We start from the raw sequence: 60,948 nt of genomic DNA on the forward strand, positions 1-60,948 counted from the left end.
TGTGGAGAGGGTGCACAGGAAGGAAGCTTCAGGATAAGTGACTGAGGTCAATCAATGAATTCCTTTTTCCTTAATCCAGCTTGACTTAAGTCCTCGGGGTGTATTTCTGTGTGATGCGCCACCCCGGAGTCGGGACAATGGAACAGCAACACTAGTCGTGCTCACAGACTCCGTGTCAGGAAGCCAGGGGGCTGCAGCAGGGTGGCTTGCTTCAAACCCACAATGCCTAGGGTCTCGGGCCCAAAGAAAGCCCAGAAGTTGGGGTCCCGGACCCCTCCAGGGGCACGTGTGCTGGAGGGACTCAAGAATGGCCTTCCTGCCTTTATAGACCCTTGCTCTCCTCACATGGGGGTGGCCTCGGGACACTGGGACATCTTTTATCTGGCTTTCAGGCCAAGTGCTAGGATCCCAGGGACCAGGTGCCACCTGCATCACCGTCTCTGTCGTAGGCCCAGGAACCAGACAGCATCTCATAACATTTCTTTTCCAGATATTCACGAGCCCTCTGTCCCAGCTCCGCTGCAGGAGGTACAGCCCTCACTTCTTGGTTGAGGAGCATCAAGGTCATGTCGCCGAGGACCAGGAGAGATGGAAGGTGCTGAAGGCATCTGTGGGAACCACCAGGGGCCACTTTGCGTCTGTGCCTCTTGCAGCCAGTGCCCGGGCAGCCGGAAGGGCAGTGTCTCCTCTTGCCCACTTTTTTTTGGCGCCGTCCTAAATGTTCTTATATACCAACAAAGCAGGTGTTTGCAGAAATGCCTCGCCTGTCCTCTCTTCCCTTTCTGGTTTGTTTCTTGTTCTTTTTTTTTCATTTTTTTTCTCTTTTTTTTCTTGTTCTTTTTCAACTGTGTATCACATGGTGCAATTTATAGGAAAGAAGCAAAGGACAGAACATCGGCAAAGAAGGAAACATGCAAAGAACTCATGTAAAATATTTCTATCTAGAGCGAATCGCTGCGGATAATTTGATGGACATTGGACGTTTGAGAGATCCCTTCTCGGGCTTCCTTCTGAAGTCAAATTCGGTTTCCTGCAGTGGTTACATCCTCCTCCTCTCCTTCAGGGGTAGGTGAATAGTCATGCATGTCACTAAAATGGCTTCATGAATACGATTTTTAAATAACATTTGGTCAGAGACCTAAAACAAGAAGAGTTCTTTACATACAGCATTGAAACCATAAAGAGGGAATCGGTCAAATGCAGAGAGAAATACCTCTTGCACGCAACCCATGAAAGGAGAGGGATGTCCAAGCACGACGGATGGCGACCGTATCATGGGGAGGATGAGAACTGATCTTGCTTCCTTTCCTGCAGGTGTAAGAAGGGGTCACGCTGCGTCCGAATGCTGGTGGTTCATTTTGGAGACACAGGGGATCATCCCTTCTGTTTCTTTATTTCAACCATCAGAAATACACACATTTAGTACCTTTGTTTTCTGAAAGAAGCCGTAAAGTGAATATAGATTTTTTTCTAAAAATCATCCATAATAATGAAACGGTTGCATGAGCCAACTGTGCCGCTGATGTGCTTTTGTTACATCTGATTTCTCTCCCAAGATTTCCTTCTGAGCGAAGTGGAGAAACAATGCCTCAGTCCCAACGTCCTTAAAGCCCACATGGCCTCAAGGTGAAATCTGTTGCAATCCATCAGAGGAGTATTTTTCATCTTGCTGTAAAAAAATATCCAAACATTACATTTTTCAAATGTTTGAAAATACATTAAATAATAATAATGATAAAAAACCCTCTAAATATGAATTGGGGAAGAAAAAAGTTCTTGATCATCCACTGAAAGCTGCTCTTTGAAATACGGGAAATTCATTTTAACTAGAAGAATGTTAATTTATTTTCATTAGAAGAAAAAAGCAAAAAAAGGAAAAAAAGAAAAGAAAAGGAAAGGAAAGGAAAGGAAAGAAAAAAGAAAAGAAAAGAAAAGAAAAGAAAGAAAAGAAAAGAAAAGAAAAGAAAAGAAAAGAAAAGAAAAGAAAAGAAAAGAAAAGAAAAGAAAGAAAAGAAAAGAAAAAAGCATTTATTTCATTTAAGGAAAGTAACTTCCAAAGAATTTACCAAACACAGAAAGGGAATCGCTTACGATTTTAACGTATTGGGGTTGTTAGGGGTTGAGTGGCGTCCCCCACAATCTTTATACTGGAGTTCCAACCCCCGAGAGCTCAGAGATGAACTTGTTTGGAAACAGGGTCATGGCAGGTGGAGACCCAGGCAGAGGGAGAAGCAGGCTCCATGCAGGGAGTCTGACGCGGGACTCGATCCCGGGACCCCGGGGTCACTCCCTGAGCCAAAGGCAGGCATCTGCTCAACCACAGAGCCAACTGGGCATCCCAATTTTACATCTTTCTAAGGGGGCTTCTCTTGGTCAGAAACAGAGACCCTGCAGGGTCCAGCCAGACCCCAAGAAGTGAGCAAATCAAGGGGAAAGTAAGGTCATTAGCTACGGAAAGCTGATGAGACGGGACCGCGCTGGGTCTCGCGCAGAGCCTGCGGGATGACCGACCTTTCCCGCACCCAGCGCAGCACCCACAGCGGCAGGACAGATGCAGGGTGGGGGTGGCTTCCCCTCCATCTTCCTTGTTTCTCTTGCTCCCTCCTGTGGGCCGATGTCGGCGAGCCATAGCTCCCCATTCCCTGCAGGCATCGCGAGCACAGGGAAGCCCCCCAGTCTCAGTCGCCTCGCTTCCCCGAGTACCAGGGCGGTAAGTCCTTGGATCAGCCGACCCCACTAGAGCCAAGTGCTAGAAGGAACACGGGGGACAAGGCCTGGCCACGGTGACCCAGGAGGATGGAGGCGGGCCTGGTCCGCCCCGAGCGACCCCTGGAACAGTGGCCTCCACCTGCACCTGCACAGTCACCTGGGGTGCGGGCTCCTCTCTTGGGTCCTCTGACCCTTCTAACCACCAGACCCTCTTCCGAGGGAGCAACAGCTGGAGCAGGGAGGACAGAGACACGATGGGCCCCAGTGCTGCTGTGGGCCGCTTCCGCGCCTGACAGGGAGAGGGCCCGGCTGGCCCGAAAGGCCTGGGAGGTCCCTGGGTCTCTCCTGGGGGCGCAGGGCGCAGGGGCCAGTGGGCTGTCTGGGTTTGGGTGATGCTGAACCCTTCGGGCAGGTGGTCCCTCGGCCCCTGGGGCTGTCCCCATCCCCAGGTCACTGCCCGGCTGTGTCCATCCCCCTGCTCCTGTGTGTGGGACGGGAGCCAAGGACAGGCAGCAGGTGCAGGAGGTCAGGCCCCGGCACAGGAGGCCGGCGCATCACCCAGATGCTGTGACTGCGGGGTGAGCCCCGGGGGACTGAGGATACAGTGCCCGTGGGCTGCCGTCCTCCCCGGACACGCAGTGGCCTGTGTGCAGCTGCTCTCACTCAGAGGACACCCCTCTGCCTGAACCGCCCCCCATAGCCTCCCTGACAGCATCTGCCGTGGCGTGAGACCTGCTTGTGGCCCCGGGCCTGCTGGTCACCCGAGGAGGGCCCCCTGCCAGTGCAGGCCCAGCCCCCGGGTGGGACCAGGACACTGAGACAGCAGGTGGGCGCCCCCAAGCAAGAGGGCGCTCAGGGGAGGCTGGGGCAGGGGCAAGCGCCGCTCTCAGGGCCGACACAGGTGTCCTGCACCAGCCGCACCGAGCACGATGCTTCTTGGCCCTGACATGGAGGCGGTACGAGGTTCCCGGGTCCTCTCAGGAGCATCTGTGTCCTGTGAGGCCCGCAGGACCCGCCTCCACGTCCCCGGAGGCCGTTCCTTGGCCTAGTCCCTAGGGGGCCCCTGACACCGGGCTGTGGCAGCTTAGGCGGCCTGCCCCCCACCCGCCCCGGGTTCCCACAGGCAGCCCAGAGGGGGCCGCACCATAGTGCCCTTGAACACAAACTCAGCTCCGATCTCTTCCTCCCTGCGCTGCTGACCTGTGCAAGCAGCAGCTCCCGATTTTGTTTTTTTTCTGGAAATGTTTCTTAAACTTCTGCTTCTGCCCACCAGGCCCCCTTTACCTGATTTTAGCAAAGCTGAAAAGGAACCTGTAGCAATATCGTTTTCAACTGAATAAATTTTTGGTGCATAATGGTGACACTTTCTATGGTTTGTGCGTGTCTCTAAGTGTGTGTGTCCAAGTCACACGCGCATGCATGTGGGTATGCGAATGTAGCGCAGTGATGGCCGCGATACTGTGCCCTTTACCCACTGGGCGAACGGACTAATCAGCAGGTGTTCTCTGGAGAAAATGAAACATCCCTTGATCGCAGAAAGATCCTAGAGCAAGGAGGTGTGTCCTCTGGAGCAATCCCCTCCACAGGCCCAGAGGGGCCCCGGCTCCAGGCCCGCTGCCCCCACGACCCCTCCTCCTTCCCTGGGACACGAGGCCATGCTGCCCGCCGCTTGCTCAGCATCACCTCCGGGTTTTGAGCAGCTGTCCCCACCTCATGCACCACCTGGGGCCCCAGCTCCCCGGGGACACCTGTCCGGGGCTTTGGCCCCGTCATCCGTTGGCTGAGCCTCTGTGTGTGTCGTGCCGCCAAACTCCTCTGGGTCAACAATGCCCAAAGCAGCGTGATCCGCACCCCTGCTCCCTGCATGGCCCGGGTGGGAACCACCTCCGGTTCTTTGTCCCCGTGGAGACTCACACGGCACCGGGTGCCAATTGCCAGCCGCGGTGCTGTAGCAGAGAACTGTCAGGGTTAGGGGGAGAGCTAATAGTCTCCCATTTTTAACAGTCTTTCATTTCTATCGATTTTTTTTTTATTCTGTGAATAGCAAAATCACTTCAACATGAGCCGGAATCCAGTCTCACTGCGATAGACACAACGCACAGGAAAGTCTCTAAAGACGCCAACTGTGTATGACGTGCCTTACGCACAAAATGACCGTCGTCGGGTCCATCCGTGGAAAAACTGAATAGTAGATGTTTTCCACCTCTCTGGGATCCTCATCCATTATTACACTGCAGTTGGAGAATCTCAGTCCTGCTGTGACTTTTCTTTCACAGCATAGGCAGCCTGTACCTTCTAGCTGACGCAGGCCGCACAGTGCAGGGCGACCGGCCCCTGGGGTCCTTAGCACGGTTACCCATCTTGCTATTTGTCCTATATTTGTTGAGATATCTGGTCTGCACTGTAGAGTAGATGCATTTCCGAATCCGGGACGAGAGCAGTAAAGGAAACGGACACTTTGTTCTCTTTGGGGAGACAAGTAGCAGATCGCAAAATTGTAGTTTATAGAATGTTGCAGGGCAATGACTACTATGTGCAAAAATAAAGGAAACGGAAAGAAAAGGAAAGACGGGAAATGATAGCAATGGGCCTCTGCGCTGATCAGAGTACTCAGACCCTCCCTGTGTGGCAGGGAGTCGCAGGTCGAGGACCACCCCAGGCCCTGGCCCAGAGGAGCCACCTGCGTGAAGCCCCGGGGCGGGGACCTGCCTCCTGGGGGCAGCCGAGCAGAGGGGGGACCTCTGTGGACACCGTGAAGAAGCCACTTTTGTTGTGAGAGACGGAGGCCAGTGCAGAGTTCTTAATGGACAGGCTGGAGGCTTCTGTCCCGCTCAAAAAGCGATGGTGACCTGAGGCGTCCCTTGGGAAGTTTTATGAACATCCGTCGGGACCTTAGTTCTAGGCCACCAACGCGACCTGAGATATTACGTGGAAGTAAACTGAATGACCCCGGCCCCGGGAAGCTGTCTATCTGGTGGGCGAGCCCATATGTGTGTCAACCAGGAGCACTTCTCGAGGGACCGCTGCGTGTTGGGCATCCTGGGGAGCACGTGTGCTGAAGCCCGGGCGTGTCACCTCCGTGCACAGTCACGGGACCCATATACGATCCGCATAGACTCAGGCATCTAGAGGGATGACTGACATCCCGCTGTGGTCTGGTTTCTGATTGTGTGTGTGAGCATCCCTAGGGTCTCCTCCCCACATCCCGCACACACCCGCACACACCGCACAGTCGCAGAGACCCAGCACATTCCTCTCTGTGAAATAGGACCTCGTGCAAGGCGATGGGAAAGAGCTCGCTTAAAGCACCAGCACCTGCTGGGGGAGGCGGGGCTGAGGCCGCGTGCACAGTAGTCAGGACACGTTTCTTGGGGACCGTGGCTCCCGTGTAGGACGGAGGGACGGTAACCAAGGTGAAGCGAGTGAGGGGGTACAGGTCTTTACCTCGAGGCTGGAGGGGGGCACAGAACCCGCAGCCCTGTTCACGGAGACAACAGCAGACAGGTGGCACCAGACAGCCCGGACCTTGCCAGTGGGCACCCACGGCAGAGGCGGGCAGCGACCTCGGAGGACGCCGTCCGGGAGGCTCTCCTGATCGCACTGCTGCTGCTCAGAGAGCTGGACAGCCCTGCCCGCCCTCGAGGCTGTGCTCCCCCCATGGCGGCAGGAGGAAACCCTTGGGGCCACGGGGCTGCTCTTTCCCTTGATGGTGCTGGTGCTTTGTCCCGCATAGTCACCCACCCAAGCTCACCCACCGCGCACGTTAAAAATGGGCTACACTGTTCTCTCTTGATCACATCTTAATAAAGATGTTAATTAAAATAAGAAGCATGTCCGAGCCCAGCATCCGACGTGCACAAATAACGACGAGCTCAAAACCGGCCACCACTGTCAAGGTGCGTGAACGGGTGCGAAGCGCAAATTCCTCTGTAAAGTCACTATCGATCTTACCTGAGCAAAGTCACTTGGTTGGTGTTTAAAGGGGAATTGCCTTATTTCTGGTGTATTTCTGATTTAAAAAAAATAACTGTTTTACATTGATTTATAGTAAATAAGGCATTAGGAAATAATCACACTGGGCATATGTATAGGATTTACAGCAATGGTTCATTAGGTCTGTTTCACTGGAAAAAGAAGAATTGATGGCCCCGAACAATGAACAAAGTCTGCAAAAATAGTACAGAGTATTTGCTGGGAACACTGAAATCTCGCTGGGTAACTGGTGATTGCAGCAGTGAGGATCCACAGACGCTGCCAGCCCAGCAGCGTACGATCAGAAACAACCGTCATGTGCTGTTTTTGCCATGTGCTGTCTCCCATGACATTGCAATTTGTCACATTGGAGAGTTTCAACGCCTTTAATTATGTCTCAGGGCCAAAGATTATGTGGCTGTTGTTTAATCTGAATCCAACCTGTCTTGTCAACAATAAGAAAAGCCCATACTTTTGTCAAGTCATCCCGGTGAAAACCACCAGGTATCTGCTGAAGCACAATATATGTATTTGTGGGTTTGATGCATACTTCACAATTAGCATCGGTCATTTTTTTTTTGTATATTTTTATTGGAGTTCGATTTGCCAACATATAGCATAGCACCCAGTGCTCATCCCATCCAGTGCCCCCTCAGTGCCCGTCACCCAGTCAGTCCCAGCCCCCGCCATCCTCCCCTTCAACCATCCCTAGTTCGTTTCCCAGAGTTAGGAGTCTCTCATGGTCTGTCACCCTCTCTGACATTTCCCACTCATTTTCTCTCCTTTCCCCTTTATTCCCTTCCACTATTTTTTTATATTCCCCAAATGAATGAGACCATATAATGTTTCTCCTTCTCCAATGGACTTATTTCACTCAGCATAAAACCCTCCAGGTCCATCCACGTCGAAGCAAATAAATGGTGGGTATCTGTCATTTCTAAAGGCTGAGGAATATCCCACTGTATACAGAGACCACAGCTTCTCTATGGACACCAAGGCTCCTTCCACAGTGTGGCTATTTTGGACATTGCTGCTAGAAACATCGGGATGCAGGTGTCCCGGCATTTCACTGCATCTGTATCCTGGGGTAAATCCCCAGCAGTGCAATTGCTGGGTCGTAGGGTAGGTCTAATTTTAACTCTTTGAGGAACCTTCACACATTTTTCCAGAGTGGCTGCACCAGTTCACATTCCCATCCACAGTGCAGGAGGGTTCCCCTTTCTCCGCATTCTCTCCAACATTTGTGGTTTCCTGCCTTGTGAATTTTCCCCATTCTCACTGGGGTGAGGTGGGATCTCATGGTGGTATTGATTTTTATTTCCCTGATGGCCAGTGATGCGGAGCATTTTCTCATGTGCATGTTGGCCATGTCTATGTCTTCCTCTGTGAGATTTCTCTTCATGTCTTTTGCCCATTTCATGATTGGATTGTTTGTGTCTTTGCTGTTGAGTTTAATAAGTTCTTTCTAGATCTGGGATACTAGCCCTTTATCTGGTGTGTCATTTGCAAATATCTTCTCCCATTCTGTAGGTTATCCTCTAGTTTTGTTGACTGTATCCTTTGCTGTGAAGAAGCTTTTTATCCTGATAAAGTCCCGATAATTCATTTTTCCTATTGTTTCCCTTGTCGTCATGGATGTGTCTTGGAAGAAGTTGCTGTGGCCAAGTTCAAGAGGGGTGTTGCCTGTGTTCTCTAGGATTTTGATGGAATCTTGTCTCATATTTAGATCTTTCATCCATTTTGAGTTTATCATTGTGTCTGGTGTGAGAGGGTGGTCTAGTTTCATTCTTACGCACGTGGCTGTCCAATGTTCCCAGAACCATTTATTGAAGAGCCTGTCATTTTTCCAGTGCATGGTCTTTCCTGCTTTGCCGAATATTAGTTGACCATAGAGTTGAGGGCCCACTTCTGGATTCTCTATTCTGTTCCATCGATCTATGTGTCTGTTTTTGTGCCAGGACCACACTGTCTTGATGAGCACAGCTTTGTAGTACAACCTGAGCAACCCAAGATTGCTAGAACTCATACAGCAATTCAGCAGTGTGGCAGGATATTAAATCAAAGCCCAGAAATCTGTGCCATTTCTATACACTAACAATGAGACTGAAGAAAGTGAAAATAAGGAGTCAATCCCATTGACAATTGCACCCAAAAGCATAAGATACCTAGGAACAAACCTAACCAAAGAAGTAAAGGATCTAAACCCTAAAAACTACAGAACACTTCTGAAAGAAATTGAGGTAGACACAAAGAGATGGAAAAATAATTCATGCTCATGGATCAGAAGAATTAATATTGTGAAAATGCCCATGCTACCCAGGGCAGTGTACACATTTAATGCAATCCCTAACAAAATACCTTGGACTGTCTTCAGAGAGATGGAACAAATCCTCTTAAGATTTGTGTGGAATCAGAAAAGACCCCGAATAGCCAGGGGAATATTGAAAAAGAAAACCATATCTGGGGGCATCACAATGCCAGTGTTCAGGTTGTACTACAAAGCTGTGCTCATCAAGACAGGGTGGTACTGGCACAAAAACAGACACATAGATCAATGGAACAGAATAGAGAACCCGGAAGTGGACTCTGAACTTTATGGTCAACAAACATTCAAGAAAGGAGGAAAGACTATCCATTGGAAGAAAGAGACTCTCTTCAATAAATGGTGTTGGGAAAAAACCTGGTTCCTGTCTGCAGGCTCTGGAGCCAGTGTCCTCACAGGTAAAGGAGGAAAAATAATTTTCTGGCCCCCCCAAGAAATGGTAGAGGAGGAAAAATAATTTTCTCGTCCCCTTGATGGCTAAGCCCAGCTGAGGCCCCTTCTGCTCTAGGACAGCTCCTAAAGGATGCATGTTCTCAGCTTAGAAGTGCTCCCCAGGGGCCCCTGTAATTCAGACTATCCTTGCTACCGGTAACATGCTCGCACAGCCTTAAAAGAAAGCACCTTTGAGTCACGTGAGGCCCAAGCTGGACCCAGTCCAGCTAAAGGCAGACCCAGTCTGACCCCAGGACTGGTCAGTCCGACCCCATCCACAAATACGGATGCTCAGGTGAAGTCTGGAAGCTTTCCCACCAGAGCTGCTGAGCTCTTAGGTGGGCGAGGCAAGGGCAGCCCCTGCGGCGCCTGCAGGAAAGGTGAAGTCCTGGGGCGCCTGGGACCTCCGCCTGCTTGCTCCTTGTCTCTTCCATTCTCTCCCTGGAGCTAGAACAGCTCTAAGTTTTTAAGAGTTCATTTAGGCGAAAATGGCTTCAAACCAGGCAGCATCTAATCTAGCATATGGAGGGAAAGAAGGACTTTCACAGGGAGACAGGGAAGCCGTCCCAGGCAGAGCGGGGGCAGGTTTCTACAAGGTCATTTCCTTCATGGGCGGCCGCCGGCCATCGTCGAGGTCCCCCATGGCTATGATCAGGAGATCCTGCTTGGCTGGCTTACGGCTCCGTTTTGGAGAGGGCCTAACTAGGACTACGTCTTGGTTTGATGACATAGGGCTTAGTATGAGCAACTCCACTGTGGCCTGTTGTCTTGCTTTTAAGACTCTCCTATGACTTTATACATGATTTTCATAACGAGGACGCATGTCTACGTCATCCTAAGTGCCCCTGTGCTCGTTAGCGAGTACAAACCGGCGGCTTGGAATAGAAACGTGTTGTCTCGCACTTCTGAGGCTGGGCGTCTGGGACCAGAGGGCTGATGGGCGAAGAGCCTGAAACTCCCTGAGGAAGGGGCTCCTTCCTCCCGTCCTAGCTACGTGAAGCCCAGCCACCTCTGCCTTGCGGCCCAATAACCCCGTGCCGTTTGTCCCGTTATGGTCCTTTTGTGCAGGCCTATGTCCTCATGCCCCTCTTGTTAAGTATTTCACTCCTGTCAGTGGCGGATCACCCCAAAGATCACATGTTTAACTTGATTATCTTTGTAAAGACCCTGTTTCCTATTAGATCACATCCTCAGTTGCTGGGGGGTTAGGATTCCCACAGGTCCATTTTTGGTGGGACACAACCAAACCCAAATGGCAACGGGTCTTAATTCTGAAAACAAGAAGAGAAAGGTGAGTTGACATATCAGTGTCTTAGCTATCCCCCAACCGAAAAATAAATTTATTATACAAACATCTCAATGTCATGAATGTCTTCCTGATTTTTATTTGTGTTAAATGGACAGAATCAGGAATTATTGCTTCCTTTCTAAATCACATAACAATAATCAAATTGCTAGACGTTTCTCGTCATCCCAGTTCTCTCTCCTGGCTTTCATGTAACAGGAAGCCTTTAGCCAACACATTTTCTTCATTGATGTACCAGGATTCTTATATTCTGTGGCATAAAATGACCATTCTCAATTACCAAAAAGTGAAATAAGACAGCTTAAACAAAGATGGGTATTCGAATAAGAAAAGGCCCACCACAGCATTCTGCCATCACATTAATTAAAAACCAATTTCTATCCTCTTCAACACTGCTCTATGGCCTTAGAGCTACCCAAAGTCTCTCCTAGGCTTTTCCACAAGGACCCTATTATGGCAAAATTACCGTTGAAACGGCTTGCTCGGCTAGCATGAGGTCCCTTCTCCTCGTCTGTGTGCAAGCCTCTCTCCAGGCTTAGGATCCAATTCTGCGGAGCTCTGTGCTTCACAAAACTATATTTATACCCTCAAGGTTATTAAGGCTGACTTTGTGCGGCCTCGTTTAAATGGACTTTCCCAAACATCCTGGAGGCAAACGTTCTCCAGAAAATGAGTCACCTCCAGACACCTGTCGGGCACCCAGGTGTGGACGGAGGCGTGCTCCGGGGAAGGTAGTGCTGGAGTGCTGGAGGGGTGGCAGGGAGCAGGTGTCTGCCCCCAGCAACGCCGTCCTCAGGACCTGAGGGGAGATGCTTCCATGCAGAAGGGCGGCCTTAGAAATCCTACAGCTCTAGGGGTGCGGAGGGTAAAATCCTACTCCAGGTAGCTGATGCAAACCCAGGAAATCCAGGTATGCTTGTGGCTGCAGGGAGATAGTCAGGTGCCTCGCAGACGGCACTGCATTTGGAGGTTGAAAGGCCCTGCCTGTGGCCTACGTCGTTGTGATGGACATTCTCAGGCTCTTCTCCCTCTAGCTCTTCGACGACATTACATCATCGCACTAACGCATCATGAGCCGGCGATGCCAGAGTAGTGAGATACGGGTGAAGTTCTCTTATCAAAAGGTGTTCTGCAATGGGAGCTAAGAAAATCCCCAGTGCTGAAATGGGGCAAGTGTCTGCAGGTCTGTGGGTGTCATTCAGGGCTGGTTGTCAACTGGCACTTCTCACAACACCTCAAGTCTGCTGAACATCTCGAGCGTGGCCCACCACACTCCTTCCCCCACTAACAACTGCCTCAAAACCAGGAGTTGAAAACATGCACATTAAACACCTCAAAAAATAATACGATGACATAGACCCATGCAAGCATAAGCCCTGACACCCACCGGCTATACAACTTTTGGTTAATTATTATATAGGTATTTTTTCCCTGTAAAACAGAGGTTATTTATGCAAAGTTTGTTTTCACACCTTAAGAATGGCTTCAGCATAAAAGTTTAGTTTACTTAAGAATAGTTCACAAAAAATTTTATTCAACTAAACGAACGTTACTGAATTTGTCTATGTTTTTTCAAGAATGGTAGTTTTTCTTCTCCTTTGTAGTACGAGATACGATTAATTAAGGCATTAGGACTTGAAGAAACTGACCTTACCCAACAGTCCCTGGTGCAGATTGATTACCTCCTCATTTTTTTTTAATAGCTAATTTAGCAGTGACAAGAATGACCTGCCCGTCCAGTCCGTTATGGAGAAAGTTTGTGTTTACCAGAGCGGGGCCGTCCAGGAGCAGGGGAGCATTTATCCATTGCACCTTCTCATTGTTCGGGGGTCAGGCAGGTTGCATGGGGCTTAGGATCATTGATGTGGGATTACAGTAGGTGACGGGCAGAAGGATAGGCCGTCTGCCAAATGGAAAAAGTAAGAGTTAGTTGTAAGATCTTAACGCCTTCAAGAGAGATCATTAGGTTCCTGTAGGATTTCAAGACTGATCTCAGGGATGCTCATACCCGCCCTCTCCTTTTTAAACTCTGGACTCTGATCAGCACTCATAGCCCACCGGGTGAAGCTCGTCCTTGCTGGCATTCATCCAAGGTCCTTTCCAACTAGATTTAAAATGTATTGGATTCAAGAACCAAACCGTGGACCTTCTGTGGGTCCTCCCTCTGCCCCCCACGCCCTGCTCTAAGGCCTCCTAGAAGCCTTCATGTTCTCAGAGCTCATCCTTTCTCTTCAAGTTTGAGAAACTTCTACGTTACTTCTAGTGCCCAAGGTTTTTTAAACCAAGACTTCTTCTGTCTCTCCGGCTCCCAAGTTCGTCAATAATCTCCACACAGGCTAGATATACAGGCAAACATCCATAATGAAACGCGGTCAACGTTTTTAGAGTACTAAGCCGTAAAGTACCTGTCAGAGAACCCTCTGTCGGTGTTTTCCTAGGAGTCTGTGATCCTTGGGCACTTGGTCTTGGTAACTAGTTATCTGACCTTCCAGGCCACCTGCTCAGTTAACCTCCGAGTTCCAGAAAGCAGTCTTCATATTAGCCCTCAAAAGTGACTTAGCTCTAGCAGATAGCCGTGGCGATCTGGTAGATACATTCTTTTAAAAAATATTCCAAGTCTCAGTCTGAAAAGGTGCGGTATACAATTCAGGTCACAGAGTTGAATATTGAGAGCCAATAGTAGCGTGAATAATGCTTGAAGATAAATACAATTTCTTTAGCATGACTATGTACCAATTATTTATCTGAAGATCTATTTGCAACTAAACATAAAAAGGTGCTGTGATTGGTGTCGGCAGGAAGCGTACAAAAAATTGCCAAATCTGTTCCGAATTGCTCATCCCTAAACCGTGTGCAGCCAATTGGCAGGAGCAAAAACAGAATGTGTGATTCTTTTCTGTTTCCACGCTGGAAGTCAGCAAAGGGACACCCATGGCTGGATTTCTGAGGTTGCTTGTTTTTTCAAGTAACCTGCACACGTATAATGTCTTCTTGGTCTTTGTCTTTTGTCCTCCTAACAAAATATGCAATTGTAGTAAATTGTGATGTACGGTTGAGGGTCATTGTTGGTGGTGGTCATGTTCTGTGAAGCCCGGTCAACGTCGGATTAGCAAACCTTGGACTCCTACGGTAGATCGAGGCTGCCTCCTCACACTCCCTGGCCACACGTTCTCACCGATGGACCAGTCCACACTCTTGTCTTATGAGTGTTTCTGTTTATCAAAAACTTACTTAGTTTGCGCTGCTGATTCCCTAACGTTGGAATCCATACCTCCCAGACTATAGCTAGTGCCTGAATGGAACCTACCTAACAGGTCTATTTTCTCCTTGAGGCTCACTGTAGCTTTCTTGAGCTTAGGGAAAATAGGGTACTGCACTCTGCTTGGAGGACATTTTTTTAAATGATTTCATTTATTTATTTGAGAAAGAGAAAGAGCATGAGCAGGGAGTGGGGTGGGAGCAGAGGGATAAACAAACTGCCTGCTGAGCAGGACGCCTATGTGGGGTTCCATCCCAGGCCCCAGGATTGTGATCTGAGCTGAACCAACTGAGCCCCGCAGGTGCCCTGCTTGGGGGTCATTTTAAAGAAAAAAAATGAAAAAAAATGAGACCACATAGACCACCAAATCCACTTGTTTACAGAATGAGAACCAAGAAGGCAAAGCCTTGTCGCGTTTTTTTTTAATCTGGATTTTATTTTATTTTTTAAATATTTATTTATGTATTCAGAGAGAGCAAGACAGAGGCAGAGACACAGGGCAGAGGGGGAAATCAGGCTCCATGCAGGAAGCCCGAAGCGGGACTCAATCCTGGGTCTCCAGGATCACACCCCGGGCTACAGGCGGCACTAAACCGCTGTGCCACTGGGACTGCCCGCATTGTTGCCTTTTTAACCTCAGCTGGAAACATGTACATCTGGGGACTCAAGTTTTTCCTCCCTCAGCACGTGTCCAGGGATGGTTGCAAAGGTGCTGCAGTGTTGGATTTAGGATTACAAATCCATGTCAGATTAGGGCAATTCACAAATAGGGAATCTGTGAATAATGAGCATTGGCCGTAACTAGTGAAAGTCCCTGACCACATTTCCTACCTGGGCCTGTGTGTGTCTCTATGTGCATTTATGGTAGGGTTGTCATGGACCATTCGGACAACATAACATGCTGAAAACCTGAATACAGCAGAGTAGGGCTGAAATTTGGAAGGCATCCATATGACATGGGATTATCAAGAAGTCATTGGGAGGCACAGTTAGGGTAGCCGGTGGGGTCATAGCAGACTGGTGAGGAATCAGATGAAAAATTGCACTTTCTGCAAAATACAGCTTCAAGTCATCTATCAGACGTTATTAACACATGATTTAGGAGAAGGTTAAAGAGGAGATGCATAACTTGCATACCTAGTGCTTCTTAAATGCACACATTTTTGAGATTAAAACAACAACCATTTCTTTGATGCCTCACAATTTTGTGGGTGACCAGTTTGGGCAGAGCTCAGCCAGGGGCCTCTGTAGCCCTTGGCACTGAATGAAACCTCACAGTGGCGTTCCGACAGCACAGGGGATCCGTAGGGCCCGATGACTTCACTTGCTTCTGATGCTTGGTTTGAATGGACGGGCACCTGCGCTCAGCTGGAAGTGCTTACAAGAGAGGCTTCCTAAAGGCTCACGGACAAATGATGTGGGATTTTGTATCGTGTAGCCTTGGAAAACCCAGAATACCACTGTACTTGGTCCAGTAGCTCAGAACAGAAAAGAAGACTGGTTTCAAAGGAAGAGAAATTTGATCCTCCACTGCAGAAGTCACAAGGAGGGTACCTATTTGGTTGCCCTTTCAACCCTTTAAAACCCCTGTAGTTACCATATTGTGTTTCTGTTGACTTCTGTATCCAAAACTAATTGTTGAGCAACACATTTGTGTTAATTTTTTTAAAGATTCATTTATTTATTCATGAGAGACACACAGAGAGAGGCAGAGACACAGGCAGAGGGAGACACAGGCTCCATGCAGGGAGCCCAATGCCGGACTGCATCCCAGGACCCTGGGGTCACACCCTGAGCCCAGGCAGATGCTCAACCCCTGAGCCACCCGGGCACCCCTATTTTAAGTTTTAAAACAAATTAGATCACACTGGTTTGCTCATTCATGTTTATTCACTTAATCTAATCACCTAGTACAGTAACTAGAATAAGGGAAATACACTTTTTGATATGCAAATACATTATCATTCCCTTAGAAAAGTCTAGAAAAAAACACATAATATAACACCTTAATGTCAGTTAGAAAAGAAAGAGTTTTAATTCACATGTGTATTATTATTGATCACTATTATAATTGATAAAGTTGATTAAATTTCAACGTTTTATTGCTGTAAAAATGAGAGATCAAAACATTTCGACTAGGCTTTTTGTTTCTGTTTTTAACTTCTAACTGAAGCTATGAATGCTAAAAAATCCATGTTGTAAACAGAATGGGTGATTCTATACAGTAACTTCTTTTCAAATACTTGGGGTAATTGTTATGAACTATATTGTGTTAACGGGTCAATATCTGGAGCCTCTAACCATTGAATGCCATATATTCTGCTGCACTTAAAATTATTGTCTGGATAAGATAACTACATGTTGTAGTCACAATGGACAAACCGGGGGGAGGATTCTTGAGTCTTTCAAAAGATTTTCAGCCATGAAGGGAAAAATAACAAATTAAGTGAATGAGAAAAAAAAAAAAAAGTTAATCAAAGAGAGGGAAGCAAATAAGATCAATTTTTACTGCAACACAGTGTGCTTTGCTGCAACCCAGGAAAATCTGTAAGTAGGAAACAGATTCCTGATTTTTTTCTTCACCGTCCAACTTTCTCCCATGGGTAGGTGTCAACTACAGAGGCTACTTCAGTTTTATACCCAAGGAATACACTTTAGTAAAACATTAATAAAACCAGTGCAATTGTCAAAACCGTAGAGAATACCTGTCTGGTGTCTATCATGACAATCTGTCTAGTTTTGAATGTTTGTAAAAGTAATCTAGACTTACTGAAAATACAAATATCATGAAATTCTGTATTATGTAGTGATAGTTTTTGCCAGGCTTGCATTGTGCCCCCTTTCCTGAGCCGGTGGCTGGCCAGATCAGCCGGGGACACACCGTGGGACAAGGAAGGCGGTGACCGTGTGGGCGCTGTGGTCTCCACCTGCCTCTGCCACACCCGCCAGCCCGTGTAGACTGTGCAGAGCAGCACCTGTAGCACCAATCTCCGCGTCCCCCTCAGGGCCTGTCCCGCCCTCCCTCTTGGGCCTGCCAAGCACAGGCCCCGCTCCCCCTGGAGTGGTGTTGCACCCGGGGTCCCACAGTACCTGCTCCCGCGCCTCTGTCCCCTCGGTGTCCTGTGCACGGGGACTGCACAATGTCCACACCTCCAGGACCCCCTCTGTGCCTACAGCGAACGTGCTCTGCTCTGTGGCTGCTCCGTTCATTGGTTCAGAGACTCTGGGGCGGTTCTCAGCGTTGGGCTGTGAGTGATGGTGCCGTGCACACTGGGGCTCACGGGTGCACATGTGTGCCTCACTCTGAGGGCGGAGTGAGGAGTGGACGGGCTGACTTACGGGATAACTATGCTAAAAATGACCCAAATCCCTAGAGAGGATGATCACAAGAATGTGCTGTGCTATATTCACGCAAAGGAATCGCACACAGTAAGACAAACAGAAGAAACACAGCTACACGTAACGGGATGAAAAGGTGTCACAGAAAATTTTGAGGAAAAACGGAGTGTCATACTTCTTGCGGTGTTCACTTTGCCTGTGGATCTAAAACAGACACAATAAAGCTGTAGATTTTAGGGATAACCATAGAGGTGGTAAAAGTATCTTTATTAAACAAAAAAGTACCTTTTATTAACAAGGAACTGATTTAAAATTCAGCATAACAGGCCCTTTTCAGGAATCTCAAAGGATATTCACATTATTTTTTGTGAATACCCAAGTGTTTATAATTATTCATTGTGCTCCATGTGTATGCACTCTTCTAGAGGTGGAATATATGTCTTATGGTTTTAAATTCCAAGTTGCATGCCCTGCATCAAGTTGCAAGTTTCTAGGGTTTTTTTGTTTTGTTTTTTTTTGCCATTTTTTACCTTTGGCTCAAACATCTTAAATTATTTCCCAGTTTTCATGTCTAACAACACACTTCATCCGAATGACTGAGACTCCAGTCCCCTGGAAAGGGTAAAAAATTTCATGCCCCTCTAAGGACACAACAAAGAAACATGGACACAAAAAATAGGATATGTGTGTGAGATTGAATTTTAAGCAATTAGTGGACAGAAGGGGATAAAACAGATTACAGATGGATGGAAGCTTCCACTTTTTCTTTATTTCTTAAAAATTTAACTTGTCTTTATATTGAGCACAAATAATATTTGTCTTCTATTAAAAGAGATTTACTTTTGAACTCCAAAACTTACAACATTCTGAATAAAAATTTACATTATCTCAACAACATGCAATCTGACTTTCCAAAAGGCAATTAAGAATGTCAGAAGATGGGCACCCAGGTGGCTCAGCCGAATGAATGTCTGATTCTTGATTTTGACTCAGGTCATGATCTCAGGGTCGTGGGATTGAGCTTCATGTTGCATTCAGTGCAGAATCTGCTTGAGATTCTTTCTCCTTCTCGCCCTCTGCACACACCCCTGTCTCTTCCTTTCTTAAAAAAAAATGTCAGAAGATACAATCAAGTCAATGACACAAATTTATCGTCTTCTACCCTTTGCCTGAGAAGATCAAGATGAAATATATATATACATAGTACGAGCCTCAGCAATCAGGCAACAAAAAGAAATAAAAGGCATTCAAATTGGCAAAGGAGAGTACCGGTGCCCACGTGTGTGCACACAGGACCTCATGGGCCTGGACGCATATACACACCAAGGAAGAACGTGTGGTTGGAGGTATGTCCTGTGTGTGACACCTGCCTCCAAGGTCATAGATATGAGGCCACAGTGGCCTGGGGACGTCTGGAGGAAGCACCCGATAGCATAATCTCTGTCCCACAGGCAAGACACAGACCATCTCCGATGGGCACAACGGCTTCTCCTGGGTCAAACTGGGGAAGACTGGAGAGTCGTGTCTGAATCCAGGCGTGTGTCCAGGCTGGGGGCCTGCTGCACACAGTCCTTCCCTGGGGCCTGTGGACAGGGGTGCGGTTGTGTCCCTGTGTGCACAGGCCATTGCCTGCAGGGAGGGGGGGAAGCCATCGGCAGCCGAGCGCTGCCCCTGCAGCTTCCTCCAGGAGTGGGTCAGGGAGGGGGTCCCAGGAAGTGAGGTCACTTCCGTGTCACAGAGCCCAATGGAACTTGGAACCCCCGTAACCAGGCACCCGCATCCAGTGCAGCCCCAGCTCAGGCTCACTTGGCTGGAGTCATCCACTAGTGGAGGATGTTCTCTTGCTGCCTTCCCACCTCTGGAGGCTCTGGCTCCCAGGAACCCCGGGGGGGCCACTTGTTCCAATGCTGTAGGCTTTGTCTCCAGAATAAAAACCAACGCCTCAGGGCGGTTATCAGGAGACGCCGTCAGGTAACACAGCCCAGTCCAGGCAGGGCTCACAGTGCCAGCCATCCTGGGAGCCCCATCCCCTCCTCCTCAGATTCAGGGAACCAGGGATGTGTGGGCAGGTCGCAGCCAGGCTGGGGGACTCTGCATGGTGGCAGGTTCCCCGGGGATCCCTTCAGGGTCACACTGATGTCACGGTGGGCAGGGGGGAAACAGGGCTCCTGGGGTCCTCTTACCCACCCCCGAGTCACCCCGAGGCCCTGCAGCCGCATCCCTTTGCTCTCCCCGGGGGAGGTGGGTGCCGCCTGCGCTGTGGTGTGTTTGGGTGGAGGCAGCTGGGGGTGCGGCCCAGCCGAGGGGACCAGACTGGGTGCTGAGACCTCCTGCCTGACTGCTGGGCACTGTCTCCACAGAGCTCCACCCGGGACATGGGGCATGAGTGGGAGGAAGGGGTCGTCTGTCCCACTGCCTCGAAGAGCAGGGAGGTGCCCTGTGCAGCTAACAGAGGCCAGCGCGGGCTCAAGGTGAGTGCAGGGGCTGGGCCCCCCGACACCCGGGGCCCCGATGCAGCAGGAATAACCCCGGGTCCCAGAAGCCAGCCTGCTACCCCCTGGGCTCCCCTACACTCCTGCTCCCACATGAGTCTGGATCATCCCCTCCTCCCCACACCTGCCCCCATGTCCCTGCCCCTGCCTGGGCCAGATGCAGAGTCCCTGCGCACAGATGTGTAGGAACATCAGAATAGAGCCTTCAGGGGAGGCCTGGTCACCTGGGGTTTAGCGCCTGCCGTCCCCCAGGCCCTGATCCTGGAGGCCAGGGATCGAGCCCCGCTTGGGCTCTCTGCATGGGGCTGCTTCTTTCTCTGTCTGTGTGGCTGCCTCTCTCGGTCTCTGTGTCTCTGTGTCTCTTGAGGTCCTTGTATTGATCCAAATATTCTGAACATTTATCCTCTAAGATTGTTTCTTTATTAGATAGTTTGTCCTGTATGTGTAAGAGACAGGCAGGCAGCTTGAGCGGGAGAGGGAGCCCCAGCTCCTCAAGCCCACTGGGCCCCCAGCGCAGGGCCTGCCAGGGCGGGATCCCAGGCCTCCCGGCGGCTCCCTGCAGCCTGCACGTCCCCTCTGTCCCACCTCAGGGTGCAGGTGCCTCGGCTGGGAAGGGGCATCCGATCTGCCTGACCAAGCCCAGCCGGACGGAGCTGCTGGAGCACGAAGACCGACAACTGCAGCTCGCCTTGCAGCGCAGGGACGTCATCTCCATTTGCAGCTTCTTAGACGACTATCGTGGATTTGCCACCACGGACGAGGTGCTGGACCTGCTGTTCACCTAGTGAGCACCTGCCCCTCTGCAGCCCAGGGCTGGGCCACCTGCTGGTGGGGAGGCTGGGGATGGTGTGAGCTTCCCGGCCTCAGGCTGCTACCCCACCCGGAGCAGGGTCACCCAGGGCCTAGCGGGGTCCTGGAGGGCAGCCCCGAGGCCTGGCCTGTGGCGGGTCGGCCAGAGGGGCTGTGCCTGTGCTCAGTAGCCGTCCTCCTCCCCCGTGCCCAGGCCTGTGCCTCCTCCTCCACCGCACCCCTCCCCCCCGTCACCAGGAACCTGAGCTGGCCTGTTTCCCCATTGAAAGTGAGGTTTGAGAGTCCATCGGGGGTCTGTGTCCTGGGGCAACCAGACCGGGGGATCCCGGGATGCCCCGGGCCCACTTGGAAATAGGCCATGGGCCAAGCGGGAGCCCTTTCATGCTCAAGCCTTCAGGAGTCTCTGTAGGTGCGGGGGCTTCTCCAGGAGCTGCCCGCGGCCCCATGCACAGAGCTGACGGCCCCCGGGGCTCCGGCCTACTTGAAGGTCAGAGAGTGACAGCCCCCATGATGAGAGGTGGTGTCCACAGGACGACTCATGGGTTCCCCTGCCCTCCTCTAGGTATGGGTGCATCGTAGCTGCGTGTGGTGACAATGATGCAGTCCTGCAGCGCTGGAAACTGTGAGTGACTCCGTCTCCTGCAGGAGGGCCTTTCTTCTCCAGGAGGGCAGTGAGGGGGCTGTGGGGCGGGGGGGCTGCAACCTCACCCCATATATCTGCAATTCCCGTGACAGGGTAAAGGTCTAAGCCCCTTCTGGAAAACAGCAAAGGAGATCCAGGATGGGGTGCGGGCTTGCTGGGAGGCACTGGCACCCCTAAGGAGACCTTCTCCATTAGCCCCCCAACCTTCTCTCTGCCCCACACCTGGGACCCAGAACAGAGGGGGTGGGGAGCTTCACACTCCCCTATCTGGTGGCACCTGGACCCGGGGGCACAGCAGGTGCTCAGGAGGGTCTGTGAGGGTTCGTGGACCAGGCGGCCCCTACCCCGTGGGAGAAGGGAGATTAGAGTCAGGGGAAGGACAACCCGGGGACCCCTCGCGAGGGAGGCAGCACAGAGCCACAGAAGGGAAGGTGGCGGTTCTGGGCGGCTCCTGGCAAGGCCTGGCAGGACACAGAGCCCGAGCCCTCCTGGCTTGGAGCCTCCCAGAGGCACAGTGTGTGCAGTGAGGGCAATGAGAGGCCAGACGCCCCCTGTCCCCGGACGTCTGCCGCTAGACTCTAGGGGCAGGTTGGCAGGTTCTAGGCTGAGGAGGGAGCCCCGCTTCCCCAGGAGAGATGGTGATGGTCACCCCGCTTGGTGTCGGCCCACGCACAGAGGCTGCGTGCCAGCCCCTCCTCGGGGAGCAGGCCAGTGGCAGGCAGGACCACCAGGGGGCATGGGGACGAGGAGCAGGACTGGCCCCGACAGCACCACGTGGGAGGCCGGGGCCCCAGGTCCTGCAGGGCTTCCCCAGGACACCTGCATGTGATGGAACCCTGGCTTCTGACGCCTGTGTCCGCCTGTCCCTCCCCAGGGCCATCTCCTGCATGCTGGAAATATGGCTGGATTATTATCGGGACGACTTTTGTCAGCTCCCAGAATTTCCCTCGCTTATGAAACTTCTGCAATTCCTAAGACAGCACATGCCAGGCTCAGACGTGGAACTCCGGGGCCAGCATTACCTCCAGCAATTCAGATGCCTCCATGCAGTGGAGCCAGAGGCTGGGGGTGAGGACGCCTAGGGGTGGCCGAGCTGGGGATGGGGGGGGGGCCGAGGATCCAGACTCCATGCAGCTTGGCCAGGAGCAGGGGGTGGGCTCACACCTCACCCCACGGGCTGCAGGCTGGGGACACCTCCCAGGGCTCTTGCCCTCACACACGTTGAGCGGTGGGAAGAGTGGCCTTGACTTGGGAGGGACGTGGAAAGTCCTGATGGTGATACTTTGTCTTCTTGGAGCTACAGCTTTGGCCCAAGGAAAACACCCTGAATCTCAGGAGTGCACCCCAGCTGTGACCGTGGAGCCTGCTGCCCCGTTGTGGCCTGAAGGGATCGAGGCCGTCCTGGCAGCTGGGGCTGAGGGCTCGGCCCACACTGAGGCGCCCGTTGGGGAGGCGAAGCCCCTGCAGATAGTGGTCACTGCTCTAGTTCACTGCTCTGCTCTGGAGGAGCCCCCTGCACCCGCGGCCACCCCAGAGGAGGAGCAGGCCCCGGTGCCTGCAATCGGGGTCCTCAGGGTGCCAGAGCCACCACCTGCCGCGGAACAACTGGCATCGACCCCTGAACAGCCCCCTGACCACCTCGGGAGCCCGCCCCAGCTCCCACCACAGGGCTCGTGATGGCTGCAGCCCAACGGAGGCTTGCCCTCCCCTAACATTTCACTGTTTCTATATTTTGAGTTTTTCTTTAACCTGTATAATGGCGTATGAGTTTTATTGTAATAAAGGATAATTTAACTTCACACAAAATTGATTCTGATGCTTTTAAATGATACATCGTTGTACTTTAGGTCTTGTCACACTGTGCCAGTCCCGGAGCCCAGGGCACCGGGGGACACAGCCCAGGATCCGGTGCTCCCCTGGGACACGCAGAGGCTGGTAGGACACAGTACAACCAGGTCACTCCTGCCGCTGTGCCCAGAGCTGTGCAGATCACGCCCCGACCCCAGAATACTCAGGCCCCTGTGCACTGGGAGCTGTGGTAGTTACTGCAGGAGCTGACTCCAGGGCTGCACAGCTGGCCGCCACCACTGTGCTTGTCCCTCCTGGTGTCACCCTGTACCTGGGCCTGAGCAGGGGCCTCACGGGATAAACAACTCCCCCTGAGCCATACACCTGACAAGGGGCGGGGCAGCTCCCCAGGTACACACACCTGAGAACCGGCACAGCAGACCCCTCCCCCAGAAGACCAGCTAGACGTTCAGGGAAAACCCAGTTATTGACCAAGCAACACTGGAAAGTTCCAGGGGAAGTGGAGGGATTTACAGTGTATAGAATCAAGGATACTCCCCCTTCCTTTCTTTTTTTTTCTGTTTCTTTCTGTTGTTTCCCCACCCTCCTTTTTTATTCTTTCTCCTTCTTTTTTTTTTCTTTTTCCTCTTTTTCCAGTACTACTTGTTTTTGGCAACTCCGGAGTGAGCAAAATAACTAGAAGGAAAAACTCACCTCAAAACAAAGAATCAAAAACAGTCCTCTCTCCCACAGTTACAAAATTTGGATTTACAATTCAATGTCAGAAAGCGAATTCAGAATCACAATTTAAGAATATGGCATCCATAGCTCTGTTTCTACACTTTCATCTCTCGCTAATACGATTCCTATCTACAAAGATTATGAAAGTTTTGATGAATGTAATTTTCTCCCTAGTTGTGGGCTGGAATCTACAACAATAGAAATCCAGTGGCTGGTTTCATACTTCTTGGGAAGACATTTCTTGTGAATCTCTCCTTCCTACATGAGTATATATCCTAATCCACTGTGTATTTGCCTAATTTTCACTGTTCCCTCTGGAAATGCCACAGCCATATGCTTTATGTCCTCTTGTTTCAGTTGGTGTTTGTTGTCGGCTTGTGCTGTTTGTAAACATCATGGCTTTTGTGTTTGAATGTGCAGGAAGGAATGCACTGGGCTGAGCTTGTGGTCTGAATGTGTCAGTATGTCTTGTTCAGCTTACATAATGGGCAGTGTCTGCTGAAACATTTTTGAATGGATGAGACAGTTATTTCTTACTTGTGACCATGATCAGTTCCTTTGGACAAAGAGGTATCGTGGTGCAGTGTAGAAACTGTAATGGAAGAGAGGTTTCTGAAAATGCATAAATCTTAGAAAAGGGGGAACCACAGTCTATTTCTCTTCTTTGCTAAACAGAGGCCAAGCAATACATGAGCATTTTTCCAGCCCTCGATCACTGACTTGGCTTCAAAGGGCCCTGCTGGTCTCTTGGTGTTCAGTCTATCCCCTAGAAGGTGAGAAAATAAATGTGTCTATTATTAAGCCACCAGGTTTTTGGTAATCGATTATGCATCCGCAGAAACAAAAAAGAGTCGTAACCAAGATAGCCTTTATGACATTTCATTTTGTATCTCGAAGAATTTAAATTGACATATGGATTTCAAGTCTGGATTGAAGTCATCCAATGATATCGGATTTATTATTGTTGACTTGATCTTAATTGAGCAGACTTTGGTAAAATGGAAATCGGTGCACTGCACGTGAGCCATGAAGGAAAACTCCACAGAAAAATCAACAAATATCAGTCAACTTGTGGAAATTTTGTTATCTAACATTTTCCTCCTGGAATTACATCTGCATTCACACAGGCACATGCACGCACACACACATAGTGTTCAACATGGACCTCATGGGGACATCCATTAGCAACCCTTCAGCTCCCTGCATGATTGTGGCTGGCACCTCCTGCATGACCTTCTGCTCTGTGTTTCACCCACACCTGATGAAGTCCATACACCTGCCTTCAGGATCCCCAGAAGTCACAAGAGGGAGTCTTGCACGGAGCTCTCAGACCAGCAGGGAGCGCCACTGGCCAGCAGAAGCATTCCCTAGTTTTCCAGGAGGACTGGACATTGTGCAGTTGCTCAGGCTGGTAAGTCTGCCTCTCCATGCCTTGGGCTGCAGCATGGGCATTTCCTGGGGCCCCGAGGGGACATGAATACTTGCAGAGGATGTGACGGGCTTAGGATTCCCTTCTTTGACTCCAGTTTTGGCGTTGCTGGGCCCTGAGCTCTGAGCTAAGTTACAAAATTTTGAGGGTGCTCAGGCCCCTGCTAATTTGTTTTCCAGTATTTTTGGATTGCAAGAGCACTTCCAGGGCACCCAAATGGCATTAGCAATTTTATGCTGGCTCTAGTGAGACAAGGAGGGTTGTGTGAGTCTCCCAGGTCTACAGGGTATGGTGCTGCTCTGTGGACGGAACGTGTACATTTTTCTAGGATCTGCCAACCTGGGGACATTATCCACTTGGCTTCCCTGCCCTCATGGAGGGTATATGCCTCAGGAGAGAAATGTGGAACATGCTGAGAGGGTTTCCGCATGAAAGGAAACCAAGCAGTGGAGTGGGAGAACTGTAGCCTCGTTGTGTGAAATCTTCTGGGGAACAATTAGAAATGGTCTCCACATATCGGACACTCCTCTTGAATAGAAAATGTAGTCAGTGTTTTATAACAACAACCCATGAACAATCCATAATAAGAGACATAACAGTAAAAGTAATAATCAAGAGCAATGTAATGATAGGAGGATGATCACAATGACTTTAACGCTATTAAAACAATTAATACTGCCAGTTCTACTACCACAGACCCAAGAAGTTGGGAGATTCCGGTACATATTTCTCAAATTCCTTGTCAAATGACAAGGTATCAGGACCTCCTTCCTGGGGTATCTCAGGCTCTGAGCCCTATGCTCTCACCAAGAAAATTTTTTGGTAAGGCAAAAACAGGCAGCCTGTGGCATAGAAAGTGAAACCAACTAGGTCCAGGTCATTGGGGATGTTGGGAACTTGTGTGCATATCCCAGTGGGGGGGCTTCAAAGAATGGAGGTGGAAGGAGGGCTGTCTGGGGCTGGCCAGCCACATGATACCCATCAGATTTCAAGTATTTGGCCAGCCCTGGGTGCATGCAAAGAAGGCAGGAGCCAGACCCACAGCCAGTGTCCATGAACCATGCTATGACTCCCAGTAAACCCCAGCATTTTCTTAGCCTTAGCATCCCATTGCCTTTCTTCCACCTCTTCCATCCAACTACTGGAGGTCCAGGTAACCATATTTGCGTATAGAGGCTCTGGGCTGTTGGAGGGTGAGCCTCTGTCAACCAGACCAGCAGGGGTGACAAAGGCCAGCAGAGGAGTTTCATACTGCTTTTGAGTGAACCTAGAAAGTACTGAAGTTGCTGGAGTAGGTGGGCAGTCACCACCCAGTGCCTTCATAGGCAAGTTCCCCTTTTTTGGAACAAGGAGAGGACTTTAAACATTTCCAGGGACTCAGGCTGGCTGAGATTGCCCAATGGTGGTTCCCTGACGCTGAGCTGAAGTACAAAATTCTAAAGATATTTGGGCAGGTGTCAGCTGAAACCTCTCCAGGAAGAAAGACAAGAGCTGCTCCTTGGTTCCCAAGTAGACTCAAAAACATTTGACGGCTCTGGCCATCCAAGAACAAAATCCCTATGTCTTCCCGCTCATCACAGGAGTTATCTGGACCTACAGGAGCCCTCATAAAGTTTTATTAGAGATTCAGTTAGGTCATGGGAAGCCTGGTTGTAGTCAAGTTTTCACATGATCGGTTCTCAGGGTCTGAGCTGAAGCAGATAATTCTGAGGATGCTTCAGTTCAGGATAACTTTCTCCATCATCTTCACGGAGGCGAGTGATCCCTGGGCTCCCTTGTGTTTTTAAAAACTTTGGGGAGGTTCTGGTGGATCAAGGATGCCCCTAAGTGGCTGCAGATTGCAATGTAGAGAGGGTTTCTGAATGGGGTTCAGAGGGAAAACCAGGCATACCCTGGTTAACACACTGAAATGAGGATGCAGTAGAGATGGAGGAGATAAAAAGAGAAGGTAGAGCTACTTGGGGAGGGAACCTGAGCTCCATGAATAGGGACCAATTGTGAACCCCAACTGTCAAAGTAGACAAGCACATCTCCCTACCCCTCCCCCCTGCCCCCAGTCCTTTTCCCCTGGGTGTTCAGGCACAGCCGAGGTCAGTGCTTGCTTTGGAAGTGCTGCTGTCTAGAGAGTGCTACAGAGTTCCTGTCCTGCTCAACGTGACATTCTCCCCAGGGCTCATTCTTTTCTCATTTTTAATATATCTGATTTTGTTTCCCCTTTTTCTGTGTTTCAATCCGAACCTCTCTGCCTATTGTTCGACCCTCTTAAAAATTCCAGTCTGATCACGTATGTCTATCAATCTCTTCATCTTGTAGAACTCTGTCTCAGAGATTCCTGAGGTGTTACAACCAATGTTGCCAGCTATGCATGTTGCTCACTGACGAGTGGAGATGTCTCTTGGCTCTCACCCTGGGATTCCCAGGAGAGTGTTCTCTTGAGTTTTCCACTAGTTTCCCTTTGTCACTGTAGTGAATTACCATACACTTAGTAACTAAAAACAACAGAATAATTCCTTTTTTTTTTTTTTTTACAGGTTTGCAGGCTTAAAACCTACAATGAGTCATTTTAATAGTCCTGTGGTGGTATCTCACTGGAGAAACCCCTGTGGATTCTCTTTGTTTCTTACATACTTCATTGTCTCATTTGATGGAAATATTTTGCTGCAATTTTCACAATTGACCTTGGTTCTTTAAAATCAAGTAACTTTGCTGAGCAAAATTATATATGGAGAAAATATAGAAGTGATGTATACGGAATTGTTTCAGTGAAGATCTAGTAGGTTCCTTGAGAATAGAGAGTGTGCCCCATTTGTCCATATGCCTGCAATGTGTGTTAATAAAAAACTCCAGGACCACCTTCATCATTACTCTTCCCCCATTTTGAGTTACTACCTTTGGTAATTAAGCGCTGTTGTTACCTCTGTGTTTACTTCTTACATTTCAGCAAACCCTAGGTTTTTGTTCATCAAAACAAATGAATAAATATCCTACCTCAAGTGTAATAATATCGCCTATTTCTCCTTGAATATACTTGGCCAGGACGTTTAGATACTGGCTGTTCTCTTTTATACTTCCAGTTATTTCCTTGGTCAAAATAAGGGAGTCTGATGCAGGCTATGGTAAGGCATGGCTGGAGAGGATGGTTAAGACCTCTAGTTCCTGTTTCTATCCTTAATGTAGAGGGCACATTCGGTTTGGGATTCAGCTGGAATCTCAGGAGGAATCCATTTGAGAAGACCAGAGTTGAAAGGAAACAGGGGGAGCCAACGGTGGAATAAAGCCATAAAAAAAGTGTTAAGCCCCAAAGATCAGTTGTATGGAGCTAATTTTCTTAGACTCATTTTTCCTTATAAGTAGATCCTTATCATTTCCCTCTGCCTGGGCCCAAGAGCGGTATCATGGCTCTGTCATGCTATTATCTGAAAGACACTAACTCTTGGAGAATATAAGCAGAGGAGGTTTGGAGACAAATAACACTATTAGGAAAATGCCCCATTTTCTGTTACCCATATCCTGTTCTGTTTCAGTGATGAAGCACAGATGGTTCTAAACACCTGGAAAGCCCCTGACTGCAGTTCATCCAAGTCCATCCCACCAGACCTAGGGTGTGATGCACACAATCAGAAGGGAGCATTCAGGTACCAGGGAACTATGGTTCTCTCCAACACTGACTATCCCATAGGACGTAGTGGGATGTAGGTAGTGTATGTAGTGGAGACTTTGGCCTATCTGTAGGATTGTCTAAAGTGCTCAGCTTCTCAAACTGAATAAGTCTTTTATAAATTTGTTTTGTGCCCTGAGGAGACTTGGTTCAAAAAAGAATAGATTGGCAAAGGTGATGATCATGGTTCTCATGGGTGAAGGCGTCTATACAGACAGTTGGAAAATGACTTCATTTCAGTCCGCACCTCACCAGACTATAGAATATCTCTGTTTGCATAATGAGGACATTTCAATACCTCCCTACAGGTATCTGGGTAAAGGGGTTTCCTATGATAGCAGAACGGCCTTCAAGGGAGGACAGAGAGTCCTTGTTAGTTTGGATGTTCATGGAAGTGGGCTGTTTTGAATGGAAGTAGTTGTCAAATGGGAACGTGAGCTACGGACACTTTGGCAATAGAATGGAACAGCAATCTTTCAGGTCAGTTAAAGTGATTTTGACTAGGTTGACAAGAAGTTGGTCTGAACGAGGGCAGGGTATTTTGTCTGAGAACATGTTTCAGACTCTTCTAACTGCCGTGAAACTCAGTCATTCTGTTCTGAGCTCCCACAGGCTTCCCATCAGGCTGTGGAAACTGCCATGTTCTATGTTAGTTTGCTGGACATGTAACTTCCAATGAAAGTCTGAGCTTCTAGGGCACCTGGGTGGCTCAACTTGTTAAGCATGTGCGTTTGGCTCAGGTCATGATCCTGGAGTCCAGGGATCCAGCCCCGCTTTGCTCAGCAGGGAGTCTGCTTCTCCCTCTGCCCCTGCCTTCCCACTTGTGCATGCCAGCTCTCTCTCAATTTATAAATAAATAAATAAATAAATAAATAAATAAATAAATAAATCTATCTATAAAGTCTGAACTTCTGTTCCCCGAGCAAGGAGGTGAGCCATTTGTTAATTTCCTCTCAATATCTCCTTTTCAATAAGTGCAGGACGGTGAAATACCACTGGGCTCAAAGACAGACTTCTAGATTTGAGTTCTGAAGCTCCACTCTGGCTTCTAACTGGAAGTGTGGGACACAGAACCAGGGCATTTTCAAATCTCAGATGCTCCTCTGGTCGGTGATCTATAGTGGCCAATCATCACTATGCAGGAGATTTGACTGGACATGTGGTTTTAAAAATTCAGATTCTTTATTTAAGAATTCCGAATATGAAAGTGTTAGAGTCAGGAACAGAGCTCTGTTTTTCAAAAATATTCTAGGTGACTAGAATCAACTTTCTAAAAAACATTTTATTTATTTATTCATGATAGACACTGAGAGAGAGGCAGAGACACAGGCAGAGGGGGAAGCATGCTTCCTATGAGGAGCCCGATGTGGAACTCGATCCCAGGACCCTGGGATCATGATCTGAGTCAAAGGCAGATGCTCAACCATTGAGCCACCCAGGCATCCCTAGGTGACTAGAATCAATTTGGCTCTGGAAACCCTGATTTATATTACCTCCAAGGCCACTTCTAGCTCTAAAATTTTAACATTCTAAGAATTCTTATAAATCTGAGTGTGACACTTATTAGTTTTTATGATTGAACAACAAACACGGTGTGTGTGTGTGTGTGTGTGTGTGTGTGTGTGCATGTGTGTGTGCATATATCCATAATATGTAGCATGAAGTGTAGAACGATATCCAATCCCCAATTCTAGGTAAATGAGAACAATGTTAGTGAGGAGAGAGAAGGGAGGAAAAGTTATCCCACAATTTGCACATACTGGGGAATAATATGTACATTTATGCTGTGAGGAAATTGTGTGATTTGTAAGGGACATTAAGCCTGAAGAAGTCATTTTTAACTTGAGTGCCTGAGTAAGTGGTAAAAATATTTACTAAGATCTGGAATAGGAAATGAAGATCAGTTTTGGAAAGGAAGGGATAAATTGCAATAAAAAGTAGTTATTTATGGGTGCCCATCAGAGATCCAGTTAGGGAAGACCAATGCCCTGTAAAACTTTAGCATGAAGTTAAAGTTGGAAATACAGTGTAGGATTTTTATCAGACAAAGCTCATTTAGGTCAACAAAAATCATGCTGAGTATTCCGAACATGAAATTAATGCAAAGGATTGCTTACACAGGTAGCAGATGGTCAAACGTCCACAGAGATTATTAACTACGGGCCCAGAGGAGCAAATGGGAAAGGTGCTCTCAGTGGCAGTGGTCTGAAATCCTGGTGTTAGCTACCTACAGCTGGGGCTGGATGTATGAGTATGGGACACAGCACAGCTGGTGCTCAGACCTCTAAGTCAAGAACAGCTCATGAATGATGCTTAAGACTTTAAGGAAAGTGCGCTCCATGACTGGGGCCCAGACAAGTGGGGTGGGGACATCCTGCAGACAATGTTCAGACTTTTGAGGAGAAGATATGACCGAACAGGGGCCATGGAGAACCAGGGTACACAGCCAAACAGGTTGTGGCCCAGCTGGGCCTCTTAATGGCTGCACCCCCTGGGTGCTGCTAGTTCTTTCAAGGGATCTTGCAAGGCTGCTGAGAAAGCCAAAAGGAGTTGGAGCCTGGAGCCAACCATCTGTTGCTGTTGGGGTGCTGCTAGCCAGAGCTGGAAATGGAAGGGAGAGTCTCACCCTTCATCTTAATTTCCTGCCTACTGCCAATGTCTTGCATTAAAGGGGCTAATGGGGAGCAACTGGCCTCCAGGTCTGGTGGATGCAGTGTGCAGGGCATCCATGCACTGCCGTGGAGTGAAGTAGAGAACGGAGGCTTGGAGCCTGGAAGGGCTGGTGAGTAGGTAATGCCACATCAACAGGAGAGGCTGAAACCACGGGAGCTCGTGGAATTGCTTAGAGACATGTGTAATATGAGGATGGATGAAACCAGGGTGTGTGCAAACCCAGGAAAGGGAGAACATAGGAGAACAGGGAAGGAGAGGAAGAAAGGAGCTGGAAGAGTTCTATCTTTGAGGGCAGAGGAGACAGGAATGAAGGAGGAGACAGACCACATGGCGAAATGCTCACGAAAGTACCAAGGTAACAAAAAATACCAACCATCGATTGCTGAGGGTGCCCCTGGAGTCTTTACAAAGCGCATGGTGACCGACACATGTCTAAGAGGTCATGGTCTCCTCATTAAGAGAAATCCCAGCAGCATGATGGTGGTAGAGGATATTTCTGTGAGACGAGAAGCAGAGGAAGACATTATACACACCACTGTTAATTTTGGAAGGAAAGGGGAGAGAAAAAAAAAAACAAAACAGAAAGAACAGGGGATGAGACCTAAATACCTTTAGATTCTCAAAGGCAGTTAGTTTTATCTGAGGCCTGGGTAAACAACTTCTGGGAAGACCCCAGGACCTGCGATACCTGCAAAAAGAGAGCTTTTTCCCCCCACTCGGCTCTTGCGTAGGTTTCAGAATAAAAAAATCAGCCCATTAGCCATGAAGATACGTAGCTGCGCCAGAACATTTTTTAAAAACATGTTTTTATTTCTTATTTTACACCCTTTACAAATTGGCTCATCCTTGGAAGTTGTGTTTTATTCTGCTCTCCCTTATTTACATCTCTGCAGAAAGCAGGCTAATCAAATAGGTAAGGAAATTCTCCAGAGCAGAGCCAAGGGGCTGTGTTTCTTCTGTTCTGGAGCAGTGTGCTGTCAGTCTAGGATGACAGTGGCCTATGACATATATCTTGCTAGCCCTGAAACCTGGGAGTCTGAATTTTGGCAAATCAGGGCAAAAGCAAACCTGTATGCCGTTACTATCATCCCGGACAAGCAAGGATCACATGGTCACAGGAGGGATCTTGGAAAGAGTCCAATTCTTCTGCAGCTGTGTCCACTTCTTCTTCCACCCAGCTGCTCACCGGAGCTGCTAAAAAGTATTCCGTGTTCAGGCTTCTGCTCTCAGTCAGGGCCCCGTTTTGTGGACATGCTAAGAACATAAGACCAAAAGCCAGAAGTGTTGCTGTGACTAAGCCAGCAACAGTGGCATCTTCTTGGGTCTCTATCTCCTCCGCTGTAATGAAGGTGTTGAATTAGACTATCTCTAGGAACACTTCTCTTGAAAAGGCCATGACTGCTACATTCTCACTACAAGTGGCCAGCATGAAGATGCTACCCAATCTTTGGCCAGCTTAACCTTTGACACAGGCCCTTTTCATTATGACACTTGATGTCCCAGATTGAAGAGGGAGGGGAAGCCATGCTAACAGCTATCTGTGAAGGAGCTGGAGAAGCATGAGCCAGCAGTACCACTAAGGCGGCCACAATTTGTGTCCATCAGGTGGGCCATTTACTATGTGGTTGAGTCGTCTCATATTACAGACACCAGAGTCTGAACAACAAAGACAGAGGTCACACCTCTGTCTGAAGCCAGGGTTTTAGAACTTTTCAACCATGGTCCCACCTTTCCATTCTACCTGTTTCATCTGTTAATCTGCTCACTCACTTTATCAATCCATAAAATAATTAATAGGCCTCTGCCAGCAAGTGGGGATTCCAAAGACCAACATAACACAGTGCCTTCCCCCAGGCAGCTCCAGCTGACAGAGGGTATTTCTCTGCAGTGTCAGAAGCTGGATTGACAGCTTCATTCAAAGAATGCCCATGTGGGAGGTCACGAGAAAAAATGCAGAGATGTTTGCTGCATGCAGCTCACAGCCAGAGGATCTTTGCTTCTCACTTTCTGTAGCTCCTGCTTGGCTTTTAATTATTCTTCCTTTTTTTGCAGCAAAGTGGTGTCAGTTCAGCTCTACAGCCCCCAATCTTATCTTCAAAGGAAAGGCACTCAACTTCACAGCGACCATCCATCTTCTGGCACTGCATCCTTCTGCGTATAGCTCCATGAGCTGAGGGAAGAAAGCAAGGCCTCAGTTATCCAGTAATTGGTGACCAGAAAACAACATAACATCACCCGGGCTAAAATCACAATTCCCTCTTACTGAGTCTCCTGCAGACACAGAGTACACGCCTAGCGATCAGAAAAAGCACATGTCACCTGAGCAGCTGTATGGGAGCTCAGATTCCCTGCACAACTTACACAGTGTCCCTACTGGGTATTCAATTCCCTCTGCCATAGTCATTTCTAGGATATCTAGAAGCAGAGCATGTCTTCCTGGGATAGAGGCCGTCTACTTTCTAATTTCAGTAACATTCCTTCCCAATGTGTGATTGTTTTCATGTCTCCAAATTAATAGTCTCAGACATATAACAAAAGGTAAAGATGGTGCTGTTTATACTGTAGGCCAGTCAACGAGAGACCACATGCAACGATAGACCACAGCCATGTGGCTCTGGAGTTTCAAGATTTTAGGTGCAAAGATAAAAGAAACCTGCGGCTGATCCATTCTGTAAGAAATGTCAATGAAAAATGGGTTTAATTCTGGAATTCAAGTGATGTGGACAACGAGTTTTTCTTCTGAACAAAGATGAAGCTGAAGAGAGTAAGGTATTTTGAGAGAAATGATTGAAAAAAGTTTTTGCTGATAGATGTTCTCAGGAGAAGTAATACAAAGAACTGGCAGTCACTCCCAAAGGGGACCTGTTCTGGGAAAATACAGTTTTGAGGAGGAGAAAGAACACATATTGCTGTCGTACCTGAGATAATGCCATGCTGAAGAAACACTGAACCTGTTCATGCCCCAGTTAGGACTCAGACCAACAGAAAGGAATTGCACAGCCTTAGATTTCTGCTCAAAGTAAGGGGAAATTTTTAAAATAGTCCAAAGTTGAACTTTGGATATTGTAATAGACTATGGAAATTCATCAGGCATTTAGCCAATTAATGACATGGAATACTCATAAGGCGTTTAAATACTTAATTGAGGCAGGTAATAAGAATGAGAATGATGTTTAAAGAACAATGATAAGCAGACAATAATAATAGTGTACTTTCTCGGGGCACAGAGGATGTGCCTGGCTTTGTTTAAGCAGATTATAGAAACAGAGGGATTGTTAAACCTTCTCCAAGGAGTTACTTCTCACTTCAAACAATGAGTAATGGAATCTCTGGATAACAAGAGGAGACTCAGCAAAAGACATAGGTCCCAGGCCCCGTGGCTCTGTATGGTTGCATGGGTAAGTTTGGACCAATGAAAGAGGAATCAAATGATGTAGATGCTTCTGTGCAATCTTTTTGATCATGAGCTTTACTTACTTTTCAGCCCTTCCTGTCAGAGCATCTTTAGAACCAGATGAAAGACACATGTTTAGGACACAAATTTGACCTTCCTCCCTAGGCTCAAAGTAACTAGATGGAGAAGAGTCTTCTTACTAACCATAATAGTCAACTTACCTGTTTTTTGGATTTTTCCCTAAAAGAAAAATTAACTATTTTTTTCATTTACTCCCTTTTTAAATGTCTTTGTTAAAATAAGTTTGCCTCTAATTAACATAACATGTATCTTAATCTTTCAAACAATCCTATTATTATTATTATTATTATTATAACCCCTTCTAGAAAGGAGACTGAAGCACAATGGTTCACACAACTTAGAAGGATTAGACCTGAGATCCAACTTCAGGTGTTTTGGTGTAAAAATATCTGTGTTCTTTACCTCTTCTACTGATCATTGAACTCACTTCCAGCTCTGTGATTCTGTGTGGTTGTGGTGATTGTGGCGCTCCTAATTTGAGCCCACACTAGGCTTGTTGTTAGGATTCAAATGTACCTGAGCTGAATTTGGGAACAAGAAGCCCTTAATGAGTCAGAGACTTTTGAATGGGAATGGAGAAGATGGCTTAAAATGTGTTTCTCTACCTGGATCCATTGTCTGACCTTCAAGAGAAGACTGGAGCAGAAACCAAGTAACTGACCTGATAAATGAGACTTTGAAATGTAAGGGCATGTTTTTATACCTGTTTTCAAAAGTTCAAGGTGAAGAACATTTCCCAAGATGGCCCTTCTGATCCCACGGTTAGAAGCACGGTTCTACTTCCATCGCTTTTTTTTATAGTCTGCCTCATTTATGGCACTTATGAGAAACGTTTTGTGTTATAGTTTTAATGAATCTTCCCATCTCACCCATTCACTTATTTGTATATTTGAAATTTATCAAATACCTATTTACTATTCTGGGGAACCTATTTTTTACCAACACAGAAATAATAAAATAATAAACTTCAAGTAAATTAAGCATGAAGATCATACTCTAATTATATTTTTTTACCTCCACTTTACCTACTTTTTCTATAATGCCCAAACAATTGCTTATTAAGTTTTATATGTATTGGTTTGGTAGGCCTATTGAGGCCTGATTGTGTAATAAGTAAGTGCAAAAACCAGGAAATCATGAAGTAGTAAAATGCTTCATAATACATGAGGAACCCCACTAGTAATGACTTAATAACAGAAGTATAGTTGAGAAGGGATGGATATAAAAGTTTCTTGGTGGGGGGCGATGGCACCTGAGTGTCTCAGCTGGGCATCAGACTCTTAATTTTGGCCCAGGCCGTGATCTCAGGTCATAGGATCAAGCGCCACATCAGGCTCTGCGTTCACTGGGGAGACTGCTTGAGATTCTCTCTCTCCCTCTACCCCTCTTCCAGCTATCTCTCTCTCTCTTTAAAATAAATACATCTTTTAAAATGTCTTAGGGATAGAGTCTTGGCAGTACTGAGCAAAAAGAGACCATTTCAAAGCTCTCAAAGATGTAAAAGCAAACCAATCAAGATGTTAGTTGTCTAAATGATATAATTTTCTATAAGTGTGTGAGAACTAGAAAGAAATTCTAACTAATCTAAGATTAGGAGATTTGGACCAACTAATAAAACATAAAAATAGGAAAAAAAATACAAAAAACGACACTAAGAATCTCTTATCATAAGTTTTTTTTTTTTTTTCTCATTTAGGCTACAAAAGCTATACTTCTCTAAATTAACACGTGTGATTGAAATTTGCCTCTGAAATTTTCTCTCATTTTAGAGCTATCACTTGGGCACACGCTGAAGCTGTGTGGACGATTACAGAAGATGGAAAGAGAGCTAACTGTAAAGAGAAGTCTGAATCCCTTGGTGGAGCTTTGGGGTAAATTAACCAGACACCCTTCTGGGTGGAGATAGTCCAGCTCAGTAGTTTTGTGTTTAAGCTCAAGAAAAGATTTCTAGTAACTGCTTTGTGCTGGGACATTTTTAGAATACAGGGATTAGTCATGCACTTTTCTAAAGTCTGAACTTTCTTCTCAAAAGACAGATTGCCACCCTTACATCTATTAGGATTTCCCTCTTACCTGAGAAAATGTGAGCAAGGACAATGAGAGCAGAAGAAACTAAGAAAAAAATTCTCATGGCTCCAGACATCAGTAGAGAGAGGATAAAGGAGGTATAGTTGCTAGAATCCAGCTCTTTTATCAAGGGAAGTTGATTAAAACAAGTTCTACAGCTATGAAAGGGCTGGAAGTCAACTTCAGTTTGAAACGTCCATTAAAAAGAAGCTATTTTTCATGCTCCACTGAGTAACGTGTGGGCTGCCATATCAGGAGTTACCTCAATGATGTCTATCAGAGAGTAAGGCAGACAGCTAGTCCCTCTGCCTGGATTCCTACATTCTATGTCTCTGCCTAGACATCTATTCCCTGAGGCCCCATCTCAGGTGCCTACACTTCCAGAAGATCTATAACCCCCACTCCTCTTCTTCTTTAAGATGTTACTTGCAACTTGGTCTCTTATAAGATTAACTTGGTGGTTACTAATGGGTACCTGTTATAATTGCTTTTCAAAAATTATAGTATGTGAAGAATTTTTATCCATCCAGTTTGACTATCAGCTCAACAAAAGAAACCAATTCTCCTTCCATCCTTCTCTTTCCATTGATTCCTCATAAAGTGCTTTGCAGCAATAGCCATTCAAAATATACAGGTTCTTAGACTTAATTGATAGCTGTCTAATTAGGGAAACTCTTGAATAGTCAAACAGTTAATTCACAAATCTTACTAAACGTTTAAAGTTTTTACATTTGTAAATATTATTATTAAGGATAATGGTATTATGACAAAATATGATCATACCTCATATGTTATGGGAATAGCTTTCATTCAACAAATATGGGTTGGAGAACTATGTAGATGTTTATGCACATTTTACTAAGAAATTTGAATTTTATCCTAAAATCAAAGGGAAACTATTGAAGGATTTTTAAGCAGGGGGGGTTATTTGAAAGATTAAAACTCAAATGAGGAGTTCCATTTTAAATAAAGAAAAGTGAGCTCCTGACAAGTAGACCCTCCCACTAATAACAAGTGAAACTGTGGGGAAAAAATTACCTGAAGAATATGAAATTTGAAATAAATACAGGCGTATTTAACTTTTTGGAAAAAAAAGTTAGAACTTGGAAAAATTAAACAGCAAAGAGTACATTCTTTCTGATTGCAATGTGGCATGGAGAGGCTAACTCAAAACAAACAAAAATATCTATCCTCTTTCTGAACTTATAAAGGCAGAGTCAAGGAAGACCATGGTTGCTGGAAATGAAGTCTCAGAGAAGGGAGCTTAGGTTCTTTCTATGAACTCTCCCCATGACTTCTGGGGAGAACCGTGCATGCATCTGATTAAGGTAAAACAAAACAAGATAAACACACAAATACCTCTGAGATTTGAGCTGCTGCTCATTACAGACTAGGCAATACTTGTCAATTGAGTTTAATAGAATTACTTTCCTGTTCAAACAAAAAATTCAGCCTTCTTCAGAGGATGTAGCATATTCATATCCTCTTCAGCACAACATTCACAGTGTCCAGGACTTCAATGATGTTGAAATAATCAGACAAATGTCTTTAATATATTCATTTTAACATGCTCCAAAAGTAAAGAAAATGCACTTGCAATGAGTATTAAACATGGGAAATGTCATTAGAGAACAGAAAATAAAAAGAAATGTTGGTACTAAAAGATATAATACCTTAAAAAGATTAACTGAATAAATTTGATAGCATAGAAAATATGACAGGATCAAGAGTCACTGAATCAATAAAAATTATGCAACTTCTAGATCAGAGAGAAAAAAGATTGAGAAAAATAGACCTTTGAGGGTCTGAGGGATAATTATCAAAAGCTAGAGCACACAGGTCATTGGAGTCTGAGAATGAGGAGAGAAACCGAATGCATTAAAAAGTAGTTCAAGGAAATAATGTCTGAAAACTCATAAATTTGGTGAAAGGCACAAGCTGACAAAACCAGGAAGCTACTTGAATCACAAAGAATATAAATACTATGCTCAGGCACATCACAGTCAAACTTCTAAAGTCCAGAAAAGGGAGAAAATTGTGAAAGTGCCCAAAGGAAAAAAAAAAAACACATCCAGTTCAGGGAAATAGCAATTGGCTTCTCCTCAGAATTGAAAGAGGTCAGGTGACTGTGCACACACCTTGCAGCAGCTGAAGGAAAACAAGCACAACACTGCCACAGCCCCAAACTCCATCTGCAGGAAAGATTCCCTTAAAAAGGGAGGATAAAATAAACATGTATTCAGGGCAAAGAAAATTGAAAGAGTTTTTCTCTAGGAGAGATTCCCTACAGTTACTATAAAAGGAAATTCTTCATCTGAAGGGAAATACCACAAGGAAATGTGGTTTTCAGGAAAATTAAAAACATCAGAAATAATATCAGTGTAAGTACTTAAAAAATACATTGTCTTTTAATTTATTTGAAATTTATGTGACTTCTTAAAGCAAAATCTGTATTGCCTTGTGAGTTTATACTGTATGTGGATGTGATACATACAAAAAATATAGCAAAAAGACTATGAGAATAGGAAGAAATAGGTCTGCCTATATGATTACAAGCCTTCCAAATTTTGAAGGAAGTGGATTAACATCAACCCTAAGTTGGATGTGTATTGATAATAGCAGTGAAGCCATTAATTATAATACATATATTATAATGCAAATGTTGACACAAATATCCCAGTAATCTGAAGAAGATAAGAGAGAGAGAACAGGGGAACAAAATCAAGGAGAACAAACATGTCAAAAATAGTCAATTGATAGACCAACATCTTACTAATCTATCATTAATTATGTAAAAATGTTAAGGGACTGAAAATATTCTCCTTAAACAGCAGAGATAATCATATGGATTAAATAGGAAGACAAAACTACATGTTATTTTCCATAATGGAATCTTCTCTCCAAACATGTTTTTCCTTTGAGAAAATTATAGACTCACAATAAGTTCCAAAAATGGTACAGAGAGGTCTTAGGCACCCATCACCCAGCCTACTCCAATGGGGACATTGTCCATAATTGTGAATTGTCAAAGCCAGGAAATAAAGTGGCAGAGTAACCTCAGATCACAAATTATAAGGAAAGCATTAAATATCAAAAGATAAAGACAGGCTGAAAACACATGAATGGAAAAACATAAACTATGAAAATATCTAGAGTAAGGAAGCTGGAGTGCCAATATTCATTTCAGATAAAAAAGAATATCATCAAATGGAGAGTGGGATGCTGCCGTACACTTTTACACAATAACTGGATGGACTAAAATGGGGAAACACAGTTCTACAATGAGAGAGAAGATTTTGATGTCATTCTTTCCAGCAAAGGGTAGACCCAAAATTAACAAACACAGGTTTGATGTAAACAGCACTACCACCACGTTGACTGAGTTGGTATTTATGGAATAAAACACAAAATGACTGCAAAACACACATACACACCTTTTTCAAGTACATATGACACATTCATCAACACAGATCACATGCTAGGCTATAAAACACATATACCTTTGTTGAACTATTGATTTCTCTCTTCAATGTGTCAGTTCCCACTTCATGTATTTCGTGCTCTTGTTAGCTTTATACACGCTTATAATGGTCATGTCTTCTTAAGGGGTTGACCTGTCTACCACAGTATGCAGTTCTCTTGTCTCTAGCTCCATCTTTTTCCATCCTTCTACTTTTGACCTCTTCATTCATTGAATCCAGTGTGTCCCTTTCACACAGGCACACAGCATATAGTTGGATCTTTAAAAAGATTTTTAAAAAACCTTTCTGCTAGGTTCTAACTGGAGTATTTAATCCATTTGCATTTAATACCATAATTGATGAGGTAGGATTTATATCTGCCATTTGCTATTGTAGTTTTCTTTTTTATTATTATGCATTTATTTATCTATGGCTGGGCAGGAGAGAGAGGGAGAGCTAAAGTGGAGGGTGGGAAGGCACAGTGGGAGAGAGAGAATTCCAATAAGGCTCTGTGTTGGGCTCAGATTCACAATCCTGAGATCATGACCTGAGCCAAAATCAAGAGTCAGAAGCTTAACCAGCTAAGCCACCAGGTGTCCCCGCTCTTTGTTTTCCAAATTTCTCCTCCACCCCCCTTTCCTGCATTACTGACTTCTTTTGTGTTAAAGAGATATTTCCTGAGGTACCATTTGAATTTCCTTGTCAAATATCAGTGACTCTTGATCCTGTCATATTTTCTATGCTCTCGAATCTATTCAGTGAATCTTTTTCAGGTATTAAAACTTTCAGTATCAACATTTCTTTCTATTTTCTGTTCTCTAGTGATATTTCCCTTGTTTAATTAATTATGGCACTATGTATGTTTATGTTGTAAATGAATTTGCAATTAATTTTAAACAACTAGATTCCAATGGTGAACAAAAGCATTATTCTGTTTAGCTGGGTTTTCTCCCCTTTCTTTTGTGCTGTCAGATAGAAGTAGGAGTTTTAAAGTACAAGACACACTCTGGGTGGCCCTGAAGGAGAAACCTGCCATTTTATGGAAAGAGCCACAGGTCAGGGAATGCCAGGCAGCTTCTGTGTGCTCAGCACAATGCCCGGCCGACATCCTGCAAGAAGACAGCAACCCACTGCAGGCCAACAACACAAGTGACACAATTTTTCCTGACAGCCCCAGGGGGATGCAAGGGGATCTGTTGCCTCAGATTACATCAAAGTCCCAGCTGACCCAATGCTGTCAGTCTCCTGAAACCCTGAGCAGGGGTCCAGATACACCATGCCTGGACATTGGACCCACAGCACTCTTCGAGAGGGTGTGCTGTTTTAAGCAGCTAACTTTTGTGGTACTTTGTGACACAGTGAAATAAATGAGTCCAGCAGTCTTCCAAGGTAGATCTCTTTGGGGGAGCACATTAATGTGTTCTTGCAAGGCTCCTGTTGGTTCATGGCATTGCACAGTTTCGTGAATGGTTGATGTTCTTTCTGGTTGATCATATGAATTTTCCTCCACCCCAGCAATGTATCCAAAAATGACTTACTACTGAGTCCCTTTGATTTAGGAGGTCACATTATTTGGGAATATTCCCTTTAGGATGGTTTCAGCCCAGCGGTCTTTTTTTTTTTTTTTTAATTTTTTGTATTCAATCATGAGAGACAGAAAGAGAGAGAGAGGCAGAGAAACAGGCAGAGGGAGAAGCAGGCTCCCTGAACCTGATAGTTCTGCAAATGTTATAAGATGAAGGTGGAAGGGCGACCTTTTGGTTGTAAAAGATCCTTGAAAGTAGAAGTGAAGTTAGGTTTAGTTCTGGTTTGGGCCTGGCAGTGGTAGTGTGTCCTCAGTAACTGCTCGATCTCTGCTTTCTTATTTGTCATATAGACATTCTAGAAATGCTTGTCTACACTGTAAACTATTCTAGTGGTCACATGGAGTAATTTAGGTAAGACCATTTCACCAAACACTATGTAGCCCATTAGTTATTTCTGTTGTTAATGTTCTTCCTGTAGAAGATGAGAGCACAGAGAGGGATTGGGGGCTCTTCATCTTGGACAGATCTTCCATAATGGTAATGAGATCTCCTTTATTTGATCCTTCCTAGACCAATAGCAGAGATTGGGATGCATTTTACTGGGTTTGGGACAGATCCGGTAAGAGATGGATGAGCATGTTCCCCAAACATTGCTTATTGGCTGGTACAAGCTTGATCCTCTAAACCTGCTTTAGTTAGCACCCTGAGACCAGCCACCAGGTCCAAATCTCTATGGCCAAAATTCCATTCCAGTAACAAAGAGATTTCTCTATGAAATGGCAAAGCAGGTATGATGCTGGCTACCAGAGGAAGAGAAGGCAGAGGCAGAAATCTGGGATTTCAGACAACTCTATTCTCACTGTCATTGCCATCACTCCTTGTCTCCAGAAGTCAGAGGAAGCTGACCGGCTACAGGTCCTAAAAGTAGAAATTATATGTGAGGGATTCAACTAAACTCCTGGAAATGGCTGGGAATATTCAAGTCCTGCTTGGCACCCTAAATTCAAATCATCACATTTTGGATTTTAAAATTAGTGCAGGAAATAAGGCTGTGTAAAACAGTATTCCCAGCTCCACCCATCTGCTGTGGAAGGACAGCAGAGCACAGGCTGCTTCTCTATTCTATTTCTGAAGGCCAGCACTCCCAGGAACCAGGGGGGAGGTTTACAAAAGACGGGAGGGGTGGGAATAGCAGTTTGCTTAGAAAATGCCACCACAGATTCAAGAAAATCCCATGAGAAGCTCAATGGGGAGACGACCATTCCCGTCAGTCTTAGGATGGTCCACAGAAGAGCCGGCGGCTTTATCACCTGCCTCTTCACCATTCCATCCATTTGCGTTTACCTGGTAGAAACTGAGCCAAAATGAAGAGAAAGGCAAAGACCACACAAGACATCGTTCTGCTCAGGGTCACCTCTGAGGGAAGCCTCTTCAGAGCAGAGGTTTGGGGCCTCTGGGAGGACAGAAGACTCACTTATATTTGCAAGAAGTGGGGAACGTTCTTGGTCAGTGAAGTGAATCAATGAAGAAAGCACATTTATATGCTCCATTTCCCAGGATCAAGGCCCGATGTGATGGTCTCCATAAAGCCTGATCTTCGGAGAGTTCTGGCTGGGGGAGTGGAAGGAACAGGAGGCAGGAGCTGGAAAAGCAGGAGCCTCCCACTGATCCTCCTGGCCCAGCAAGTAGGAGCCTGCTACTCCCCTTCTCTCTCTCACAATTCAGTTTTCTCCTCCAAAGAATAAGGAGCAACTATGGTTACTGAGAGACAACACAGTTCCTTCTGCCAGCCTCAGGGTCTGTGTCCAGTTCGAGTGATGATGATTGGGACATGCTTGGGACACGGGGATTGCCCTGTAAGAAGAGCCCAGAAGCAGGCACTGTTCCATCTCTGGCTTTCCTTTGTGCTACCTGTGAATGTCCCCAGGAGCAAAGGGAAAGGGGTGGCAGTCATTTCACCAAAGGAGCTCTGAATCCCTGAGCCTGTACCAATGTCACCTGGCAGCACGAAGGCATAATTACCACATCCTTTTCGTTCTCCAAGAATCTGGGTATCAAAATTAACATTTATATCCCGGTACCCTCAAATGAGTCCCGTCCTATTGCCTCTGCTTATTCAAGGCTCTGCTCTTCATTTTGGGAAGGCAAGATGGGGGCACTGAACCACGTAGACTAAAGTCAGATTGGTTTAGCAAGTGTGTGACCTCGGTTGTGTAGTTTGTTGAACTAGTTTCTAAATCTTTAAATGGGGATGTAATAAAGTATGGACTTTATAGGATATTTAAAGGTCTCACTGAAATGATTATAAAGTGGCTACCGACTGTTCGCTTGGACTCAGTGCAGATGTACCTAGATCTGGGGTTGGGGTGTCTCAGGGCCTAGCATACCATTCACCCCTCCCTGAGATAAGCATGCCATGGTGTAGGTGGGCAACTTGGCAGGAACAGGCTCCAAGTCGCGGGGTCCTGGTTGAGATGCTGGCAGGTGTCCTTGCAGGGGGACTGGGAGGCGAGAGCCCAGGGAGGAGGCGGCGACAAGGGGCCATGTGTAGCGCGTCACAGATGGAGGCCTCGTAGGAACTCCTGCCCTAACAGGGATGAGGATGGTTCCCTACCGACATGCAGGCCTGTGCCCCGTAGTGATGAGCGGGTGGCGGGACACTCCCCCGTGTGCAGGCTCAGGTGAGGGCCCGCGCTCCTGCACCTGTCAGCCCGGAGGCCAAACAGCCTCCCCTGGGGCAGTGAGTGCGCTCAGAGTTGTGGTTCATCATATTCCCCCATAAAAAAAGAAACTGTCCTCCCCTCGCAGACACTCGCAACCCCCTGGTTCATCGCTGATCCACGCTCATCCTGGGCGGTCAATCAGCACTAGGGCTGAACAGGATCCGGAACCTGACTCCAGGGGATCGCTGTCAACTTCGCCATCCTCTTAGAGGACTAGGAGCCACGGGGATCCCTTCTCCCAAAGAAACCCAAATCGAAGTCCTACATCCGGCATCCCAAACCTCCATTCTCCCTACAGCCTCCGTGCAAATTAATGGAAGCTCTTGCCTCATTTTGGGGGGTGGCTCTCCCTTGACTATGTATGGAGCGTCTCCCCTCCCCTTTTTTTAGAATGTTTTCCTTCACATGTGTGCCCCTTATTAAAGGAATCATAATGAAAGAGGGACTGGTCATAGGGGTGTTCGGATGGAGGGGCCAAGGCGACCTGGGATCTCCAAGTTCAAGTTGAAAAGTCTTCTGGATTACCCAGGGTGAGAATGGGGGTGGCAGGATACACCAGGCCTTCGTGGTTTCTCAGACAACAAGGGTGGCTCCTACCTGGTCTAGGTCTGAGGACCTGCCTCCTTCCTGACACCCCATCCGAGTGCCACTGGGATTGAGTCAGGGGTGTTTTCGGTTGTGGTGATCCTGAGACTCAGGTATTGATGAGGTGAGGCATGTGCAGGCATGTGCAGGCATGTGGGGATGCCTCAGGTCAGGATTTAAGAGATTGTACTTTGGGGCCTGGGACTGTTATTTGGCACCTGAATTGGTTCCTCCTTGCTGGGGATGGTGCTTCCAGTCGGGTATGGGGCTACACGAGAAGGCAGGAGCAGCAGTTCTCTGGTTCTGGAGCATATCCAGAAATACCGCAAAGGCTCCAGAGGGTGAGAACCTCCTCTCTGGCATCCTGTGCTTGCTGCATCTACTCCTGGGTCCTTAGGGGGGTCTTAGAACAATTTTATTGAGCCTGGTGGGCCATGGATGCCTTCCCTGGGTCTTGCAGGCAGTCACAAATGGTTGCTGGAACCAGAGGTGACTCATAATATTTCCCAGAGGCTCAGGCCTACCAGCGTTAACCACAGTAAAACTACTTAATAGAATGGCACAAAAAAGAGACAGTGTCTTGCACTGCAGATAGGAGCATGAGGGTGCTATGTTGGGTTTTGCAACCAGGAAAACCTATTCATGTTGAAAATACAAGCAAGCCCACCGTTAAAAACACCGCCTGTAGACCGTCCCTCAAAGTAACAAACCTCTTATTAAGTAAAGGAAGATACTCATGTTGACATCACTGCCAGAGGCAGAGAAAGGATACAAGCATATTAGCCGAGCAGAGCAGGTGGTGTAACAATGTGAGGGTCATTTTGCAGGGTGACAGTCAATTCAGTGAGTTATGTCAATAAAAAATATACAAAAAATTTTAAAAACAAAAAGAAAACCCTATCGCTGATGCTAAAAAAAAAAAAAAAAAAAAAAAAAAAGAATTATGTCACAGGCAGAGGACCCAAAGAACATTTCAGCATTTCAGCCTGTGATTCTTTTCATTATTTTCATAAGATTATGTATCATGAAATTAACAATCTTAACGATTTGGAGGTGTAGAGTTCAGTGGTATCAAGTACATTCATACTGTTGTGTCTGATATTTCCCACACATTTCTTCACCCTTCCCTTATATTCCCTTCACTATTATTTATATTCCCCAAATGAATGAGAACATATAATGTTTGTCCTTCTCCGATTGACTCACTTCACTCAGCATAATACCCTCCAGTTCCGGGGATCCCTGGGTGGCGCAGCGGTTTAGTGCCTGCCTTTGGCTCAGGGCACGATCTTGGAGGCCCGGGATCGAATCCCACGTTGGGCTCCCGGTGCATGGAGTCTGCTTCTCCCTCTGCCTGTGTCTCTGCCTCTCTCTCTCTCTCTGTAACTCTCGTAAATAAATAAAAATTAAAAAAATAAATTAAAAAAATATCCTCCAGTTCCATCCACTCTGAAGCAAATGGTGGGTATTCGTCATTTCTAATGGCTGAGGAATATTCCATTGTATACATAAACCACATCTTTATCCATTATCTTTCGATGGACACCGAGGCTCCATCCACAGTTTGGCTATTTGGCTATTGTGGACATTGCTGCTATAAACACCGGGGTGCAGGTGTCCTGGCGTTTCATTGCATCTGTATCTTGGGGTAAATCCCCAACAGTGCAATAGCTGCATCATAGGGCAGGTCTATTTTTAACTCTTTGAGGAACCTCCACACAGTTTTCCAGGGTGGCTGCACCAGTTCACATTCCCACCAACAGTGTAAGAGGGTTCCCTTTTCTCTGCATCCTCTCCAACATTTGTGGTTTCCTGCCTTGTTAATTTTCCCTATTCTCATTGGGGTGACATGAGATCTCAATGTGGGTTTTTTTTTCATTGTGGTTTTGATTTGTATTACCCTGATGGCAAGTGATGCAGAGCATTTTCTCATGTGCATGTTGGCCATGTCCATGTCTTCCTCTGTGAGATTTCTCTTCATGTCTTTTGCCCATTTCATGATTGGATTGTTTGTTTCTTTGGTGTTGAGTTTAAGAAGTTCTTTATAGATCTTGGATACTAGCCCTTTATCTGATACGTCATTTGCAAATATCTTCTCCCATTCTGTAGTTTGTCTTGTAGTTTTGTTGACTGTATCCTTTGCTGTGCAAAAGCTTCTTATCTTGATGAAGTCCCAATAGTTCATTTTTGCTTTTGTTTCTTTTGCCTTTGTGGATGTATCTTGCAAGAAGTTACTGTGGCCGAGTTCAAAAAGGGTGTTGCCTGTGTTCTCCTCTAGGATTATGATGGAATCTTGTCTCACATTTAGATCTTTAATCCATTTTGAGTTTATCTTTGCATAAACTCAAAAGAGTTTAAAGAGTGAAAACGTGAAAAGAGTGGTCTAGTTTCATTCTTCTGCATGTGGATGTCCAATTTTCCCAGCACCATTTATTGAAGAGACTGTCTTTCTTCCAATGAATAGTCTTTCCTCCTTTATTGAATATTAGTTCACCATAAAGTTCAGGGTCCACCTCCGGGTTCTCTATTCTGTTCAATTGATCTATGTGTCTGTTTTTGTGCCAGGACCACACTGTCTTGATGACCACAGCTTTGTAGTACAACCTGAAATCTGGCATTGTGATGTCCCCGGATATGGTTTTCTTTTTTAAAATTCCCCTGGCTATTCGGGGTCTTTTCTGATTCCACACAAATCTTAAAATAATTTCTTCTAACTCTCTGAAGAAAGTCCATGGTATTTTGATAGGGATTGCATTAAACGTGTAAATTGCCCTGGGTAACATTGACATTTTCACAATATTAATTCTGCCAGTCCATGAGCATGGAATATTTTTCCATCTCTTTGGTCTTCCTCAATTTCTTTCAGAAGTGTTCTATAGTTTTTAGGGTATAGATCCTTTACCTCTTTGGTTAGGTTTATTCCTAAGTATCTTATGCTTTTGGGTGCAATTGTAAATGGGATTGACTCCTTACTTTCTCTTTCTTCAGTCTCATTGTTAGTGTATAGAAATGCTACTGGTTTCCGGGCATTGATTTTGTATCCTGCCATGCTACCAAATTGCTGTATGAGTTCTAGCAATCTTGGGGTGGAGGCTTTTGGGTTTTCTATGTAGAGTATCATGTCATTTGTGAAGAGGGAGTGTTTGACTTCTTCTTTGCCAATTTGAATGCCTTTAATGTCTTTTTGTTGTCTGATTGCTGAGGCTAGGACATCTAGTACTATGTTGAATAGCAGTGGTGGGAGTGGACATCCTTAACTTGTTCCTGATCTTAGGGGAAAGGCTCCCAGTGCTTCCCCATTGAGAATGATATTTGCTGTGGGCTTTACGTAGATGGCTTTTAAGATGTTGAGGAATGTTCCCTCTATGCCTACACTCTGAAGAGTTTTGATCAGGAATGGATGCTGTATTTTGTCAAATGCTTTCTCTGCATCTAATGAGAGGATCATATGGTTCTTGGTTTTTCTCTTGCTGATATGATGAATCACATTGATTGTTTTATGAGTGTTGAACCAGCCTTGTGACTCGGGGATAAATCCTACTTGGTCATGGTGAATAATTTTCTTAGTGTACTCTTGGATCCTATTGGCTATATCTTGTTGAGAATTTTTGCATCCATGTTCATCAGGGATATTGGTCTGTAATTCTCCTTTTTGGTGGGGTCTTTGATTGTGGAATTAAGGTGATGCTGGCCTCACAGAACGAATTTGGAAGTACTCCATCTCTTTATATCTTTCCAAACAGTTTTAGTAGAATAGGTATGGTTTCTTCTTTAAACGTTTGATAGAATTCCCCTGGGAAGCCATCTGGCCCTGGACTTTTGTGTCATGGGAGGTTTTTGATGACTGCTTCAATTTCCTCCCTAGTTATTGGCCTGTCAGGTTTTCTACTTCTTCCTGTTCCAGTTTTGGTAGTTTGTGGCTTTCCAGGAATGTGTCCATTTCTTCTAGATTGCCTAGTTTATTGGCGTACAGCTGTTCATAATATGTTTTTAAAATCGTTTGTATTTCCTTGGTGTTGGTAGTGATCTCTCCTTTCTCATTCATGATTTTATTAATTTGAGTCTTCTCTCTCTTCTTTTTAATAAGGCTGGCTAATGGTTTATCTATCTTATTAATTCTTTCAAAGAACCAACTCCTGGTTTTGTGGATCTGTTCCACAGTTCTTCTGGTCTCGATTTCATTGAGTTCTGCTCGAATCTGTATTAACTCTCTTTTTCTGCTGGGTGTAGGACCTATTAGCTGTTTTTTCTCTAGCTCCTTTATGTGTAAGGTGAGCTTTTGTATTTGAGTTCTTTCCAGTTTTTGAATGGATGCTTGTATTGCGATGTATTTCCCCCTTAGGACTGCTTTTGCTGCATCCCAAAGATTTTGAACGGTTGTATCTTCATTCTCATTAGTTTCCATGAATCTTTTTAATTCTTCGTTAAATTCCTGGTTGACCCTTTCATCTTTTAGCAGGATGGTCCTTAACCTCCACGTGTTTGAGGTCCTTCCAAACTTCTTGTTGTGATTTAGTTCTAATTTCAAGGCATTATGGTCTGAGAGCATGCAGGGGATGATTCCAATCTTTTGGTATCAGTTCAGACCCGATGTGTGTCCCAGTATGTGGTCTATTCTGGAGAAAGCTCCATGTGCACTTGAGAAGAATGTGTATTCAGTTGAGTTTGGAGGTAAAGTTCTGTAGATATCTGTGAAATCCATCTGGTCCAGTGTATCATTTAAAGCTCTCATTTCTTTGGAGATGTTGTGCTTAGAGGACCTATCGAGTATCGAAAGAGCTAGATTGAAGTCACCAAGTATAAATGTGTTATTATCTAAGTATCTCTTCACTTTGGTTATTAATTGATTTAAATATTTGGCAGCTCCCCCATTCGGGGCATACCAAGAAATATCGAATTGTTTATGAAAGGAAGACTGCACTAATGTCTACATTACCATGGGAAAACATTCAGTTATAAAGACATGACTTAGAAGGTAGAATACAAAACTGTTATATTCTATATGATCCCAACTATGTAAAACCAAACTAACCAAAAGATGCCCTAAGAAGGCCAAAAGTCAAAATGTTAGGGGCTGTATTCAAGTAGTGTATCTGCAATGATTTTTTTTTCTTTTACTTAACTGTCTTTACCAAAATTTTCTCGATTGGGGGCAATTTTTTTTTTAACTATTAGTTACCAAAAAAAAGAAAGCCTGATAGAACTTTTGAATTTCAGTTAATCAATTTAAGTCGGGGCCTATAAGAAAGGATTTGTACATTTATAGAACTATGAAACATTCCAGGCTACTCCCTGAATCCACTGTGTATAATGAGTAACTTCCAAAAGGTAGAGGGCTACCGCCTCTCCCCACCCAGGTGTAAAGTGTCTCCAGATCCTCCTGCCTGATGAAAAATGCCGAACCAGGCAGCCCTGCAAGTCCAGATGAGCCAGTGAGTGGCTCCCCTTAGTGGTCCCTGCTGCCCCAACACTGCTGGCCCCTGGTTAAAACACTGCCAGCATTTAAGGAAACAAAACAAAACAATAAGCCAAACAGAAAGGTAGCAGATTTACCAAAAGTAACAGAAATACTCACACTTATCAATAACTTATTTACAATATAGTAGTAGCTCCTTAATACTACAACTAAGAGGACAATTATTTTCTCCTATCTTCTGTGCATATGTCAAGTTTCAAAAAAAGCAATCACCACAATAACTGCAGAAAGGTAATCCTGGTTTAGAAACAAAATAAACTACAATAACAGTGGGCAGAGAAAAGCACAAAGTTTAGAAATTTATAAAAAGTTCTTCCTATAAAAGAGATTCCCTTTAAAACATTTGTTTACTGTATACGATGTAAGGTACCCACCTCCCTACCCCCTAAAAAGGGCAAAACCTTCAAACACTTTCTACCAAAGTATCTGCTGGTTTGTTCATTCAACAAACACTGACTGAAGGCTCATAATGTGTGAGGCACTGGGGTCTCAAAGGAGGAGACAGACTTGTCCCTGCCTTAAGGACATCTCTGTCTTCTGAAAGCAGGAGGCAGACACATCACCTACCACAATACAGCAATTGAAAGCAGATGCCACTGCTTTCTTACAATCAAAGAATATGCTGCAATTCTTATTGAATTACTTACACAGAAGTCCTCACATAGAAACTTTCCTGACTTACTAGGAGGCAAAAACGCAACTATTTGAAGAATACTTCTAGAAGGGACAGGCATTAAGTTACGTCTTGTGATATTTGCCCCGAAACATCATAATGCCTAGTGCAGTCAGTTCACTTTCCTTTAAGCGATGGAGGATTTTTTACTCTGAGAATGAGACCCCTTGAATCTGAGAATGAGTGACCAGTCCTAAATATAGATCAAGACTAGTCAGTACCATCAAAGGCTGAGACTCAGGAGTGCAGATTTCAATTAAAGTACTCAGTCTCCCCTTCCATCTGCTGATTTTCAATGTGCTCCTGTACCAGCCGCTCCAGGTCTTTCCTTACATTCGGGTGGTCTTCCAAATCGTCCTAGAGGGATCTCACGAGGTCCAGGCTCCTGTGGTTCTCAGCCTTGACTGGGCTTCGGACAACCTGGAGGCACCGCTCCTTCAGAGTATCCCCTGGCAGGGTGGTGTCGCCAAGAATTGGCTGCCCTTCAACATTGAGAGGTGGCACACATAGCTCAGCTGGGTGAACCAGGAGCCCATCATATGTCCCGGCATCTCGGAAGAGCCAAAGGTGACCGCGGTAGCTGTGGATGCGGCCCGTGCCCGGCGGCAGCGTGGGGTAGGGCTGCGGGTCGCCGTGGAGCTGAGCCACACGCGCAGCACGAGGCGCGGGCAGCGGATGCAGAAGACGACCTGGGCCGGCTCCCCGGGCTCCCCGGGCTCCCCGAGCGCAGCACCGGCCGCGGCCGCCGGCTCCTCCACGGTCCCCGCCTTCGGGGCATTACCTCCCGGAGCCTGGACAGCCCGAGGCCGCCGCCGGGGACGTGCGGCCTCGCGGGGCGGGGCGGGGCGGGGCGTGCGGGCCCCGAGCTCTTTTCATTTGCTGAACTAGAACTGTCCCCATTGAACACACCCCATTGCCTCCCTCCCCCCCATCCCCTGAGGACCACCATACAGCACCCTGCCTCTGTGAACCTGACGTGTATAAGAAGAATCACACAGTATTTTTCTTTTGTGAATGGCTTATTACGCTTAGCATAATGCCCTGCAGGTTCACCGATGTTCTGGAATCTGTACATCATAATCTCCTTCCTTTGTAAGCCTGAGCAATACTCTATTATATGGATATATCTCATCTTGCTTATCAATTTATCGGTAGCCTATGGTTTAGCTTAAACACATAATATGAATGGATGTTTCTAAAAATGTGGAGGTTTCTTAAATGCGTTGGTTCTACCCCTGTGAATGATGACAAATTGTTAGCCTAGGTGAGATGGAGAGGGATCCGGAGAGGCGAGGAGGATATAAGTCTACCATCTCTATGGAAATATATCACTTTGTAAAAACAAAAACAAAACCAAAACAAAGCAAAAAAACATAATCAGGTATTTTTCTAGAGGATCACGCTGGCAAAGGAAATCTTCCTCAGGGCTCCCCTTCATCACAGACCCCGTCACTGTCTCTAGAGGGGGACATGCAATATTTCAAGGGGCTCATTGGAGGAACACACTCAAACTCATACACTGGGGACATGAAGCAGTGTGTAAATTATGAATTATAGGTCTTTGGAGAACCCTCCATAATCATCTTCCAAGAAATCTGACCTCTTTCATGAAAAGAGAGACTATACAATGTCATATGGCATCAACAACAAAAATAATCCATGATAAAAATTTATTGATAAAAATAATCAATTATAAAAGTCATCATGAATAATAGTAATTCCACTGCTATTAATATGGGACATAATGATAAATAAGGAGGTTGGGTATAGAATCCTCTAAGTGAATGATAACGTGACTGTGCTGGGCCTTACAGGGTAGAGAGTTTAAAACCCTGCGTGTGCACATGACATCTGTAACATGAGGCAGAGATGAGCAACAGGAGGGAAAAAGCCAGCCAGAATGAGGGTCTAGGCCAACTCGGGAAATTGCATGCAGACCCCTTGAGGGAAAGCCCGTGGGGCAGAGGGGGTGCAGCAGGACAGCCACCAGATTTCAGGAGCTTGGTCTGTGGCAGGCCAGGCAGGACCCCACGTCCACACCTGCACAGAAGAGCCCAGCGTCAAGTGGACATTCAAGCTGCCTTTTCTATTCCCACCCTCTCTGCCCAACATCCCTTCTGTTTCTTTTCCCCTTAGACCCTGGAGCTCCAGGACTCTAAGTTCACATCTCCGAGGTCACTTAAAGTATTTGCAGAGGATCAGATGGGCGTGGGCTGGAGGAGGGTGTCACCCACGATACTCCCATACTAGCAGGGAAGACATTGCCTTCCGAGTGGTTGCCAAGCTCCCTTGGAAGACGGAGAGTAGTCGTGGGATGGACAGGATGGGCGTTCACAATCTCTGTGCCTTCCGGTACTGCACCAGCAGCCTCTCCTGTGTACCTGAGAGGACTTAGATCTCCAGTTTCGGGCTGGCCTAGGGAGCCTTTTCTGTACCTACGATGTTAGCTACAGTGGCTCTAGGATTCCAGATCAGATAACCTCATGTGGATGTTCATATGGACAGAGACACCAGGTCCCACCTTTCCAAGAAGGCAAGAGTGATTATGGGGACCCCTGATGTGACTAATGTTGTGGCAGTTCTGTTCATCCAAGGACAACTTTCCAGGACTTCTAGGCTGGCACAAGCAGCCAGTGGGCCCTAGAGGGAATTTTGAATTTTAACAGAGGCATATGTGTAAAGGATGTCCTTCAGGATGCTCCTGTGGTATCGAGGGCTGGTCCTGCTTCTGGAGGCTGACTTGGAATATTTCAAGATGCTGCTCCTGAGCAAAATAAATATCATGTAGTGCAGAAGGGGTTGCTTTCCTGTGGACAAACTCTACTGAAGGTTGTATATCAAACAACTGCAAAAACAATTCATGGCAAGAACATAAGGAAAATAATGATGAATAACAAGATCACAGAAATGATCATAGTTAGGGAATTGTCATTGCTAATGATAATCATAACCTAACGAGATGGGGGATCAGAAGACAGGTTTCCCTAAGTGAGGGGCACAGGAATATCATTTTTCTTTTTTTTTTTCTTTTTTAAAAGAATGTATTTATTCACAGAGACCCAGAGAGAGAGAGAGAGACAGAGAGACAGAGAGAGAGAGAGGCAGAGACACAGGCAGAGGGAGTCGCAGGCTCCATGCAGGGAGCCCAACGTGGGACTCAATCCCGGGTCTCCATGATCAGGCCCTGGGCCGCAGGCAGCGCTAAACAGCTGCACCACCGGGGCTGCCCAGGTATATCATTTTTCATGAGGTAGTTGGAGTCACTGTTCTAGATTCAACAGTGAAATATGTGCCATGTGGGCAAAGCCTGTTAGCAAATAAAAAAAAGAAGCCCAACCCAGTGGTGGGCATTAGATCTAGTGTGCCAACCATGGAAGAAGGGCCTGTGGGCAAAGGTAGAAGGACCTTGGTCCGGGGCCCTGAAGACCCCTCCCACCTTCCAGGAGCAAGGACAGCTGGTTGACAGGGTGTGGCTCCATGTAAGGACAGACGGGACCCAATCCACACCCGGTATGCAGAAGCCCCACTAGAACCAACATTGAGCTCCTAGTGTTCTGTTACCCTTTGTATGCTAGCTGCCTCTCTGCCACCTGTTTTTTCTTTGCCAGGCCCATCAGCTTCAGACATCTCGAGGTCCCTGTATGGGCCAGTTATTACAGAACTTATTCCCTTCTGACCTGCAGGGTGGGACGCGAAATGGTAGGATCCATGCATAAGCTTCCCGGAGGACTTTGTCAACAGAGGCAGAGTTTGACTCAGCTGCAAAGAGCCACCTGCCTCAAGGCAACTGCTCCCCAGAGTGAGTGACAGGCAATGATTATTCACAGAGGCCACTCGGCTTCCATTTAGGACACGTGTATGGGTCCTGCGAGTTCTCCAGCACCCTGTGGGGTGGGCTGATGCTGTGAGGTTGCCCAGTGGTCAGACTTCTCCCTCTGCCTGTGTTTCTTCCTCCCCACCCTTTCCAACCATGTTCGCCTTGATGTCACTGCCTAGGAAACACCCAGCTCCCTGAACTCCATCTCATCTGCAGTCGGGGACAACAGAGGAAAGACTCCAGGGAAGACAGGGCCTGCACACAAGAGGAATCAAATTCTACTGAGGCAGAAACTAACATAAAGACTGATGACACTGTGTGTGACAGTGTTTTGTTGATTGAAGCATTTGAATTGTGAACAAGGAAGAGGTCCACGAATTAATGGGGACCAAAAAATCAGATGGGTGTGGGCGGAGGAGACAAGTTGATTAGGGGACCTTACCTCTTCTTGGATTGCAAAGAAGATAAGAGAGAAGTAGGTGGAAATATATGGAGATTGAAGCATTTTTGTTTTTCAATGCAAATTTCAGTCTGGGTGATGCCATCACTTGTTGCAATATTAGGAGGGAGAATCGGATTGGGGAGGAGTACTTTCAAATAAAGTGTATATGTTTTAAATTATACAGATATATGTAAGTATACAGAAAATATATCTAAAATTCATGATACAGAAAGAATAGGAACCCAACACAAATGTAGAAATAAATTGCCTGAGATGAAAGGTAATTCCTTTCCTGTTCTGAGGGAGATGACTGAAAGTGTGAAAAATGTTAAATCTAGTGGTTGAAAGCATCTACATCCCAAATTATCTACTTCATTTATGAAATAATTTATACACCATCTGATGAAGGTGAAAGTAGCATCCACGGGGACTACATGACAATGGCAAAGGTCTGACGTACTCTTTGACGAGCAGAAAAGGAACTGGAATGCGTGGCTTACTAGGCCTGCCAAGCATTTTTGGAGAAAGAAATAAAATGACATCACATACAATGGGATATTTACTATGTCCTCTGGTGTAGTTATTTCCTCTTGGAAATTTTAAGGAATTTTAAGCCAGAAGAGCCTATCTCTACAGCTGTTAAGAATCCCACTCAAATGTGTAAATTGACTGTGAATGGCCTGGAAACAAAGTTATTGACCATATTTTATCATATGATACTGTTTTCATTTCTCCTCTAACCAAGAAATAAAATATAAGATTGTTTTCTCCATTTTCTTTGGATTATTAATAAATTCTTTTTTAAATTTATTTTTTAACGATGTTCAATTTGCCAACATATAAAATAACACCCTGTTCTCCTCTGGCTGGCGGTGGGGGTGGGGGCGGGGGGTGGCCCCGGAGGTGGAGGCGGAACAGGGGATGGGCGGGTGGGGTCCGCTACATGAAAGGGGGCGCTGGCTGCAGATGAGGGGTGACCCGGTGAGAGGATGTGTCCTGTGCCTGAAGTTCTTCTCTCTAGAGACTCCTGACGCTGTTGCTTTTTTGTTTGGAAGTTTGTTTGTTTGGTTTTTTGTTGTTGTTGTTTTCATACAGGTTTGCTTTTATGTCCACACTCAGCCCATTGAGAGAACCTGGCACAACCTGAATGGCCCCAGGACCCTGTGGAGCGCGGCCTCCCTGTTGCGTCCTGCACGCAGCCACACTGGCCCAGGCACATGGGACAGACAAGTCCTTGAGGGGAGACGGCTTGGCTGTGCACCTCAGGAGGCCGAGGGGCCACTGTGGCCGTGCACGAGAGTGGGATTAACAAATGCTGGTGGCGTGATTTTAAAAACCTCAAACAAGAAAAATCTTAAAGTAGTGCCTTTCATCCTCCACGTGCAAGTAGTGCCTTCCACGAACCTTATTTCCTTGCCCTTTTGCAATGTGCAGGAATGAGTGAGTGGCTGGCGTCCGATGCTCTCTAGGTCAGACTCCGCCCCGGCACAAGAAATTACAGTCACGTGAAGCAAACTGCCCTTTGTCTTGAAAGAAATTGTTTCAAAAGAAAAGTTTTTTTTAAAAGATTTGTTTGATGTTATCAGCCTCGTTCTTATCAACTTGAAATGTTGGCATTTTCTAACTGTGTTTTGTTGGCTACAGTAATTCAGTATTCCTGTCAAAATTGAAAAGTGCCCTAATTGAATGTGTTTGAATGTTATCCTTGCACAGTTCTTTATATTGAGAGACAAAATGTTTTACCTCACTGTTGGACATACATGCCAAGCTTTTCAACTTTAGGAGAAAAAAAAATATATTTTCCTGTATTGTAAATTTTAGACTATTTCATATACATTGTATTAAAACTGCCACATCAATTTTAATGTAGAGATTCTGCAAATCCTAGGGGAGGTGGTGGCCCTGGTGAGCCAGAACCTGTAGGAGGGAGAACGGGACTTCAAGGTGAAAGTGAGGCCCATCCTGTGCTGCCTGCACCACCAGCCCAACTGGTCCCTGGAGGTGGTGCAGCTGTGTCCGAAGTACCAGCAGACTGTGGTGGCCATCGACCTGGCAGGAGATGAGACCATTAAAGGGAGCAGTGTCTTCCCGGGACACGTGAAGGCCGACGAGGAGGCTGTGAGGAGAGGCATCCACCGCACTGTGCACGCAGGGGAGGTGGGCTTGGCGGAGGTGGTCCAAGAGGCTGTGGACGCGCTCAAGACGGAGAGGCTGGGCCACGGCTACCACACGCTGGAGGACGAGGCCCTTTATGCCAGGCTGCGGCAGGAAAACATGCACTTCGAGATCTGCCCCTGGTCCAGCTACCTCACAGGCGCCTGGAAGTCGGACACGGAGCACACGGTGGTTCGGCTCAAAAATGACCAGGCTAACTACTCCCTCAACACGGATGACCCACTCATCTTCAAGTCCACTCTGGACACGGATTATCAGATGACCAAACAGGGATGGACTTTACCAAGGAGGAGTTGAAGAGACTGAACATCAATGTGGCAAAGTTTAGTTTCCTCCCAGAAGATGAAAAGAAGCAGCTTCTTGATCTGCTCTCTAAAGCCTATGGGATGCTATCTTTGGATGCTGCAGCATCCCTGCAGACATATGGCCACCTCTCCAAGCCCTCCCCCTGGGGACGGAGCCTCAGTTCTCTGGGGTTGAACGGCACTCACCTTTACTCTTTCAAGGAGGACGATGATGACCATAGTCAACTTCTGCTGCTCTTGAAGCCATGTGCCTTTCTCTACACAGGAATACCTGGGCACACCACATCTCTCCTGACTACGGGCCAGAGTCTGGTTGAATCTGAAGCCTCCCTCCTATAGTGACGCATGCTGAAAATGTGGTGCTCAGTAAAGAAGCCAATGGGTGGTATTGTGGGAAAAAAAAAAAAAAAGGGAGATGATCATCTTTCTTTATTTTTTATTTATTTTATTTTTTTTTTTGGAGGACTGACTTTATTTATTAGGGAACCAAGAACAGATCACGTACCCTGGAACCTGGGTTATGCAGGAAGGTAGAAAATATCTACAGTGACTGGGTGACAGAACGGAGCACAACACAAGGTCCCAGGCCAGCCCACCATGGGAAACTGCCCCACTCACTGCACGGAAGACTAAAACCGAGTGGTTTTAGCAGCTGCCCCAAGACTCCAGTAATGATGAAATGGAACAAGGATTCTATACGGCTCCCCTCAGCTTCCCTGGAGAGAGTGGATGTAAATAGGTCAGAGGCCTGTCCGTGACAAAGTGGGGCAGCCAAGGCTGCCTCTGTCCTGGCCACTTGGGGCTGGAGCAAAGGCAAGCCTGGCCTCCCCCCGGGGCAGATGGCAAGGCCAGTCAAATCCACAAGCCGCCTCACGGGCTGGGGGAGGTTGGAAGATGTGGCATCAGGGAAGCGTTCCCACACCAGGTATCCATCCCTCAGAACAGCCGTGGATCCACGGTGACCCTGCTCACCCCACTGCCTCCACAGGGGTATGGAAACAACCCCTGCAGCCCACACTGAAAGTGTGACAAGGCTGGAGGAGAAGGTAGGAGGCCAGGGAAGCCGGGGTGTGGAGCCGCCAACAGAAGTGGAGCCCTGGAGGCTTCTGTGAAATGGGCCGACAAGTGTCCCCAACTTCATGTGCACCCACAATCCCAGAATGGCCCCTTGTTTGGAAAAGCAATGAGGGTGACAGTGGTGACACGGACCTGCAGATCTTCTGCGTCTCCACGGGCACCCTATCAACCCACGTGTTGCCTTGCGCCACATGGAGCGCTGCTACGCCAAGGATGAGAGCCAGACGTCCTTTGGGTCCATGTACCCCACAAGCATTGAGGGAGCTACACGACTCTTCTGTGATGTCTACAACCCTCAGAGCAAGACATCCTGGTAACGGCTCCAGGCGCTGTGCCCAAGCACTCCCGGGACCCCAAAGTGCCAGCTGATGAGATATGTGGGTGCCCTCTTGTACGTGATGTCTGAGCTCACGGGTGACTTCTGCCGCCTGCCCAAACGCCAGTGTACCCGCATTACTGCTGGGAAAAGTTGCGGCTGCTGGAGTGGACCTGGAGCGTGTGCGCGTGTGGCACAAGCTGGATGAGCTGTTTGAGCAGGAACGCACCGTTCGCACGGCCGTGACTGACCGGGCAGGATTACTGGCCTGATGCTGCACCACACGATCCAGCATGACCCGCTCACTACCGCCCCACGCTCCAGTGCTGACCACTGAGCTTCACTGGCCCCGAAGTCCCCAGGCCCTGCATTCCAGGCCCGGGAGCCCCCCCGAATCCCCCGTTTGTCTGCTCTGCCATTCATCTGTTTCTCCAATGGTCCCTGAGTTTCTCCCTGTGCCCATCCACCATTTGACTACCCAGCTGCCCTTATCAGAGGTTCTCTGGATATTCTTCTGTCCTTCTCTGTCCCTCTGTCTCTCCATTCTCTGTGCCTGGGTGGGACTGTGCAGTTTGCTCACTGTTGCCTCCCCTCTCCCTGGTTTTGTTAATAAAATTTTGAAGAACCAGAAAAAAAAAAAAAAAGATGATCTCTACAGGGATAAATGCTGGAAAGCCTGAAGCTCAATCAATTGATGTTGAAAACTCTTAAAGGGAGTAAAGGCTTGATCTGAATGGTCTAGAACATGTACTATAATTTATTTTTTTTAATTTTTATGATAGTCACACAGAGAGAGAGAGAGAGAGAGAGGCAGAGACATAGGCAGAGGGAGAAGCAGGCTCCATGCACCAGGAGCCCGACGTGGGATTCGATCCTGGGTCTCCAGGATCACGCCCTGGGCCAAAGGCAGGCGCTAAACTGCTGCGCCACCCAGGGATCCCATGTACTGTAATTTAATAGAAGAGATGGTCGTCTTAATATTTAATGATTTAAAAGAACTTCTCAGTCCATGCGAAGAGTACAGTCCAAGGATAAATCAAATTTCTGAACGCATTTTATGCTACATATGTGTATACTTTGCGATCCTCAGGTGTTCATGCCAAATATTCTCTTTCAATAAGTCCTTCAATACGTTTCTTAATAACAACTGGACTTGGTAAGAATCGAGCCTTCACCTGCTGAGTTACCTCTGCTACTAACACGCTGTGCTGCATCTTCTTTCTGTATTTCATTGTCCGCACGATAGCAGCTTTGAT

The 60,948-nt window shown here is 46.5% G+C and overlaps 1 protein-coding gene and 2 pseudogenes across 1 annotated transcript; 2 read left to right on the top strand and 1 right to left on the bottom strand.

Annotated features, from left to right (window-relative positions):
- Nucleotides 1-33,576: 33,576 nt before the first annotated feature.
- LOC140599509 (beta-defensin 107A-like) lies at nt 33,577-37,192 on the bottom strand. Its single transcript, XM_072762656.1, has 2 exons — nt 37,123-37,192; nt 33,577-33,744 (listed from the first exon to the last, which is right to left on the bottom strand). Exons 1-2 carry the CDS (start codon nt 37,190-37,192, stop codon nt 33,602-33,604), a joined length of 213 nt encoding a protein of 70 aa, XP_072618757.1. The 3' UTR covers nt 33,577-33,601.
- A 17,738-nt stretch (nt 37,193-54,930) lies between these two features.
- Nucleotides 54,931-58,638, top strand: LOC140599553 (adenosine deaminase pseudogene; annotated as a pseudogene).
- A 774-nt stretch (nt 58,639-59,412) lies between these two features.
- Nucleotides 59,413-60,029, top strand: LOC140599554 (CXXC-type zinc finger protein 1 pseudogene; annotated as a pseudogene).
- The last annotated feature ends 919 nt before the right edge of the window (nt 60,030-60,948 follow it).

The sequence above is a fragment of the Vulpes vulpes genome, chromosome 7 (assembly GCF_048418805.1).
Source record: "Vulpes vulpes isolate BD-2025 chromosome 7, VulVul3, whole genome shotgun sequence".
Classification (NCBI taxonomy): domain Eukaryota; kingdom Metazoa; phylum Chordata; class Mammalia; order Carnivora; family Canidae; genus Vulpes; species Vulpes vulpes.

Excerpts from the sequence above, each read along its gene's own strand:
- LOC140599509 (XM_072762656.1), bottom strand. The coding sequence starts at position 37,192 with ATGTCTGGAGCCATGAGAATTTTTTTCTTAGTTTCTTCTGCTCTCATT. Across the intron at positions 33,745-37,122 it reads CCTTGCTCACATTTTCTCAG|CTCATGGAGCTATACGCAGA; the intron begins GTAAGAGGGAAA and ends TTCTTCCCTCAG.